Raw genomic sequence first — 72,089 nt, forward strand, 5'->3', positions numbered from 1 at the left:
CTGTGCCATAATATACTAGGTTACATAGTACCATAATATACTAAAGGTCACTATGCCAGTATAGTAGGCCGTAATGTAAAAGGCTATTTGCCATAATATACTGGAGGTGAATGTGCCCTAATGTACTAGGGACATTCTGGGATCAATGTGCCATAATGCTTTGGAGCACTGTGACACAGTGACATAATATACTGTGCCATCTTTGTCATAATAAAAATGGGGTCACTGTGCTATAATATAGAGGGGTTATTTTGCCATAATATAACTGTGCCATGGGGGGTCACTGTATCATAATGTAATTGGTCAACATGCCGTAATGTAGAGACACCATTGTGCCATACTATTCTGGAGCTACTGAGTCATTAAATACTACATTTATTGTTTGGAAAGTAAGGATTCAGATCACCCATAGTATTCGGCACTGCTTCTGAGCAGCACTAATCCCTATCACCCCATTGAAGACATTTTTGGCTCAATATAGTCATACACATTCTGACAAAATGACACAGGTATCAGCATTGATAAATTTGATAAGTTATTAAACATTCCCGACTTTCAGGATTTCCCATTTAGATCTGTAATGAATCTGCTGAAATATGTATTTGTTCATCTCTAAATAACTGGCATTTCTTACCGATAACATCTTAAAATAATCTGAATTAAAACAAACGTAAATGTTTAATTTGTCCCCAATAAGATTTTAACTTTTCCTTGTCTTTTCCTAATGCTTCCAAAAGAGCCTTGAAATACTAATTACCGTGACGTGTGAAATCCAAGAAAGTACCATGTTTATTCCAACCAACTATTTGATCTAGAATGTTTGTTCTTTTGTAATTGTCATCTTCTGGCAAAATACAGTTTATTCTGCAAAATGTAGGCAAATACAATATGCATTTCTTCATTTCTAGAAACTCTAGGCTTCAAGACAGAACCCACTTGGGAGCACTTTGCTATTCAATTACACTTCACTGTGTCATTTTCTAATTTACATATTTTTTCATAATTATTCAGCTAGCCTTAAACCTGCCTACATTATAAAAATCAAACTCTTAGCTACTAAGCTGAATTTTAATTGCAGTTGAATAAGATGTAGAACTCACTGCCCACAAACTGCACCAGATAAATTATGTGCAAATGATGTGCTTAAATTGCACCATGGGAACCAAAGAAAGCAGTTTAGCGAATAGACTCAAATAAAAAACTTCCTGGGATAGCAAGAGATATTACTTTGGTATGTATCTGGCTACATCTATTGGATATGTTAATGTATTATTGTTAACATTTATAATGATTCCTCCATAGCATTAGCTATATGTAAAATGTACAAATATGCCTGGTCTTATAAGCCAACAGTGTATAGAATGCTTTGATATTGTATGTTTATTTACACTTACATTATCTTTACATTACATTTTCCTTTTAATATTCTTGATAAAAATATACAAGCCATTGCTTCAAGTTTTACATTACTTTGCATTCAGGGATTTCTTTACCATATTATTTTAGTTCTGTATCTAAATGACAGTAACTATTAGTTTAAATTTTAAAATGTAATGGTACAAATTTCAGAAAAGTGAAAGCTACATTTTTTAAGCATGATCAAAACATTTTCAGTGTCATTAAATAATTTTCTTTCTTTCTACATCTCTTTCTTTGACAGTATCTAAGGTTTGTGGTGTCAAATTCTCCCAAGAGGACTGACACAGTAACATGAACATTGTCATTCCACTTAAACATAAAATTTGACATATAGCCCTTTTACCTTTTGACACGTGAAAATATTTGCTTTCAATCAGAGCATCTCCTCTGGGGCTACAAGCTTTTAATTTTGCCAAGGGCAATGTACTGTAGCAAATTGTAGTGTTCTTTTAAAAGACTGTCACTTAAGGTTTTACTGTCTATTTAAGAAAAGGAAATCAGAAGGAAGATGCGGCTAAATGATTTATTCATTTAATGGTCCAATAAGCTTTAGCTCTTTCCTTTGCTTTAGGGGAGATGCGGAATTGAAGACAAATTGCTAAAGTAATAAGAATCCAAGTGATTAACTAAGACACCTGTTACGGTGTTTTCGGCAACAGAAAACTGTGTTTATAACTCCTAATACAGATTGACTAGATATAGGTTAAACCAAAATTCAAAGTTTAATAGCGTGATTTTGTCATCTTTACATGAATATTTTTTATAGACGTAGGAGGGTAAAGGTTTTGCAAAGCTTTAAGTATATTATATAGTTATTACAATAATATTACAGTTAGGTGGGGGAGTAAGCCCCTAATCTATAAAAAGGGAAAGCACCATGTGCTCTGCCTCTTTTAGTTCAACAAGTTGCTGGAGGGAGTTGTGTGGTGCTGGGAGCCTGGAACAGAGGTAGGTTCCAGTATAGGGTAGTTAGTGAAAGGATAGTCTTGTAATAGCTCCCTTTTACAAGTAAAAGGCGAAATCAGGGTATTGATAGAGCAGTCAGAGGCTCCAACGAGGAGGCCTTTTGGGTAAATACCCTGTGGTGACAAGGTTCTTAGCATAGGGATGAAAGTGGTTAGGCTCAAGGTTTGAAAGACCCTGAATGTGGGACCACTGTGGGCTTTGCCTAGCCCTGGGGATTGATATACCAAAGGCAGGCATTACTACCTTTAAGGTGTTGTGAACATTACATGTGAAATTGTGTGAGTAACAACTAATTGAAGTGAAAGTGAAAGTGATTGAAGCATTTACTTTTTGATCTTGCACCATCTAAATCAGTACCCATCATTCTAAAGTGCATAATCTATTATTGAATAAAGAGTTTCAACTGTTTTAAAAGATCCATTAGTGCCCAAGTTTGAAGAATCAGTGTTATGGTGGATATACAGTGTGGTTAACCCTTCCTACAACAGTTAAACAAGGGACCTGAGAAAGAACATTCTTGTGTAACATGAGAGTTGAGCCCAATTAGACGGGGCCTAGTGCATCAAAAGAGTTATTACTGATTATGGGGTTCTCCCCATATACCTGTTGCATAAATATCTCCTATTTCATTGTAATAATAAAACATTACCTTGCAATTGATCATTATTAAGATAAAATTAATCCTTATTAGTAGCAAAACAATCCTATTGGGTGTATTTAATATTTAAATATTTTTTGGTAGATTTAAGTTGTGAAGATCTAAATTACGTAATGGCCCCTTATTTTTCTTTTCATAGGCGTACAGCAGTGGTGATGAATAAGGTGCCAAGGATCTCCATAGGGCATTTTAACTGATACTAAGGAAATCAATAAAATACATTGGTGCAGCATTTTGGTCACCATTAGGCATAACTGGATTAGTTGGTTTTTTTTGCACACTAGAAAGATAGGAATTGCCCGCCAACCGTATCTTCTCTTAATTTGTTAAAAAAAAAAAAAAGTCAAATTAACTTCTTTCTTGTTTCCAGCATCATTGCACCTTGTAGATAGTTGCATCAACCAAAATTGCACGTGATGCACCAAAATTCTCACTCACTGAGTGCACGCTTTTGTGAACTGAGTGCAAGTTGTGGCTGGCATACAGTAAGTTCATTGTTCAACAGATGGGAAATGCAGCATGCACACACACCTAAGGGAGCAAGTCCATGAGCAGCAACTGCAAATCCTTATGATGAAAATTCTTTTTGTAGGATGAATAAAAAATATTTTTCATTACCTTCTATCATTTTGTAAGGTGTTTTAAAGAAATGAATACAAATTAAAAGAACAATCTCCATCACTGTGGAAATACTTACAGAATTCTAATTAAGATATTATTTTGTCAACCATCACAAGAGCTTAGAAGAGTAGCATGCCAAATAATGGACGGTAGTGAAAATGAGATGTAAATCATATGCTAATGAGCTGTAATCATAAGCATAACCTATTCACTAAACTAAGACTAAGATTAATACCAGGAAATAACATCACTTTATTTGTCAGACCTAAACCTAGCATTAGACACATCATCTAGGTCGAAGAGAGAAAGGGGAAATTAAAAAATTCAAACCTTGGATGTTGAAACTTTGTAATTAAATGTAAATATAGATTTATAAGTTATAGGGTAAGTCACTTGAAAGGAGTCCTATCTTTCCATCATCACACCCTGATCCTACCTTTTTTTTGCATTTTAACATTTTGCTGAATATTAATTTGGCTTTAAATGGCAATAAAGTGATCACAGTCAAGGAATCAACATTCATTCAGTTGTACTGTCTGTTAGATAAATTCCACAACCAGCAGAAACTGGCTCTCTGATTTATTCGGGGTCTCTGATTTTACAAGACATTGTGGGAATTGGAGTCTTGGCTGGAGGAGAGTTCATTTCTGATTTCTTTAGTCTGCCAAACTGAGAGGGCAATAGCTACGAACTGACAGAAACTTCTTTAAATTATTATTCTATTTATAAATAACTCTGTGTAATATTATCCCCCAGAAACATAGTAAAATACAAGTACCAATGAGGGTAACAAGAGCAGAAGTGAGTAAATCCTACCCCAGATCATCCAGAACAGCAGAACTGGCATATACAGGCTTTATAACAGAAGCCACTTCAGTTTTTATAACATATGTTGACACATTGAGGTAGAAGGAACTGGATTGCCATATCTATACTGAAAAACCTTTTACAGCATGTCAATTCATCTGTAATGGAAAAATGGCTTGTGGGAGCTAAACAAATGTCTGACAGGAACTGATCTCAGATACATACACATTTGATTTAATTGCCCTTTATTCAAGGTTACTTTTGTCCAGTAGAATTACCAGAAGCAAGAGCCTTGCTTTATCATCTGATGAAGATTAATCCTGAAATCCTGCGGTTGCAAGCTGCACTTCCAATTCTGTGGGAAACCCATTATGCAGAATGGAAATATTACTACTTCTGCAAGTATTAGCACTTCCAGTCACAGGGAAGTGCAGCTGATTAATCAACTTGATATTATCCAAACTGATTAAACAATGAGACGTCATGGGGTGTGCTGTCTATCCTGAAGAGTGCTCATCATAACTTAGAATACAGAAAGCCCAGCATGTCTCTCTTGGGGGTAAACTACCTTTTAATTTTTTCTCTTTCTAAAGATTAATTTCATTGTTGCAAAACCTTTATTAGAGGATCAGTAAACTAATCATTATACATTTTAAAAGAATTTGACCTTTTCTGTCACGGTTAGTGAGGGGTTCTTAAGAATATGGGGTTTTTTTTAGATTATGATCATTGTTATTTGGTAAGAACTATTAAGCAATACTAAAATGTACCAGAAGATAATAGATTTACATTATTTGCAATGAAGTACAATTCTATAGCGCTCATGGAAACAATCATATTTCAATATTATCACAACAAGAGACAAAGTGAGTTTTCCGAATGATTTGGATAACGATACATGCAGTGGGTCTGAGAACACTTTGCTATTATACAGCGGTAAGCCCTTACTAGTAATGACCTTTTGAATATCTTTGCTTTTTTCATCATTTGTCTTTTTCAGTCCAAATCACAAAGACATAAAAAAGGACAGCAATAGAATGCACATCAAATTTGCCTGCACCTCAATGACAAGGAATTCCACCTTACAATGTGTTAAAATTCTTCACAAAGTACAATCTCCATTAACAATAAAATAAAAATAGGCATTTGGGGTCCCAGTGTTCATTTTTAGTTCTTTTAAAATGTGAGATTATTCATTATTTATCAATGAGACTGCATAATCTGGAATTTGGAATTTGAAACTTGCTAAAAAGCTTGCTCAGCTTTAGGGCTAAGGGCTTTAGGTCATTGCCTAATTGGAGAGTGCATTGTTTGGCAATATGGTGTGTGGACTAAACCATAAGCATGGGTGAGCTTCATATAGCCATCTGATTATGTTCCTATCCAGTACAGCTAATTAATGAAACATATCCACAAGTGGGAAATTGAAAAACCTTATCTATTTAGTATGGTTCACATTTTGCCATAACACAAATCAAAGCCATTTAACACAGGAGCCCCTGTGGTTTATTGTGTCAAGCAAAATACACAATGTTTGGGGGGCATGCCCCTTTGTCAGGTCGTCAGGGGCTCCTGTGTTGAATGGCTTCCGTGGGTGGGCTTTGATTTGTGTTATATTACAGAGACTAAAGGGGTGTCAATCCTCTTCATAGCTGTGCACCGGGCAGAAGTGAAGGAGAAGCGCTTAAGGCGTGCCTGTGTATAATATTACTTACTTGGTGCCATATTCATCATTTAGTATTATAACCCCTCATATATAATTGTGAAACTAAGGTAAGGTGGTTAGATTGACCCCCATCCATGTTATTTCTAAAAAAGGCTAGTGGATTTTACAGATATATACCAATCAAGCATCCAAATCATTCTTTTCAATTCCAGTTTTTGATTTAGGACAATGTGCTGTTCATTTTTGTACATTAGGGAGCCTATTTATTATGCTGTGTAAAAAATGGATGGGTGAAATGCACCATTTATTTTTCACAGGTTTTTACATCGTTTTTCCGGCAAATTTAATTTTAACAGCATAATAAATTGTCCCCTTAGTGACTCAGACTATGCTGAGTTTTGCAACTGCTCTTAATTTCATTTTATTATTTTCAATAGACAGAATATTGCTTCATTGTTATCTAGAAAAATCTTCCCACCATACAAAAACTTGTAGCAGATAGAATATTATATATTTTGTAATAGTGTCAAGGCCAGAAAAAGTGAATGAGCTAATATAGTTGCATAACTTTAGCTCAGAAAAGATATTTCAGCTCATGACTGAAGTTTTGTTTCAACATTGTTGGAATCATTTTTCATGCTCTTTATTCTTTCCATGATTATATACAAGTACAACTTATATCCATGTATGATAAGGAAGGCTAGTCTGGATTCATTATTCCTTTTGTGTCTTTCATTAATCTCCTAGCCAGCAATAACATTGTTTTCTTTTTTCTTTCCTAAACAGCTTGCGCAATAATAAGAATTTTCTGTTTGTAATAAATTGGGACCATTTTACCAACGGGAAAGCATGAACTATATGCTATTAGATATTTGAGGATTTTCAGGATTGTGATTTTAGGCCTTCTTCTAATAACTGTTTTGTATTCTCACCATATAAGGGGCCCCTCTGCCTCTGAAGTTCAACTGTTATATGTTTAAATGGGAAGGGTTAAGGTCATTTATAACATAGATATCAATAAATTAAGAATTGGTATTGAATATATTATGTAATTTGTACATGTATGGGACCTGTTATCCAGAGTGCTCGGGACCTGGAATAATTTGGATCTCCATACTAAGGGGCACATTTACTAACCCACGAACGGGCCGAATGCGTCCGATTGCGTTTTTTTCGTAATGATCGGTAATTTTGCGATTTTTTTTTTCGTATCTTTTGCGATTTTTTCGTATCTTTTGCGATTTTTTCGGCGTCTTTACGATTTTTGCGTAAAAACGCGAGTTTTTCGTAGTCATTACGAAAGTTGCGCAAAGTTGTGATTTTTTCGTAGCGTTAAAACTTGCGCGAAACGTCGCGCCTTTTAAGTTTTAACGCTACGAAAAAGGTGCGACTTTGTGCGCAAGTGTTAACGCTACGAAAAAATCGCGACTTTGCGCAACTTTCGTAATGGCTACGAAAAACTCGCGTTTTTACGCAAAAATCGTAAAGACGCCGAAAAAATCGCAAAAAATACGAAAAAATCGCAAAATTACCGAAAAAGTCGCAAAATGTTCGTTTCCAATCGGAATTTTTCCAATTTGGATTCGAAATCGTGTCTTAGTAAATCAGCCCCTAAGTCTACAAAAAAATAATTTAAACAAAAAACATTTAAAGGAGAATGCAAGTCAAAATTTAAAAAGCACACTGCCCAATAGTCCTTCTATTGTTTAGTAAAAACCCCACACTTTTGGCTCACCTAATCATATATTTACTCAGTTACACTTACTTCACATTTTCTAGAACAGGCAGCCATCTCTAAAAAGGTATTCTCCCTTCCTTTCCCTCCTTGCTTCATACTGCACATGTGTTTCATTCCCTCCCCCCCTCCCCTCTGCCAGATCAGCTTCTGATTGGCTGGTGGGCATGTGTAGCTCAGAACAGGAGACAGGATCAAGTTACACACATGCTCAGAGAATAGGAAGGCTGCCGCTGGCACCTACAGGAAGGGAAGAGAGATTTCAGTGATGTCACTGTAGTCTTCACACTGCTGTAGGCTGCCAGCACCATATGTCAGAGAAGCAAGCAGGGATCCGGGAATTTAGATATGCAGTAAGTACTTAAAAAGAATGCCTTTAGCCTTACTTTTAATTTATATTAACCTTTCATTGTCATTTAAACCCAATAGGATTATTTTGCCTTTTATAAGGCTTAAAGGAACAGTAACACCAAAAAATGAAAGTGTATTAAAGTAATTAAAATATAATGTACAGTTGCCCTGCGCTGGTAAAACTGGTAAGTTTGCAACAGAAACGCTACTATAGTTTATATAAATGAGCTGCTATGTCAACACGGGGGCAGCCATTGAAGCTGGGAAAAAGGAGAAAAGGCACAGGTTACATAGCAGATAACAGATAAGATTTGTAGAATATAATGGGGTTTTATCTGTTATCTGCTAAGTAACCTGTGCCTTTTCTCCTGTAAATGGCTGCCCCCGTGGCTACACAGAAGCTTTATTATATAAACTATAGTAGTCTTTCTAAGGAAAACACACCAGTTGTACCAGTACAGGGCAGCATTACATTATATAGTAATTACTTTTATACACTTTCATTTTTTGGTGTTACTGTCCCTTTAATTATATCTTAGTTGGGATCAAGTACAAGATATTGTTTTATTATTACAGGGAAAAAAGGAATCATTTCTAAAAATGTGAATTATTTACTTAAAATTGAGTCTATGGGAGCTGGCTTTCCCGTAAATCTGAGCTTTCTGAATGCAGAAATATGATCCCTGGTTATAATAATATAACTTCTGATTCATCAGTGACTAAGGTGGTTTCCTTGAGGTCAGGAATAGTGTTGATTAGTGATGAGCAAATCTGTTCCGTTTCGCTGAAAAATTCGCAAATCTTTCCAAAGATCCTCGAAACGGCGAAAATGTCGTGCGGCAAAAAAAATTGTCGCCCGCGGCTATTATTTTGTGACACGGCTATTCTTTTGTCGCCCGCGGCTATTATTTTGTGGCACGGCTATTCTTTTGTCGCCCGCGGCTATTATTTTGTGGCACGGCTATTCTTTTGTCGCCCGCGGCTATTATTTCGTCGCGCGGCTATTCTTTTTTGATACTGGTGACAATTTTTGGACGTGCGGCAATTTTTTTCCACAGCAAATTTTTTCATCCATTTCGCGAAACAATTCACCAACGGCGAAACGCAGAAGTTCAGCTTGAATCCATGCCTGGCGAAACATTTCGCCCATCCCTAGTGTTGATTGGCAAATTGCTAATGTAGTGCCACTGTTCAAAAAGCAATCCTGTTCTCAGCCTGAAAAGTCTAATTCTAATTACCTTCTATGAGTAGCTGAGCAGAAACCTAGACCGCTATGCCAGTGGATATGATCTGCTTAGATTTTCCTAAAGTATTTAATGCAGTACCGCACAAAAGGTTACTGATTAAATTAAGGAAAATTGACCTGAAACATAGTATTTGTACTTGGATAGAGAGCTGAAGGATAGATCACAAAGAGTGGTGGTAAATGGACCAGTTTAGTTTGTGGTGTTCTGCAGGGGTCTGTTCCTTGGCTTTTTACTTTGTTTATTAGTGACCTTGAGGTTGGCAAGTACTGTATATATTTTTACTGATGATATTAAATTGTGTAAAACTATAAGTTTTATGCAGGATACTGTCACTTTGCAGTCACTGTGGACAAACACACAGCAAAAGTCCCAGAAATGCCAATGTATTTTGAACTGAAACAGTCACTGCAGAAAAGGTCCCCACAAAAAATTGCCAATTGACTTCAAAGCATTCTGCTAATTTTTGACATTTTGAAATATTCTAGCGAAGCAAAACTGGACAAATTTAAACATCACAGTTTGTGAACATTTACTTGGCTTCACTATTATATTAAATTGGTTTAAATGCGTTTAGGTCACCCCAATATTACAAATGTTGTAAATAGTAAATATTTTTATTTCAAAACTACTCAAATTTACTGCAAGTTGTACATTGTCTTGGGACCTGTTACTTTAAGTCTACTAAAAAATAATTTAATCATTAAATGAACCCAACAGGATTGTTTTCCCTCCAATAAGGATTAATTATATCCCAGCATTAATTACAAGGTACACAGTATTGAAATGTTGAATTATTTAAATAAAACGCAGTCTATGGGAGATGGTCTTCCCATAATTCAAAACTTTCTGGAAAATGGGTTTTAAGATAACGGATCCCATACCTGTATTTGTTTTGTGCAAACTTTGATATTTGTAAAGTTAATTTAGCAATGTTGATTCTAAAGCAGCTGCACATGCTTATTTTTAGGATAAAAAAGTAATTTTGCCACTGGGAGACTATACAAATAAGATCATGCAAACCGTTGCAATAAAATGTATTAAAGGGTCCAGAGAACAGATTTAGAAAGGGGTCAGAAAAGAACATGTTTACAATTCCATTTTATTATGTTGTAATGTTAAATATTAGACTCAATACCTAATCAATGCAAGTCAATAAGAATTAAGATGTTAGAAAAAGCAATTGTTTACCTTTGCTATCACATGAAAAACAGATACAATCCTAAAGCAGCATGTTAACACAGGCAGTTTGTGTCCCAAAGGAGATTAGTTTCCTAATCTCGTTGAATCAGCTACTTAGTTAGTAATGCTTAAACAGACATTGATGTAGTAACACCCTGATCTAATTACATGTCAATAAATTTCAGTCCAGAGAAGATCACAAGGGGATTAAAGAGCTTCTTAACCACCAACATCAAGATGGTTTTATTACAGTGAAAATAGCCAATTTACAGCATTGTGTTATACAAACTGATAAAATTCTATTATCATTTATTTTGTATTGTATCAAGTGTGATGGTTGGTCATAAAGAGTGTTTTGAGCTGAATATATAGGAAAATGTATGCAAAACTTGAAGCGATAAATGGAATATATGGTAAGTGTAGTGAAATGATTTAACAGAAAATGTGGCATCTAGCATGTAATTGTATAACGCAGGAAAGAGAGATTTGAAAAATACTTGTACAGCTAATAAAAATATTACTCTTTGGGGCCGATTCACTAAAGGTCTATAACGTTTATCGCATGCTTTTTAATGCAAAAAAGCATGCGATAATTAAGTCCTGATTCATCAAAATCATTTTGCATGTGTTAAGACGTATATCGCATGTGCCAAAAAATGCACTCAGGTTATTTACCTCGCATTACGTTAATTAGCGAATAGAATTAATACTAACGCATGATTCACAAACACATATGAAGCGTTAAACATTCTAAATATCTAAGCAGTCTGTGCAAATACTAACACCTACTTGGGGCAGGTGGTACTTAAAGAAAATTGTGGTTCCCGAGCTTTTGGCAACACAACATGGACTTTGCAGTGGGATTTTTTCAAGTCTGTGTTGGCCCTAGAATGATGCATCCTCCAGTTTTCAGGGAAATGGTAATTTTCAGAACAGCAGTTTTCCGAAAGTAATGGTTTCGTGTGTAAAATCTTGCGCTAATATAGCACGCGGCGAAATATATCGCACAGTGGAAAATAACGCACGCGGCGGGAAATAATGCAAGAAAAACGCTCATTGCAAATTAAATAACGCAAAGAACATTGCATCTTAATTATGACGCCTGTCCTTTAGTAAGCATTAAGTCGCAAAAAATAAGAAGAGATAAAGTTTTTAACGCATGCTATACATAGAGCTCGTTTTATCAACCTTAAGTGAATTGACCCCTTTATGTTTAAAATACAACAAAAAAGATTAGGGAATTTTCATGCTACTTTCAGCTAAAAATGACCATCATTTGCATCATTTATACTATTTAATGAGTGCAAGCAATCGGTTCATAGATATGTAGAAATACATAAATCTTGTATTAATTGCAGTCCTTAATAGTATAAGTGAAAAACTGCACCAATATGCTTTAGTACTTGAATTGAATGTTCAATGGAGTATGAAAATTTATGAAAAGTGTAAAATTATAGGCACCTAAACTATTCTTTGATGACATTTTTCAGTTGGCAGAGAAGTGTCCCAATTGTGCATTGCAGTTTGTAGTTTAAAAAAACCAGTGCATGGTACGTACATATGCCATTTTTACTATCATGTTAGGAAGAGCACTTATTTTCAGTTAAAGACACATTTATTAGGCCACAGACTGACTTGTGAAGGCAATGCAACATTCAGTGCGGTTGACTGTCCATTTGTGAGGAATTCCTGCATACATAATATACAGCTATGGGACCCATTATCCAGAATGCTCGGGACATGGGGTTTTCCGGATAAGGGGTCTTTATGTAAATTTGCTAAAAAATGTATTTAAACAGTAATTAAACCAACTAGGATTGTTTTGGCTCCAATAAGGATTAATTATATCTTAGTTGGGATCAAATACAGGTACTCTTTTATTATTACAGAGAAAAAGGCAATCATTTTTAAAAATATGAATTATTTTATTAAAATGGAGTCTATGGGAGATAGCCTTTCTGTAATTCGGAACTTTCTGGATAATGGGTTTCTGCATAAGGGGTCCAATACCAGTAATAAAGGAATATGAATTAATACATGGGTAAGTGTCTTTAAATTATATTGAGTGTCATTCCTAATTTATATGCTGATTTATATGATAATATCAAGGAACCAGGGAACCAATGAAAACTGAAGAAGATGGTGTGCAGATTAGATTGTATTGACCTTGCCAAGAAACCTCTTATTGGTTGTAATGGAAACCACCTGTCACCAGTAGTAATATGCTCATACATATGTTCCTTGCCAAAATATTACAAGTTCTTTAACCATGTAAAAATGCTTTGTGTTATGATTTTTAGTTAAAATGCCCAACACTATTTATATGTGTCTAAAATGAAATAGAAACATACAGAAAGGTACATGTGGGATAACAGTATGCCTATAAACATATCCAGACTTATTTTGAAATTAGTCACTGTAAACTTAAATAAACAACAAAACTGCATCAGTATAAAGCAAGCCATAAAGACCATGTCAAATACAACCAAGTGTATTCAAGTCTATTCTACAGATTATTAAATAATATTTTAGAGAATAAAACACAAATTCCATTTATAATGCTGAATTTGCCTATGATTCTCTCTTATTTTTCATCCTTTCTTCAACTTATGGTTGCAAATACTTTTATGTGGTTCAATATTTACAAAAGAATTACAAAATCAAAAGGAATCCTATGGTTACAGGAGACAACATAATTATAAGGGTCAACTTGATAAGACATATAATCTTCAGAAACCTGCAGGTTTGCTTAATAAAATATTTATATCACTCACAGTTGGACACCAAAAGAGAGTATAATGGAACCAAGTTCCTCAGCTACAACTTCTCAATGCGGAATGTATCTGAATAAGCCTTCTAGCTTTGAAACCTGATTTCCTTACACCAGATATCTTTTCCTGATTATAAAATGATTTTAATAAATTTGTCAGCTAAAACCATTATTTTTTTTTAACTAAATTTATAGTAAGAAAAATTAAGTTATTTATTTTTCTAAAAATGTTTATTTAATACGTTTTTGTGTAGAAAAATAACACTTAAAAAAAAAATCCAGTGTATACAAAAATAGAGTTTAATTAAAGTAAGTATATTAGTTTAGCTAAGTCTAATGCAGATGTTTACTAAAAATCACATAGCTGCAGCAATTAAATTGCATATGTTCATCTCCTTATCTCAATACCAGCCTTGAATTTCTGTGAATCTGAAAAATCTGGAATGGTTTATTCTTGATAGAGATTTATGGCATACATTAATCTTAGTTACAGAATGTCATGCATTTTTAAAGGAGAAGGAAAGGTTAGTAAAGAGTTAATCTCAAAATGCAGGCATACCTTCAGTTGTTTCAATAGTGCCCTTAAGTCTCCCCATATTTTTCCCGTTCAGAGGATCAGAAGCCAAACAGTAAGGAAAAACGCTGAGCTGGGTAGAGAAGATTCCCATAATTCATCGCTCCTCCCCAGACTCGGCGACTTAGACCTGTAGGCGGAGCATGCGCAGAAACAGGAGGCTCTCCCTAGCGTCTGCAGCGGCAGCATGAGACACAGGTGCTGGTAGGGGGAGAGGCAAGGGGGGACACGAGCGGAGCGGGTGGCAGTGGACGCAGCTCGAGACTGGGGAGAGAGAGGCACTGTGGTGGTGCTGCTGGACACAACACACAAGCCGGCAAGAGGATGCGAGCGGCGTGGGGGGCGTGCTAGTGGTGGTGCTGCTGGACACAACACACAAGCCGGCAAGAGGATGCGAGCGGCGTGGGGGGCGTGCTAGTGGTGGTGCTGCTGGACACAACACACAAGCCGGCAAGGGGATGCGAGCGGCGGCGGCGGCGGGGGCAGGGGGGGGGTTATAGTCGTGGTGCTGCTGGACACAACACACAAGCCGGCAAGAGGATGCGAGCGGCGGTGGGGGGGGGGGGTGCATGGTGGTGGTGCTAGTGTACACATACTGCAGCTGCTGGGGGGTTGACACAGAAGGACGCAGGGGGCATATGGAGGATGTTGGGGACTCATGCGCAGTAGAGACAGTGAGGAAAGCGTTCACTGAAACAAGTATGTAGAATGTAGCAGGTGTATCTCTGTAAATCTTTCATTAGGCAAGCTAGAAATATAGCGTTTTTACACAGCAATAGTAGTACTATTTAATAGTGTGCTTAATAAATTTTGACTTTCCTTCTCCTTTAAGCTGTTTGAGAAGTAAGGAGACATCTCAGTTTTTGAGGAATTAACAGTTATTCACATCTCACAATGTAGACCCATTCTGACACCAAAAAGTGTGGAGTGGGTGGGGCAGTGGCCTCAGGCAGCGGCAGCCCCAGAAATACTCTTGTTTTCATTCCTTGTATTATACATTTTGAATATTGTGAACTTTGAACAGTGAAATTCATATTCCTTTGGAAAGGAAAAGAAAGATATTTCTTCCCTAAAAGTTTGTACATAAGTTGATATATGCATATTCCATCTGTAAAGGCAGAACCCATAAACAGAAATGTTTGCAGTTAGTGGACTATAATAGCTGGAGGTAGACAGGTGGCCTACAGTAGATTTATAGTGCCTAATATATATGGGTATGGTTGTGTCCAGAACTATAGACATCTGGCAGGTTAAGACTAGAGAAAAAAAATAGGAAAATAGGGGAGGGTTTCAGCTTCAGTTTGCTTGGAGATAGTTTGTTTGTAAGTTTAATTAGCCTGTGTAATGCCTCTGCCCAAATTTCACTGCCTGATCACAAAAAAAAAACATGAGAATGGGAAAACAAAGGTGAAACCAAGGGTCAGTAAAAACAAAAATGAATATAAGTTCAAATCATCATTCCTATGGATTTTTAGAAGAATATCTACCAACTAGTGAAAGTTAGAGTTCACGTTTTATAAATACACTTCTAAAAATCCCATAGGAATTAATAGAAAGTGGGTGAATTTTTCCTGTAGTGAGCTCTAATTTCAAACTCTGATAAATTTGTCCCTTAGGTTTCCCACCTGTCCAGCTTTGACCTGGACATCCTGGCATCATGGCTCCATGTAGCATCATCATGCACACACAATTTGTCCAGGTTTACAACCTGGCAAAGCTGGCAACCCTAGTTTCACTTGACATACTATCTCCTACAGGTATATATGTATAATATTTCTTTGAATACTAATTATTGTATTGTACTGTCCCCACTCCAGTCCATAATGAATACTGCTGCCAGGCTCATACACCTCTCCAACCGCTCCTCCTCTGCCACGCCACTCTGCCAATCCCTGCACTGGCTTCCCCTACCATCCAGGATAAAATTCACACTAATGACCCTCACATTTAAAGCAGTTCATAACTCTGGCCCACCCTACATCTCTGAACTTATCTCTAGGTACCATCCAACCCGCTTGTTACGCTCCTCTACTGACCTGCTCCTCAACTCCTCTCTCATTCCCTCCTCATACACTCGCATTCAAGACTTTGCAAGGGCTGCCCCCCTTCTCTGGAATTCGCTCCCACAAACTATCAGACTTTCTCCCAATCTCTCTGCCTTCAAGAGATCTCTAAAAACGCATTTATTTAGAGAAGCTTACCCTAATCTAGTTTAGCAACACCCTGTGCCCCACCTCTCACAACTCTGTTCATGCCCATTCCCACACCTTGTGTCTCAACCCTTTCTCCTTGTAGATTGTAAGCTCTTCTGGGCAGGGCCCTCCTCACCTCTGGTTATTGATTGCTTTATATGTTACTCTGTATGTCCAATGTATGAAACCCACTTATTGTACAGCGCTGTGGAATATGTTGGCGCTTTATAAATAAATGTTAATAATAATAAATAATATATTAATAATAATAAATGATAATAATAATTTTGGCTCTGCTGTATTTACAATCTTTTATCTGTTATTAAATAATAGCCTGTTGTGTTCAAACAATCATTTTAAAACACATACAGTGTTTATGAACAGTGCAGAGAAGGAGCAGATAAAACTGAGGTGTAAAGTTGGGAAAAGTTTTCACGTTGTAGGAAAACTTTTTATAGTGCAGGTCTATTGAAAATTCTAGCAGTGCCGCATTTAGAGTAAGGAGTGTTTCTTTGTGCTCCATTTTAACAGTGCAAAGAGCTGTACCACTATGCATGAGGGAACATGGAAAGAGGATAATACAGGGCACTATACACCCCTTTTAAAATTTGTCTTTTGCATAATATATTATCTTCTTGTGTTTCAGACATCCTTAATCGTGTTGGTTAAGGTAAAGATAAGAAATCTCCTGTGCCATTCAGAGCTGCTTCTGAGCTCTGCACCGTGGACAAAATCCAGGACAAGTTAAAGGACTGTCAGGCTCAAGGGAGTCCTGCCCATAAGCAGGCTGTAATTAAAGGGTTTCCTATTGATTTGTGTCCCCCACCACTCCCAGGTTGTGTGTTCTAAATTACATACAAGTACTGAGCTTTCTAGGGATCATCTACCTCCAGCTTTTCCTGTATACAGTGCTACATACAGATATGTATGTATGTATGATGTATGTATAACTTTATTTATAAAGCATCACAAGGGCACACAGCGCTGTACAATCTTGCAAAATACAAAATTACACACAGGGAGGACAAGTGTTATAATAAATAAATATATATATAAATGCACAGGGAAAAAGTGCCATGTGGTATGAGACACAGTAGGGAAGAGGTCCCTGCCCCGTAGAGCTTACAATCTAAGATATAGGAGCAACTCTTTGTAATTCACTCTAAAGGTACAGAACTTTAACCAAAATCCTAAAAATAATCAGTTGATAGTGTAAACTATGATGTTATCCTTATTAATGTTTACTAAACTGGATATATCTGGTATTATCTTCCCTACAAACATTGCGCATCATTAAAAAGCCCAATTATAAATGTTATATGTATAAATGATACACTACCACTGATGATCTGAAATATACATTCAACAAAATTCCATTGCTAAATTACTATCATTCTGTGGTTAGACCTTGTAGTGTATTGAGATCTTCTCTAAGAAGAGATACTGAGGGTACATCCAATGATTTGTGAAGGTCTAAAAACATGTCAGGGACATGGACAAATGAGAATTTTATTTAAAAAAAAAAAAAAAACAATAACAACATACTGGTATTTATATGTTTACCAAAATATTCCAAATGAATATTCCCTACTATAAATAAAATTGAGAATTACAAACATAACTCCTACTAAAAGTATTGGGTTCAGTATTATTAACATAAATGAACACAATTAAATAAGCACATAAATAAAAATGTTTACAAATGAATTAAGAAGAATTTGTTCATCGGGTCCTGGTTATGAACTTATGGCAATACATGAATGCAGTATTTTCTCCCACAGAAAACTTATACCCTTCATGATAAAAGCCTAGTAACCACTTCCATGCCATACAGAGCCTTTTTCTCTGCAGCGTAAGATTTTATTTTTCCCATTTCTTTCTTTGAACACAACAGAAGATAAGCAGCTGGGTTATGTGAAAGTAAATGGTTCCAGAGGGAGTTTTTACTAATGGATTTTCTCTTGACCTCTTTGGCTAAATGTAATGCAATATCTGCTTTGTATTTGGACACATTATGCAAAAAGAAAACAAGTAAAGGGATATAAATACAAAGTACAAATACATTATCAATTGGGCAAGTGTTATAGAATTAATAAATTGTTTGGTATAAATAAACATTATATACATATGTACATCATTTCATATATATATACTGTATCAAAATATTAAAATAAAAGGCACATATAAACACAAAATTACCAACAGTATGTGGCATAACGTAGCTGTGTTTTGTTTTGTGCACAAAAAACATCTAGCTAGCACTTATAGAAGGTGTTCCTTATACCTTACAGCTTGAATTGGTGCTACAAATCAACATGAGGTTCGGCAAAATGGAGCATGTCACAGCAGGCTAGTGCACTAAATGCAACAATACATAATGGTCAGCCATGTGACCTTTTACTACTGCCTTTTTCCAAATGTTAAGAGAAAGAGAGACAAAAGGGAAGGTGGGGGGCCAGCAAAGAGAATATGGAAGGAATCCCTTATTGTTAATTAACTACCTTGGCAGGATATAGCTGTTATACACAGCCTAATCCTTTAGTGCTTTACTTTTTTTTCCATTAGCACCAAGGATAACTATGGTGCATGTGACAGACATAAAAAAAAAAAGTAATTCCCAATGAGTGGATTAGGTAAGGGCACATGAATTGTACCTTTCCCTGTAACCTCATAAACACTGCTGCTCTAATGAATGATCAAGAACAATATTTCAGGCAATACAAAATCATACTGTATGTTTACTGTATATATTAAGTCATAAATTAACAAGCACAACCTTATTAATTGAGCACAAAATCAAAGTATTGTAGGATACAATAACATCATTCATTTAATAAACACTTAATAAGAGCATGCTGGTCAGTTTGTGAATATATCCAAATATTTGCTTTAAAATTGATTGGTAACAGGGTAAGTTCATTGTAAACTGACAAACTAGACTGTTTCCCAATAGGCGCATTGCACAGGGTTTTTACCTAAAATGCAGCATCCATTCCCTGAATTCCAGAGTACTGCACTTGACACTAAATAAAACCCCTAAAACCTATGGGCGTATTTATCAATTTTCAAGTTTGTGAATTTGAGTCTGTTTTTCTAAATCGAATAAACTTGCTTATCGAATGGTCGCTTATTAATAGGGAAAACACGCTCGAATAAAGAACTCAAATATCTTACATTTTTCAAGTTTGGGTAAACAATTTCGATAATGCCATTTCTATGCAATTCAACTGGCGCAAGAGCAAGCACCTATAGGCACTATGCAAACTGAGGCAGGTGAAACGTGAAGGCCCTTTGTGTCAGAGTGCTCTGCACCTTACCCCTTATTCTATAAAACAGGTGTATATAAACTTATGGAACAAGTACAGCAGAGAGCACATATTAAACCACTGAATGATGATTTGAAGAGCACATTTTTTCCATTGTTGGGCCTAGCAATTTGCCTTCAGAATGTAAATGAGCTGTAATTTGTTTAGTCTTTACAGAACTCCCCTTTTAAAATGTATGTTTTTTCTTTAATTAGAGCAAATATGAATGGGGGACATGATAAAAATGTTAAAATATAAAATATGATAGACAAAAAAACAGTATAATCAAATATTAAACTTTACAAAAGACAATTAGAGCTCTAGAGATTTCCCCATTTTTCCTGTCCACAGTTCTTTATTCATTTTTTTAATATTGGCATAAAGTATGTAATTAGCTCTGGCTTATGTTCACAGATTGCTTTTCATATGGAAGAGGGGCAGTACAGGTGAGGAGAATGACTAGGTGCTTATACTGTCCTAAGTTCTTTGACAGAAACGGCATATAAAATATATCTGGGTCCCATTCTTTTATTTGTCCAGGCTTAAAAATAAAGACAACACATCGCTATTTTATTGGCATGAGAGACATTGCCTTTACACTTTTGAATTAGTCAAAAGCATAACCCTGACTGTTGCCTGGGGGCCTTGAACCCCTAAATATTATGCTGGAGAGTTATACTCCAGCAGCATCTGTTAAGGGAACACTGCCATGGAATACCTTTTAAAACTAATGTCCATTTGCCAGCAAATTGTACTGTATGAAAACAGTCTGAAAACTGTTGTTAAGTTTGAGTCTTAAGCTGCCATAGATTCCATGGAGCAACACCTTTAATACCTCTGCACTAATTTGTTTTACCATATCAAAATCCAAAATTATTAAGGTTTTGCTCTCTTAAGAAGTTAAGCCCCTACACCTGGGCCTTTTGGCTGTTAGGCACAACATATAGGTCTGTGCAGATGGCATGCCAGTCTCATCAGCTCAATCTATAAATGCTTATATTTTTATCTAAAGTAATATTAGGAATTTGCTGTTTTCTAAAAACAGCATCGGCCCGGGGGATATCTGTAGAAGCCCATCATCTCCATCTTCTTCAGCTTCTTCTATCTTGTCTTCCTTCTGGTTCGGGCAGGTGCATGTGCAGTAGAGTGAAATCCAAACCTGGATGCAAAAAGACAGTGATTTCACCTGCCCAGGCCTTCACAATAGCAAAGAGTAGAGGAAGAAGATCACAAAAGATGAGCTCCCACAGAAATACCCTGGACCAGTGCAGTTTTTCAAAAGGAGTACTCCCTGGTATCAGTTCAGCAATTATAATCACGGGGGGTGATTTCTTCTTTAAGTATGTGTATGTGTGTATATTGTGCTCATAATCATTTTATGACCAAATGTACTATCATTGCTAAAATGAGGCCTGGTCAGTATTTGATGCCCAATACGCCATTAACAAATATTTACTGGATTAATCTGTGTAACAGATTTCTTATTCACCAGCACTAATAACTTAAACTAATGGTATTGTTTATGTGCTCCACTTTACTTACTGAACATAAAGAACTATTACATTTAAATAAATACTGCAAGGTACAGGAAGAAAGATGAGTTTTTTGGTGATATTAGCTTTCCTTGAACTTCAGGCTCACAAAAGAGTAAAGCCTCAATAGTCCAAAAGATACTATAATGACCAATTTAATTTTAAAATGGAGTATAATACAAATGAAACTTTGTCCGAACATGCTAAATGATTAATTTTTGAATTCATTATATATGAAACCTAACATCAAAAACAGTGAGCTTCTTGTTACAAGTCACTAAATAGCAGCAAGGATAAGTGTCATCCATTTTCCATTATTTCTTGCTAGATTTGTCTGCCAGATGAGTGTACTTAAGTAAATAACACATACTATTTTAATAAGGCAGGTGCTCTGAATGTACACAGAAGGGCATTCCTATTATTACAATTAACAACAGAGGGTACAAAACACGATGGTGAATTAATTGAAAGCTTCAGTTTAATTCTACTGGTAACCTCCTCTTTAGGCCTCTTGGTTACCTTGGCAACATCAACATCATAGCAAGCACAAGGCAATATCAGCTGTTTCTCTTCCCATCATTCATAGAGAAGTCATTTTCAAACCTTGAGAATTTAATCTCCTTTGAACTGAAAAGCACTCTTTTTAAGAGAACTGCAGTCACTAAGACCACGGTATGAAAATGCTAAATTTGATTTTGGTTTTTAAAGATTTTTTTTAAATGCTTAGTTGAATCATTAATGAATAATAGCTTTATGAATTTTCATAGATTTCATATAGAATATTAATTAAATCATCTTAAAACAAAGGATATTGATGTAATTGCTTTTCTAAGAGCTTCTGGGTTCTTTAACCAAGTTGTAGAATTGTTGTTTCTTGCTGCAAAAATAAAGACAAAGCCATTTAAAGGTTTGTTAATATGCCGAGAAAATAGTTATTTTAGTAGGGACGCTGAACAACTAAGAATTATGCTGACTATTCTGAATGCAGTGTCTATTACTGTAATTAGGGGCTTAATTTATTAATGCAAGTGGTAGAGCACTAAAGTGCAAAGTAGCACCCATTAGGGTGAAGACACACTGAGCTACTAGTAGCAGCAACTTTTTCACAGCTACTGAGCTCCAAAAAATACCCTGCCATAGACAATACTGAGAATCACACATAGAGACAACTATCAGTAAAAGATCAGTATTGTCTGTTTTAGTAGCCGTGACAAGTAGTTGCTACTAGTAGCTCCGGGTGGCTTCACCCATTAGTGCTCATTCAGGCTTGCATCCAGCACTTCATACCATTCTAAAAATCCCTTAGTAGGCGGGAATATGGCAGATGTCTGTGTGCCTCCCCCAACCTGCCCATCGTGAATATAGTACTGCCAAAAGCTTACAATCTATATATTTCTATCTGATGGAATTGACCAGATATCATCTGTCAGGTTGGAAATTCCACGTGTGAGGACTGATAATGCAATCCTCTCCTGATGGTTTTCCATAGGTCACTATTGGGGTCTGACTGGATTGGCCTACTTTGGCCGTAACTTTAGTAGCCAAATTAGGTAAAGACATGTTGGTTTGCCACCTCACCTCAAGTGAGTTGATATATTTGCTTTCACCCAGCTTAGGAGGCATTGTCATGATTTCCTTTCTACAGGGGAAATAGTAATGTTTACTACTGTCCTCAAGAGCCCTTTGCAAGTAAAACTGCAGTTTTACCTTTAAGTATAGAGATTCATTATTAATCTAAGATTCTTTTTAAAAAAAATGTTCCTGAGGTCTCCCCAAAGTAGAGGGTTTAACCCAAATAAAAATAGTAATGGAGCCATTACCTAGGCATAACAAGCAATAGACATAGAGCTGGGATTAATAAATCTTGAATGAATAGTTTTTTAATAAAAATTTCATGGGCATAGGGAATGCTTTTTCTCTAAGCGCATGGTGAACTGTAGACTCAAGGGTACAACATAAAGGGTGCAGCACTTATATTAAAATCAGTGCATATCTGTTGTGCGTCACAACAATAGTATGGTATAATAGATGGTGTGTCCATAGTCCTGCCACATAATCCTCTACCCAATATTAATAATTCTAGCTCCCATGGCTATTAGAAGGAGCAGTGGGTATAGTATATTGATATTGCAATACCACACCCTCAATAATAAAGTTAGTAAACTTTATAGTATTAGTGCAAGTGTGTTTAATAGTCACAAGCAGAGAAAGACCATAGGTTAACAAGCAGGACCCCAGAGGTCTCACTTCCCTAGACACCAGGGATGCTAAAGTGCAAGTGTAGAAACCCCCAATAGTTAATCTGCATAACAGGTCACAAAAAGACTGTCATAATCAATTGCTAGTTCTTGATCCACTTAGACAGCCAACCTTTCGATTTGTGTTCTAAAACATAAAAACATAGTTTGAAAGTTAAACATATTTTTCAGAAATTTAGAAAAATGTAAGAGTATTGCACTCACAGTTTGATTACAATCACTTATCATTAAAAAAATCTCTTGTCCTATTCACAACTCTGGTGCTTATTGATGATGTCATGCCTAATATATTTCAGCACATCCCTCTCTTCTATCTAGGATAGTGATCCCCAACCAGTGGCTTGTGAGCAACATGTTGATCGTAATACCTTTGGATGTTGCTCCCAGCGGTCTCAAAGCAGGTGCTCATTTTTTAATTTCTGGTAAAGAGGCAAGTTTTGATTGCATAAAAAAAACTATGTAATTGGCAAACAGAGCCTCCTGTAGGCTGCTAGTCCACATAGTGACCACCAAATAGCAAATTATAGCTCTTATTGGCATCTCCAGGAACTTTTTCAAGTCTGTCTCCAAAACTTTTTTTTTTCGAATGTGGCTCATGGGTATAAAAGTTTGAGGATCTCTGATCTAGGACATGGATGTTGCATAGTAGACTATGTGCAATTTTACCATAGGAAATAACAGGTAAAGTGATAATTGCAAAAAAGTATATCCTTTTAAATGTATTGCACAGTAATAAATAGGATCCTAGGTGTAAAATTTATTTAAGAATAATGCTTCTTCAAAATAAAAATATAAAAAAGGCCATGTTACCATGCATATTTGAAAATCTTTAATGCTTGAAGGGGATCTATTGTGAAAATGAAAATGTAATATAAGCTTTATCTGACTGAAATGAGAAACTTTCTAAATTAAATCAGTTACCAAGTCTGTCCTGCTTCTGAAATAACAAAGTTACTCCTCACTCACCCCTCTCATAATCTGTCTCTTTTCATTCTCTCTTCATGCAGTAGGTGGAGTCAGGATTTGATTGACAGGTCTAATACATCCTTTGGGGTGGGCTGCACCCTTTGTTTAGAAGAGATATTCAAGCTCAATCTTTCAGAATTTTTGGCATAAATCTTGTTTCTATAGATGCAGGATTTGTGCAGAAGTCAGTTATTTGTTTGGTTATTTGAGCTGAGTTAGAACTACAGCACCTGTCAAAATCAAATTCTGATTGATCATTTCCGAAAATTTACAGAATTTTCAATTGATTATATATAGAAGGTTTCCATGAGACAAATCCTATATTACATTTTCATTTTTGCAATAGTTGAGCCTCAGTGTTTCTCTCATGTGATCTCATATACACTATATAAAAAATATAAATTATTTATTCCTGCTCTGTACTTACTATTATTAATTTGCCATGATTTTATTTCCAGGATTACTCTATCTGTGCTTGGTACAGCTATGATTGACTTCATGGTATTCCTATATACATGTATTCCTATGTACAAGCCAAGTGGGACTTTTGCTTTCTTACCAAAGTCTTAATTAATTACCAATGTACCAGTTACCAAAGTCTTAATTAATACAATGTACATTGAAATATTTAAAATGCTGCTTGGACAAGTATATGTATTTAATTGTAAGCCAATATATTCCAAATATCATCAAAATGGAATTTTTCACTAAAGATTTCACAGAATTTTTCATTTTATGAACATCTATTTTTTCCACAGACACTGTGAGCCATTGCTTCCCGAGTGGTACAAATTATTTTCTCTTCTGTGTTAAGAGCATCCTCTCCAGCTCCCAGCAGGTTTAAGGCACCGAGGATGCAAGGTCATTCCTACATCTCGATCTCAAACGGGAAAACATGCTGTGCTAGCCACCCAGGAGTTAAACCTAGTGCTTCTTTTTTAAAATAATTAATTAGGTTTCATTTTTTTCTGAGAGTGTGTGTGTTTGTGCTTGCATGTATGTGTATGTATGTGTGTGTGTGTATACTTCATTTCAGTACTTTAGAAAGTATGGGCAGATTATACTGTTCCTGTAATTCCTTTGAAGTAATACACAATATATTTGTTAGTTCAAAAATTCCAAATGTAATTATTTTCCCCAGCTCAGCAAGGTATTTGACTATCATGCTGTGCAGAACATTTATCTCTACTTATTAATAGACACTGAATACTTTCATGTTTTTAAGTTCTAAGCCTTCCAGGAGCATAGTGACAAATAAGATGGGTCATATATTTTGAATTATAATATGTTGGTGGTCACATTTTTTTTTGTTCGAATAAAGGAAACTGGTGCTATTTTTTCTTAGTTGCGCTCAACTGCACGTTGAACACGATATTTAGCTTTAAAATATGTGTAACTCTCTAATATATTAAGAAAAGCATTCTGCAATAAAATAATACTCATTAACTTTCAAATAGTCATCGAACAGCAATAGTAGGCATTAGGTAGGTCACAGAGTGTCCCAGTAACAATAAACTTTCCTGATAATATTAGGATCTTTAGCAAACAACATTTCTGGAAGTTGGAATATATCTCAAGTTTAGTATAGCAATTCATTTAAGTGAGAGAAAAAAACACAGATGAGTTTGTAATGTCTGGTGGTGTTAGGTATTAGGCAGGGAAAGAGCTGCAGTGGTCTAATATCGGTTGCTTTAGAATTTCTCTGTCCATAGTCTTATGGGTATATTTATTAACATTGGAGACAAAGCTCACCGGTGATATTGCTCACAGCAACCAATCAGAAATTAGATTTGAACAGTCAGAAAAGCAAAGATATGATTGGTTGCTATGGGCAACATCACCAGTGATCTTTGTCTCCAATATTAATAAATACACCCCTAATTAGAGAACCTGTTGTGTTGTGCCCTAAGGAGTACAATTTTGCAAGCCTTACAATACTTGTGTAAGCTTTTTAAAGTATCAGTTCTAGGCTGCAAAGAGTATGCTGTGTTTTGTTGTGAACTAAAGAAAGAAAGAAAATTGACTTCAAGGAGGCCATTTACTAACCGTCTGACTTTTTTTTTTTCCAATTTGGATTTTAGTGCAAAACGTACCAATATCTCGTAGAATCCAATGTCCCGTCCCTTCCCTGAAGTAAAAAAAATCTGAATTTTTATGACTTCTCTGTGACGAATGTATTCAATTTTTAAAAATAAAAAAAATGAGAAATGTTAGGCTTAGTAAATCTGCCCCAAGTGGCTGATTTATATTTCAATTTTTGCCACAAACCTTTTGCACAAAAACACAAAAATTCAAATTAGGGTTTTCAAAACTTGACTGTTGGATATGTATTAAGCGCAAAATGTTTTTAAAAAAACTTGCAGCATCCATGTAGAAGTCACAGCATTCATGTAGAAGTCAATGGGAGTCGTCCTAGGCAAACTTTAAGTTATTTTTTAAGATTTTTTATTAATTTTTTGTTATTGTAGACCTATTGAAAATGATGAGTAAAATACAAATTTGATTTCATGGTTTTGTTTAAGCTTTTTAAATTTACATTTTTTTATACAGTAAGTATTTACCAGTAGGTCCTTCCAACGGACATGAGGGCACCCACTCCGTTTAGAAGAAGGGAGGTTCCATTTAAACATTCGGAAAGGATTTTTTACAGTGAGAGCTGTGAGGTTCTGGAATTCCCTCCCCGAATCAGTCGTGCTGGCTGATACATTATATAACTTTAAGAAGGGGCTGGATGGATTCTTAGCAAGTGAGGGAATACAGGGTTATGGGAGATAGCTCTCAGTACAAGTGAGGGAATACAGGGTTATGGGAGATAGCTCTCAGTACAAGTGAGGGAATACAGGGTTATGGAAGATAGCTCTTAGTACAAGTTGATCCAGGGACTGGTCCGATTGCCATCTTGGAGTCAGGAAGGAATTTTTTCCCCTCTGTTTCAAATTAGAGAGGCTTCAGATGGGGTTTTTTGCCTTCCTCTGGATCAACTAGTAGTTAGGCAGGTTATATATAGGCATTATGGTTGAACTTGATGGACGTATGTCTTTTTTCAACCCAACTTACTATGTTACTATGTAAGTAAGCAAACATTTACGTTTTGTAAAATTACTCGTTTATTTAAATTTGAATTTTGATCATTTTTGTCCTTCTAGCATTAGCTTACTCTTTTTCATTTGTATCTTCCATATATCATAGTGTCTGAGGTCAGTAACATATTCAGCTACATGATTGCTTCATGAACGTGCACTAAGGGACACAGGGAATTTTGTGCCCCTTAGTGCCAGCACCTTCTTTAGGGTCAAGGGACACATGCACTTTATACCCCCCCCCCAACTGAACATGAGTTAAATAATGGGCACCATATCTACTTTTTTAGTTGTAAAACTGAAGAGTTTTTAAATAAATGTCTATAACCCATTCATCTGACATCCACAATAGCACAAATTCAAACTGTTCTAAACTAAACTGAAGACAGTTAACTTTTAGTATGTCATAATATTATCCATGGTTTTCATGTATTTTTTGTATTTTGGTTCTTAAATTATTTGCCTTCTTCTTCTGCCTCTTTCCAGTTTGCAAATTGGGGTAAGGCTCTCTCCTGTTCATTTTCCATTCTCTCATTCAAGCCACTGCCTGGTTGCTAGGGTAAATCAAACATACCAATCAAACTGCTGGTGCAAAGCCAACCTGAAAAGCAGCTAAACAAAAACCTGAACACTTCAAAAGCCGCAAAAAAAAAATAAAGAAATATTGCAATTGCAGAATATCCCTGTCTACATTATACTAGATTAATGTGAAGATGAACTACCCCTTTATAGGCAATGGCAATTCATTCTAATTTCATTAAAAAGCAAATAAAAATAGGCAATGTCATAACCCTGGAGATTATCGTTTCTTTTGCCATATCCGTGCTGCGCAGGCTCAGTCTGAACCCTGGAACTACCACCTTTTTTGGAGGTGTACACTTTCAGCACCATTGTATCTGATTGTATAAATTTTGATGCATCTCCCCACAATTCTGTGGTGTTTGTGTCAAAAATATTCTTAATAGGTAAGTAGTACTCAATTAGGAACAGTACTCTATGTTATTTTTTATTGTGTTAATTGAACAACATAAACTTTACAAAAACTAAACAAAGTTATCAAACTTATCAAATTGTTTCCTTCATTCTTTCTAAATCCATAATCACAGCAACTGATGGACACTATTTAAATTGGCATCAAGGCAAGCTTTATATTGTCTCTAAGAGGCAGATTTATAAAAATGTGAGTTTAGAGATTAATACATAACTCTGTTCATTCCTATGGGATTTTTTGAAGTCTATTTATTAAATTCTGAGTTCTAACTTTCACCCAATAATAAATTATTAAGCTCTAAACTCACATTTTGATGAATCTGCCCCTAAATCTTGTTTATGTGCCAGTTAGGAGGACCAAATAAAAACAGACTATGAGACGTTATAAAGAGATCCCAGCTAAGATATAATGAATTCATATTGGAGGGAAAACAATCCTGTTGGGTTTATTTAATGTTTAAATATTTATTTGTACATAAATTATGGAGATCCGAATTACAGAAAGACCCATTATCTGGAAGACCCCAGGTCTGCAGCATTCTGCATAACAGGTCCCACATCTGCAATATTGTTTTTAAAATCTAAGATTTGTACACAGATATTGTACATGATTATTGGATAATTCTCTCTCCAGAACTAGCAATAATGGTTACATGATTTCATAATATAACGGTTGAGGATGGTTGATTTGATCCTTATATTTATAAAACCATACATTTTATTACAACTTGTGTCCATATCTACTAGGGGTTTCTAAATATGTCCCTTTGGACGTGTTTCTGTTTTGTTTTTGCTTAAAAGGTTATTGCAAATGTATTAAAAAGGTTAATAAATGTTTAATGGGTTTTAATTGAACAATGCATTGAGCTGCAAGTAGAAAGCATATAGAACTCTCTGCTGGTGATGATCAATGTAACAATTCCTAGACGAATTCCACAACTCACATCCTCAATTCATTGTGCATTGGTCTTTAGCTGGCTGATTTGTACTGTTGTATCGCTTATTGTGTAGTCCAAAGAGGTGTAAGTGGATTGTATTATGTCACAATATCAGTGATGTATGTTGCAACAATAAACATTACCTTTGTGAGATGTACATTATACTGAAGTGTAGGGTAATAGAATGGAATTCTTAATAAATTTAAGCCACTTAGATGCATTTATAACAAGTGTAAGAAATGGGTTCCTTTATAGAAAGTATCCACTCTCATCTGGAATAGTAAGTATGTTTACATACATTTCTTATACATCATTCTTATAAAAATGGAAACTTTGCTATGAAAAAATTTAAATGATTTTATTACAATGGAAAATAAATCATAAGGGAAAGAATATGAACCTTTCTCAAAGGAATTATTGACCATGAATGTCAACATTTATTTTGTTCAACCCCACTGCACACTGGGAAAGGAACAGAGATGCAGACGTTTGGTGTATAGAACTTTTTCCATTATTAAACATTTTCTTTCTATTTTGCAGGTGACGGAAGAGCCCATTTTACTTCTGGCACATAGTAAGTAAAGACACTTTATAAAGTTGTGTAAAAAAAATTCCACGGGATGTAAAAAATGATGTAAGGTGTGAATTTCTCCTTACATGTAATTGCTTAGATCATGCATTGAAAAGCATTTATTAAAGTATTAAAAGCATTTTTAAAGGTGGCTACTTTCTTTTACATTGCCTGAATGCCATAATACTGACAGCAATAAAATACCAGCATAAGAAGTGCTAATTTGGCCACGCAAGCTCTAATAAGAACACGTATTGTTGATTTCTGCCTTTTAGGCTAGAGGTCTGGGAAAAGCACTGCATTGTGCGTTAAATAGCAATTCACATCCAAATACTGCACTTTCCACTATGTACTGCATTTGTAAATAAGACTTGGGGGCACATTTACTTACTCACAAATGGGCCGAATGCGTCCGATTGCGTTTTTTTCGTAATGATCGGTATTTGGCGATTTTTCGGAAAATTGTCGCGACTTTTTCGTTGCCATTCCGAATGTTGCGCAAAATCTGGCGATTTTTTCGTAGCGTTACTACTTGCGCGAAAAGTCGCAACTTTTTCGTAGCCTTCGCGCCGAGTATGAAGGATTCGGATTCATTCAAGCTTCAGTATGGTGACTTTTCTTGGGCCAGGTTGGAGCTGCAGGGTGCCATTGAGTCCTATGAGAGGCTTCCAAAATCATGCTAAGTCTGAAAACTCGCGTTTTTTTGCACAAATTGTATTGGTAACGGAAAAGTCGCAACAATTTCCGAAAAGTCATAAAGGTGCCGAAAAAATCGCAAAAAATACGAAAAAGTCGCAAAATGTTCGTTTTCCAATCGGAATTTTTCCAATTCGGATTCGGATTCGTGGGTTAGTAAATGTGCCCCTTAGTATGCAGTAGCTCAAAAGTGCTAGAATCTAGAACTTGTATTTATCTGACCACCTCATTCTATATTCCCACTTGCTTTGTGCATGATACACAACACACACAGTCAATAAGGAAGCCCTGTAATTAACAACTGCCATGACCTGCCATTAATTACAGGACTCCCTTTGCCCGTGCACCTATAGGATATATTCCCAAGCCCCCCTTTGACAGAATAACTTCAGATTCTCCCATCCTAAACTCTGTATACTCTGTATTAGACTCTGTATTAGAAGGCAAAGATTTGGGACATTTTACATGATCATTTACTGAAACTACAGTAAAAGTCACAATGTAAACTTTTAAGCACAGAGACAGGGAAGTTAAGTAATTATTTTTTACTACTATAAAATATTTGAAAAGTGCATACATTTTACATACTAGTACAACAATAGTGCTTTTACAATAGTATTACAGATATATAGAACCAATACAAGGCATGAAATGGTCTGTAAAGCATTGTTTTAGTGGAGGGAAACAAGGTAGGGACACTGGGGTATGCTCCAAGAGGCAGACTCTAAAAGATGAATGAGAATAGAGAGCAGAGTTGCCAGTCTGGCTCTTCCTTGTGTGTGTAAAGGGCCTAAGAGAGCCGAGGGGCCAGTTATGCCTGAGACTGAGTAAGAACCAAGGGTCCTGTGAGAGTGAAGACTGTGCCTGGAGAATTGCCATGTTTGGGAAAGTGCTGGCAGTAAAGACAACTTGGAATTAAGCCTTATAGTTTGGCTAATTGAGAGAGAGAGAGAAGTTGGTGAAATAAAGTTTGCAGTCTAACCCCAACATCAAAATAGTACCAATATTTAACTGTGTCACTGATTTTGTGCTTTGGCTCAAACATCCAGTGTTATATGTTCCTCAGTGGTTTCCTTACTAAGGCTTGCTTTCATTTTTTTTACCCCAGCAAATTCTTGCAATATTAATAGGACATGCATACCCCTAGGGGCTGATTTACTTACCCACGAACGGGTCGAATGGAGTCCGATTGCGTTTTTTTCGTAATGATCGGTACTTTGCGATTTTTTCGTATGTCTTGCGATTTTTTCGGATTCTTTACGAATTTTTCGGATCCAATACGATTTTTGCGTAAAAACGCGAGTTTTCCTATCCATTACGAAAGTTGCGTAAAAAGTTGCGCATTTTGCGTAGCGTTAAAACTTACGCGAAAAATGCGCAACTTTTCGCGTAAGTTTTAACGCTACGCAAAATGCGCAACTTTTTACGCAACTTTCGTAATGGATACGAAAAACTCACGTTTTTACGCAAAAATCGTATTGGATCCGAAAAATTCGTACAGAATCCGAAAAAATCGCAAAACATACGAAAAAGTCGCAAAATGTTTGTTTTCAAGTCGGAACTTTTCCAATTCGGGTCGGATTCGTGGGTTAGTAAATCAGCCCCTTAGTATCTGTTACAGATGTTGAAAAATGTAATTTTAGTCCATCAATACTATTTCAGAAGCAGCTTTTAACAAAAGAACAACTTTTATATTCTACTTCTTAGATATCCTGGTAGCAGCGTGAGGACTGTGGGATGATAAGATGATAGACTGTTATAACAAATGGAAGCACACAGGAGCAGCTGATGTGTCGGTAATACTACTCATACCTCAATGTACACTACCGAAAGCAAAGAGAATGTACAAATATATCAGCACCATCTGGCATACCCTGTTTTTCACTTAAAGTGAATAATTTTAGCTGTGAAATTATTGGATTTGTAATCCCAAAACAAACTTAACCCTGCATGATACATCTTTGGAGTCTAATATAAAAAAGGTCTTTAAAAGGAGAAGGAAAGGCATTTTTGCATTTTACTGCCAATAGATTAGCCACAATAGTGCCACCTAGAACGCTATATTTATTCTGCAGAAAGCATTACCTGAGTAAACAGCCCTAGAAGCTCCCTGCATTTGCTAAAGATTGCAGCTGCCATTTAGCTTGGTCTCAATAGCTTCCGTGCTCAATAAATAGCTTCCTTTAGGGCACAGACTCATGAGAGCAGGAATCTGATACGGAAGAACTTGTGTACACAAAAGAAGACAAAAAATCCTGTGTTTCTTTTGATACAGGACTCAGTGCAGCTTTTTTATGAGTGTGTATGGTTTTATTTACATAGACATTTCTGATAAACCTTACTTAGTTTTTACCTTTCCTTTTCCTTTAAGCTTTAGAGCGAGCCATAGAGCCGGAACTTTACCCTTGTTGAAAAATGCATAGGATAAATGTAAAAAGAAAACAAGAAAATAGTCCTTACTAAGTAAAAACAATTTAGGTTGTAAAATATATATCTGCTTAAAAAGTATTTGATTTAAATGCAAGTTCTTTTGAAATGTGATCTATTAATAAAGATCAGCCCAATGCTGTTATAAATTAGGCGTCTTTAAGAAGAAGAACACCCCAGGAAAGAATACATCTATTTAATGCAATTTACATAGGGAAAGAGAAATAGCATGGCTAATAGGACATGGCTGCATACATACATACAGGGGCAGATTTATTAAAATATGAGATTAGAGCTCACCCCTAAAAAAATTAACTCACTTTTTATTTATTCCTATGGGATTTTTAGTAGTAAATTTATCAAATGGTTAATGCTAACTTTGACCCATTGATAAATACACATAAAAATCCCATGAATTAAATGGATAAATAGAGATTGGGTGAATTGTTCTTTGGGGAGCTCTAATTTCACCCTTTGAGAAATCTGCCCCTAAGCATGCACTATGAAGACCTGTGTTTGTGGCTTTGAGTATCAATACATAATTGTATTTCCTAACCCTAATAATGACTTATTCGGTTTTTCTCATGGATTTTTTGAGTTACAATATAAAAAAGACCCAGAGATTATAAACATGAAAATCAAAATACCACTTCTGTAACACAATTAAAAGTAATCTATTTGGCTGACAGAATAACAGAAGGGTAACTAAAAAAAACAATACATTAGCCAGTATCAGATATATGCAACTTCAGATACGAATTAACGTGGTGAGGGAGGGAGACAGTGTTATTTGAAGGGGTTAAAGAGCCTGTTATATTGTTGTGATTCGTGTTGATTGAGAGTATCTTTTCATAGACTTATTTATTTTTCAAAGCATTCTTGGAAGATATTGATTGATTCTATTATATGGGTTGTAAATGTATCTCTAAGATCTTCATTTAACCTTGAGGAAATAGGTTAGAACAGAGATAACAAATACAAGATTGAACTAACATAATTGCTCTGAGCTTTTTAAAAACCTTTTTGAAAAGAGAAAAGGTTCACTAAAATTCATGGCCATTTTTTTCTGAAAGAAATACAAGGTAGGAGCTATCGTCTGCAGCAGAAGAGACACGGAAAAATGTTAAAAAGCCATGCAAAACTTATTGGAGCGGTTTAGCATTCTACATTGTCTATATCATGGCGCTTCCCAATCTGGCACAATGAACCATGAATAATCCTATCATTTATTAATTACTTTCTGTAGCCTAGTCAAGAAGAATCCTGCAGTGTGAAGCAGCAGATCATGAATGAATGGTTCATTGAAAGCAACTCCTTTTGCCAAGTAGTTGTAAATTATGGTTGTGATAATTACCCACTTTAACCTTTAAATGCTTTGGAAAGCAAGATGGATGTTTTATTATGACACCTTTGACCTCCAACATACAGCACAACAATCAGTTTAGTCATGTCACCATAAAGAACCCTGCTTTACACTTTCTTATTCCATTTTAAACATTTGCATATTAAAATGTAATGTTTCTACTATTCATCACTACATGATGTTTCTGACTCTATAGCCGACAGTTTTAACAAATCAAAACAACCTCTTTATCCTGTCATCAGCTTCAGAAAAAAGTTGCTAGTCATGCCAAGAGCACAATAAAGGAGACCAAAGAGTTTGGTTCATATTGGAGTACGGTAGCTGTCTAAAACTTGGAAGGATCAGATGACTTACTTGTGAGCAATGAATCGAACATCCAAGGCAAACAGCTAAGAGAAATTACATTTGATTAAAAGACAATTATAGCAATGTTAAAAAGTCTAAGGTTTGCCAGGTCTTGACACCCATCAACCAATCAAATGTTTGTTTTTTAAACAGCTGGCTAGTAAATGCTACCTGCTGATTGGTTGCTATGGGCAGCTAGAGACCATAGCAAGTTAGTATCTTTTATTACATAACTGCCAGTACATATTAATATAGAATTTAGAGGTCTATTTTTTTATATTACAGATTAAAGATGTTGTTCATTTAATCTGCATGTAATACTGTTAAATACCATGACTGCACTTTTTATATTTTTTTTTATTATGTAAAATAAAATGACATGCAAAGGAAAACTAAACACTAATCTGCCTATAGGTTGCAAAGGTGAATAAATAACTCTACAAACAAAAGCAATTTACTGTTATACTGTATATGCAAGACAATGGGATTTAGATTATCACAGAAGAAAAAGTTGTGGAACTTAATATATTCCATGTGAGCAAGTTTACTATAGTTTGTGTTATTATTTTAATTAAAACAATACATCAGGGCAAGGACCACATCAAGGAGCCAATGCAGTCATCGCTCTGATGAGATTTGTAAAGCTATCTTGTCAATATTTTTCCTATTTTTAGCCTGGAAGGCCCATTGGAGTACCCCATACAAGGGCAAGTAAGCTTCCAACTCAGACTGAAGGAGCTGAATAGACAGCTAAAACCTACCCATATATGAGCACCTTTAGCTCTTTCCACTATATGTACATAGAATATTCATGATAACTTATGCAGTAAACTAGATAAGCAATAACAGCAAAATAAATCTGTACTAATAGCACACTCTTAATAAATGCAATACGGATGAACTTCACAGGAGAATGTGATACTTATAACACCTAAGCTAGAAGACTCCACAGCTCAAGCTCATAAGCAATAGCATTATATGGCAATGTTCAAGAGAAAGCTTAAAATACTATCACAGAAAATTAAGCTAGAAAAACCAATGGAAGTGGAACGGCTGTGCGACCTATCAGGTTATTGTTCTTTTTTCCTTTTATTCTTTATTATTATGATTGTATTTTCTTATTGAATGTAACTATTTCCCCACCCTAACCACATGTGACGACATAACAGAACTCCGATAGTAACTGTGCCAAAATAGTAGAATACTACATTAAAAACTTCAACTCAGCGGACTCAATATGACGATTTTGGTTCCCATTAGAACTACTTACATCAGCGACTGGAAGGAGTCAGCATTTAACAGGGACATACAGCTCATGGCATAGCTACCAATAACATAATAGGCACCCAGAGAGGACTATCTGGGGTCTGAATGGATGTACTTCGTCACACGTGTTCTCTCTCTTTATCCCCCCCTTTTTTTTTCTTATGTGATATAAAAGTGAAAAAATGTCTATGCTTATAAATAAAGAATATACAAAAAAAAAAAAAATACTATCACAGAGCAGCTATGCCCAACAGCTAATGAGGATAATCATGGTCCCTTGCAACCCTTAGAGACAATTTAAAAAAGGTATGTTTACAGTCTACATTTTATTCGACCTCTCAACTGGAAAGTTCAGCACTAAGCACAAACCACCTTTTCTTGCATAACTAGATTGCAGCAGGTACAGCCCAAATCCATCACAGTATCATAAACCAACACTTATCTACCTAAAGGTACAATGTGCAACATTTGAAACACTATATAATATGGGGGGAATTCACAAGGGGAAGGTGGAGAGCCCTTTTTGGAGTAAAAGTGGTGGTAAAACTGCTGTAAATATTCAGACAGAAATCCACCTAAATTCTGACTTAACTGCCACTGTTCAGTTATTGGTGAAAGAAAGACAGTATACAGTTTTGTGATTTTTTTTTTTTTAAATGTCATTTAAACGACATTTTAACAACAACTTTCCAACATTTTCAAAATGGAGTAAAGCTCAGTGTAACTCAATTCTAAGCTTTTCTGTTTTGCTTTGTTTCACCCAGTCTTCAATTCACGCCTCTTGCAGGGGCATCATTGGGGCTCATTAGCATATTAACAGGTATTGGCAGCCTATTGTCTCTCTAGAACAATAGGTGCAGAAAAGCCTCATAAACATGTTTATAAACAAGTAAAACAAAGAAGTGTAATTTATACAATCATGTTTATCAAAAGTTTTTACCTCCCATTTGCATTATTATGCTAATTTTGCCCCAACTTATCTGTGACTCCATAGCAGAACTCTAGAGCTGCCCCCATAGCAGAACTATAAAGCTGCTTGACAGCATTGACCCCACCTTTAGCTGTGTCACTTCTGTTTCCAGCAGCAACATTGGTGATCAGCAAGCAGTACATGAACACTGGGGTCCAAACTGGTATTGGGGTACTGTGAATTCAAGGTTGGACTGGTCCAACAGGGCACTAGGGAAAAACCTGGTGGGCTCTGGTCTTGTTGGGCCCATTTAATAGAGCTAAAGACTAATTTATAAAAAATTGTCAGCAAATTGTCATCTAAAAGACAAAATCTGAAAACTGTGTGTTTAAAGGACAAACTCACAAAACTGGAGATGGAAGTTTGTAAATAAGAAGGGAAATACAGCAATCTATATCCACTTTTACTTTGTCACAATGTCAGCACTTTTGTGCATTCCCCCAATGTTATAAATGTTATATCTCCTCAAAGGATTTCTACAGATATCTGCAAACCTGTCTGAGTGGTAATCGTGGGACTCTAGGTAAATCCTGAAAGTTGGTGGCACTCACTGTTACGAACTTGTGCTTAAAATAGTACCAGCAATGACAACTAGAAAGGGAAGTTTGAGAACAAACTTCATGTTGGGTTGGAAAACATGAAGCCACTGAATGGGCTCTGCCCACTTTCTCTAACCTTGGAGCACAGTTATATAGTAAAAACCACTGTGCAAAGTCTGGGGACCGTGGTTTTAATAGTGTCAGCAACTTAAATTTCCCCACTAAAAGTCAACGGAACTGCAGTTACCCAGTGACTAACTCTGCAAAGTTTAGGGACCCTAGGATTAATAGTTAAAGAACAGCAGCAGTTAAAATTTAAACCAGTAAAAGTCAATAGGTAAATTGTGATTGGTGGGTGTGCCCACTTTTTCTAACCTTGAGACCCAGTGACAAACAGTGGGCACCCTGGCATAAATAGTGTGAGAATGACAGCATTTTAAATTTAAACCAATAAAATTCAATGGATGAAATCTGATTGGCTGTTAGAGGCCCAACCCACTTTTCCTATTTTTGAACTGCAGTCCCCCAGTGACCAACTTTGCAAATTTTGGGGACTCAGGAATAAAAATTGTGGGACTGACAGCATTTTACACTTCACCATTGAAAGTAAATAGGTGAAATGTTATCGGCTGTTGGTGGCTCCACCCACTTTTTTCTAACTTTGAACGGCAAATACCCAGTGACTAACTCTGGAAACTTTAACAACCCTGGAATTAAAATTTAAATAATGGCAACAGTTTAAATATAAACCAATGAAATTTAATGGGTGGAAATGGATTGGCTGTTCGGGGCTCTGCCCACTTGTCTAACCCTGAATATGTAGTCAGCCAGTGACTGACTGTGCAAAGTTTGGGAACCCTGACATAAATAGTGTGAGAAAAGCAGCATTTTAAATTTAAACCAAAAAAATTCAATAGGTGAAGTCTGATTGGCTGTTGGTGGCTCCACCCACTTTTTAAAACCTAAAAATGCAGTCCCCTAGTGACCCTGGTGTTAATGAGTTGTGAGAATGGCAGCAGGTTGAATTTCCCCATTGAAAATCAATAGTTAAAATCTGATTGGCTGTTGGTGGCTCCACCCACTTTTTCTAACTCTGAACCGCAGTTACCAGGTGACTAGCTCTGCAAAGACCTTAGTATTAATATTTAAAGAATGGCAGCAGTTTAAATTTAAACATATGACGTCTATAGGTGAAATCTGATTGGTTGTTGTTGGCCCCACCCACTCTTCTAAACTTGGAACATAGTCACCCAGTAACAAACTGTGCAAAGTTTGGGGACCCTGACATTAAACACGTGAGAATGGCAGCAGTTAAAATTCCCCCACTGAAAACAATGAAAGAAATGTGATTGGCTTTTGGCAGCCCCGTCCACTCTTTCTAACCTTGAGTACCAAGTCACGCAGTGACTGACTGTGCAAAGTTTGCGAACCCTGGCATCAAACTAATAAAATTCAATAGGTGAAATCTGATTGGCTGTTGGTGGCCAGCCCACTTTTTCAAAGCTAAAACTGCAGTCCTCTAGTGACCAACTGTGAAAAGTTGGTCACTGGTCACTGGTGTTAATTCTGTCAGAATGGCAGCAGATTGAATATCCCCATTGAAAGTCAATAGGTAAACTCTGATTGGCTGTTGGTGGCTCCGCCCACTTTTTCATACCTTGAACCACAGTTACCTGGTGCCTAACCCTGCAAAGTCTGGGGACCCTGGCGTTATTACTCTGAGAATGGCAGCAGGTTGGATTTCCACCAAGTCAATAGGTAAAATCTGATTGGCTGTTCACAGCTCCTCCCACTTTTGGGCATCCAACAATCATCATATTTTCATTCAGGCTGACCCCATAACTATGTGATTCAAGTTTGGGGAGTGTAGCCTCAAAGCTGTAAGATTGGCAGCAGTTTAAATTTTCCCATAAAAGTCAATGGGTAAAATTTGATTGGCTGTTGTTGGCCCCTCCTACTTTGCAGTTTTTTTTTAAAAAAAACTTGAATGCGTAGTCACCCAGTGACTGACTGTGCAAAGTTTGGAAACTCTGGCATCAAACCAATAAAAATCAATAGGTGAAATTTGATTGGTTGTTGGTGGCTCCGCCCACTTTTCAAAACTAAAACTACAGTCCCCTAGTGACCAAGTGTAAAAAGTTTGGGGACCCTGGTGTTATTACTGTGAGAATGACAGCAGGTTGAATTTCCGCCAAATCAATAGGTAAAATCTGATTGGCTGTTCACAGCTCTGCTGACTGTTGTTGGCCCCTCCCACTTTGGGGTCATTCAACAAATGTTGTTCATTCGGGGTGACCCCATTATTATGTTATTCAAGTTTGGGGGGTGTAGCTTCAAATCTGCAAGTGCGGCAGCAGTTTGAAAATCTTCCCTGTCAAAGTCAATGGGAAAATTGGGGGGTTCGGAGCGGCGCCACAAAAAGACGGCGGGCGGGATCGCTTAGAAAAGCACAAGCAACCTGCTCTGCTATAGGGCGAAGAAGTGTGGCGAGTTTAGGTGTTGTACCCCTAAAACTGTAGGAGGAATAGCGTTTAGAAAATGGGGGGCGCTAAGAAGAAGCGGAAAAATAAGCCAAAGTGGAAGAACAGTGCGTTGGGGTTTTCAACCCAACACAATAATAGACACTTCAAACATTCATCATATTTTTTCAGAAGTGGACTCTATAATATAAAATAACGAAATCAACAACAAATGTGATAAAAACATAACAAAAATGGGAAGCTCTCAACACAAGTCATATGAAAGGGTTTAAACACAAGAATTTTAGGGTCAGACTTCTCCCTCTTTCTGCTTAGTTTTATCTATGTATTTATCTATATGGCACCACCAATGTACACAGTGCTTAACCAGTCCTAAACACAAACAGGGGTATATTTATTATGAGTTATACAGTAAAAATAAGTAAATGTATGCCTAAGTGCTTAGGTGTCCCAGACACAGTTGGATAAGGTCCTTGCCCCAAAGACTTTATTGATTTGTAATTTTGAATAATGATACCCCGCTGCCTTTCCTTAAGCCAGGTATGCTGATACCTTTGTTATATATATTTTATGCAGTTGTCCTTCATCTTTTGACATTATTCATTGAAAAAGGTATGTTGAATGAAAAAAAACAAACAGAATTTTGTATTTGTAACATTAAAGCTAATAAATTACATTATATAAAAACAAACAAGAAAATGTAACATGATAGTGAAAGTATGTTAAATTTCAGACTTTAAAATACATGGAATATTACAATTGTACAATTTCCTTTATTCAAATTTTCCAAACAGTTGTGAGTTCACAGAAGAGGTCACATGGTAATGAAGAATTAAGATAAAGCATGTCTGCTATTATGTGTACAGGGGTGACCTACTAAGTGTTGTCGCAAAGCTGACCTTGTGAAGTCCTCCATTATGGGAGGGTTATCCACTTCGGTGTGATTTTATTAACATTCTGTTCTTGAAAATAGTTTTAACCCATCTTTTTATGATGGCCTCGGGTTAAATTTTTCACTGGTGAGTTGACAGCTTTATACTTGCATTAGAATGTCGAAGACATATATGATATTATTAGTAATACCATTATGTTGTAAATCCCATAACTTACAACAAATGCTATTTCGCAATATTAAATAGCAATAGTCTTCAAAGGAAAATACAATGGGCTCATTTATAAACACTGGGTAAAGTTGTACCTGGGTTGTAAACCATAGCAACCAATCAGTCATTAGCTTTTTTCAGCCATCTGCAAGTTACACAATGAAAAGAAGAATCCGATTGGCTGAAAAGGTTACTGCCCAGGTGCAAATTTGCTCACTGTTTATAAATGACCCCAGTGTTACAAGTAAAGCATTATTGAATACAAGTACAGGTATATGACCCATTATCCAGAATGCTTGGGACCAAGGGTATTCCAGATCAGGGGTCTTTCCGTAATTTGGATCGCCATACCTTAAAGGAGAAGGAAAGGCTAGTAAATCTCAAGCTGCAGGCATACCTTTAGTTGTCTCAATACTGCCCTTAAGTCTCCCTCAAATTGCAATCGTTCAGATGATCAGAAGCCAAACAGGAAAAAAAAACCGCTGAACTGGGTAAAGAGGATTCCCATAATGCATCGCTCCTGCAACGACCCTACGACCAGGACTGTAGGCGTTGCATGCGCACATGTCCCTATTCAGCACAAGCAGGCGTGCTCCGGTTGCTGTGGCGATGCACTCTCGAAATTGATGCATGCAGAGGACGCAGCCGGACAGGCGAGGGCTGTGGAGGAGCGGGGGAGACGGGGAGACACATTTTTCAGTTGGTCCTAGAGTCTGTGCAGGTGCGGGGAGCAGAGCGAAGCCAGGGGAGGGAGCGGGCGAGATGGGGAGACTACACATTTTTTCAGTTGGTCTTAGAGTCTGTGCAGGAGCGACGAGCAGGGGGGGGACAAAGACGCAGCCAGCAGGTGTGGGGAGCGGAGCGGGGTGGGGTTGGGTTTGGACTGGTGGGTGTGAGCTGGACAAAGACGCAGCCGGCAGGTGCAGTAGAGACAGTGAGGGAAAGGGAATAGGCATCCTTTTTTAAAGATGGCGGCGCCGTTCACTGAAACAAGTATGTAGTTTGTATCTCTATAAATCTTTCATTAGGCAAGCCAGAAATATAGTGTTTTTACATAGCAATAGTAGTACTATTTAATAGTGTGCTTAACAGATTTTGACTTTTCTTGTCCTTTAAGTCTACTAAAAAATCAGCAAAACATTAATTAAAACCAATAGGCTTGTTTTGCATCCAATAAGGATTACTTAGGTACAAGGTACTGTTTTATTACTACAGGGAAAAAGGAAATCATTTTTAAAATTCTGAATTATTTGATTAAAATGGAGTCTATGGGAGACGGGCGTTTGGTAATTCGGAACTTTCTTGATAATGGGTTTCCGGTTAACTGATCCCATACCTGTACTGAAATTTTACCAAGCAGAAATTTCAGAATATTGCATGAATAAACCTAAAATTAAAACATATGCACCGAGAAGAGGCGTGGGGTAAAGGTTTAGTTGTTAAAAGATACAATAACTTTTATTAGTGTAAAACTACTGTTGCTACCATGCCAGCAACAGCAGTGCATTCTTATGGGAACAAGTCTCAGGGGTATATTTACCATGCTGTGTAAAAAGTGGAGTGAAACTTTACCGATGATGTTGCTCATAGCAGCCAATCATGTACCTTGCTTTGTTTTTTTTAACTGCTTTACTCCACTTTTTACACAGCATGATAAATATACCCCTTAGACTTCTCTGATTTCTGTGAAGAAAAATTGACATCATGAATAACTATGCCAGCATCTTCTACAGGACAAGATATCTTTAGGATCTCTTTTTTATTTAAAAAAATCTTTATTTTCTGCAATTTAATTGCTCAGTCAGGCTAAAGCACCCTAAGCAGCTGGATTTAGCAGCTGGGCAAAGGGGTGCAATCTGAACTGTGTAGTGGCCAGATCTTGGACTTACAAAATGCTTTATTTCCACCAGATTTTCTTTTTTTTAATATAAAAGTGCTCTCTGGGCTGGGGTTCACACAGACCAAGTTATTTTATTTATACTTTTGGAGATGATTATTTGAACTGCCATACAATGCAGACTCTACTGCAACCACAATAAATGACCGTAATAGAGGTTATGTGAATTCAACTTTTCCAGCAGGCTCTTTTATTTATGCTCCATATTGTTTCCTGGCAACTGCTAGCACTGAAAGCATTAAATGAAATACATACAAAAACATTTGTTTCCTAAAATGGGGTCACAGAAAGTGAAATTTCTTGTATTAAGAATGTTTCAGAGAAACCCATATACGTCATCATCCAATCTGTGAGCAGCAGTGTTGGATTGTAGACAGGCACCCTACACTTTTTAAACTTTGTTGCACAGCCTCTAAATTCATATTTAGTTTTTTAAAGAAGTAAAGCTTTGCATTTGCAGTTACTGGTGCTATGCTTTGTTATATATCAGATATCCCGTCATCCCATTAGCTCTGTGTTTGGTGAGCCAGCTTCCTCCAGTGCATCCCCAGGAACCAAAGATTATTCATTGAAGATTCTATCACATGAGATAATGAGATATTCTGCACTGTACCAGAGCATCTCTCACTCATGGATCTACCAAATCTTTCATTTATAGTCCTAATAGTCTCAAGACACCCTGTAATTTATATATGTTTTACATTACTGCTGAAAGGAAGGCTGAAGTGATGATAATATTTGTTAAAATTATTCAGATTATTTTACAAGGGGTGTTATATCAAGTATTATACAGTGGTGTGAGGTTTTGTTAAATGAAGCTTTTAAAAACTACTCTGTGGGCACTTTTTTTAAATTTCACCTCCATTATTAACCAAAGGGCTTGAATTAGCTATAGTTGCCTTGAATAATCCACAAGCTTAACAGGTCATGGGATAAGGATACTTATAAAAATGCAACAAGGTTGGACTTAATGTAGGCGAACTGCAATGAAACCATAATGGATCTTATACAGCTCTGCTGGATGCATCTTAAATAGGTGTTAATGCCTCTTAACATTTACTATTTCCATTAAAATGTGGATAGCTTTTGGAATTATACATTGCATGACAGGCAATTTGCTTAAAAAAAAGCAATTGGGGTGAAGGGACCCTCTCCTCAGCCGTATACAAAGCAGAGGGAATCCTGAAAAAAAAAATTCATTGTCCTATTGGCTGCAGCTCACCCATTCAGTTTTACAGCACATACAGTTACTGATCAGATTCCAATTACAGACTGGTTTGAAACTTATATGGGCTCATTAGTGTAGTGCATGGACTTCATTCATTGTATTTTGCATTAATAAACTAGGGATTATTTTCTATTCCTCGGGGGCACAAATGCTAGAGTGTCAAGGGGCACAAGAGCACACTCTTTAGTGCTCACTTAAAAAGTACTTTCACCACGGGAAATACTGCTCTGTGTGCAGAGGATAGGATAAAAAATTCAGAGCTCCATGTAGAGAGCAGCTTCAAAACGTGCAGCAGAGACTTGTCATTATTGCTTACCATACAGTAATTGTGTAACAAATGTATATATATTTGAATATGTTGGGATGGTTTACTAACATAGCTGTTACATTACATAACTGTAGTTAGCAAGAGCAACTAATCAGCAACTAGTTTTGCTAAGTAATCTACAAGTTAGCATATTACAGGAGAAATAAAGGTAAACAAAGAAGAAGGCTAAACATGCTGCCCAAACTGTTTTGCGATTCTGTATCAGATTAAGGCAGCCACAGCCCATTAACAACAAAGATTTGTTTCCCCAAAGATGCCCCAGTAGCTCCCCATCTTCTTTTCTGCTGCTTCCCTGCCCTTGCTCTGTGCTGCTGTCACTTACTGAGCTTAGGGACTGACTCACAATTACTGCACATATAGAATATACATTTTGCAATATAGGGCTGATTATAATTAAATTTCTGTTACATGACAGTTCAGAAAGCAATGCAATTTGCATTGGAATTTTAAAATCATCCATGTAACATCAGCTTATATGATATGCGAACCTTTGTTTCTCTTAGATGATTTCCACCTATCCCTAAGCCTAGCTTCTCAACAGCTGCCCAGAGCACACTGAGCATGTAAGTGTCACTGACACTTCTAGAAAAATAAAAAAAAAAGAGTCAAAAAGATGGTGACTCCTTCTGCACAACGTTGAAGACCTGAATCATTACTGTTATAGAGATTCTGAAACTTTAGGCTTGTCCAGTAAGTTCAGTATATAAAATATGGACTTTCTACCCATATTATTTTTTAGGTCTGATTGCACTACATTACATGCATTTTATGTGTTGCATATATATATATATATATATATATATATATATATACATTGAAACATCAACAATTTAATGGTTTGGTGCACAGTCATATGGAACAAGATCACATATCATCATAGGAGTGCTGCTAGTTCCTTCACTTTTAGGGGCTGATTTACTTACCCACGAACGGGTCGAATGGAGTCCGATTGCGTTTTTTTCGTAATGATCGGTACTTTGCGATTTTTTCGTATGTTTTGCGATTTTTTCGGATTCTTTACGAATTTTTCGGATCCAATACGATTTTTGCGTAAAAACGCGAGTTTTCCTATCCATTACGAAAGTTGCGTAAAAAGTTGCGCATTTTGCGTAGCGTTAAAACTTACGCGAAAAGTTGCGCATTTTTCGTAGCGTTAAGTTTTAACGCTACGAAAAATGCGCAACTTTTCGCGTAAGTTTTAACGCTACGCAAAATGCGCAACTTTTTACGCAACTTTCGTAATGGATACGAAAAACTCGCGTTTTTACGCAAAAATCGTATTGGATCCGAAAAATTCGTACAGAATCCGAAAAAATCGCAAAACATACGAAAAAGTCGCAAAATATTCGTTTTCAAGTCGGAACTTTTCCAATTCGGGTCGGATTCGTGGGTTAGTAAATCAGCCCCTTAATGTCACTTTTATTTGACCTTTGTATATGACCTTGAATCAGATAAAGTACAGATGCTATATGCAGTATATATATATATATAACTATACTGTAAAACATTATACAATATCAATGTAATATTACTGAATGCATTTCTATTTTTAACATAACAAAAACACAGCATGCAGAGCGCAAGTAAATAAGTTCAAGATTACCTCCATGTCAGGATAAAAAAAAAAAAGAACACTGAAAAGACACTTTTAATTTAATGGACAAGGCAAATTGATAGAGACGCCAAGTAAATTACAAGTTAAAAGACAAGAGGAGCCCAAGGGAGATTATACCAGTGGAACTGCCGATGACCAGTGATCAGACAACCTTGAATTGGAAATGTCTGCTACCCTATTATCATAACAATAGTACCACAATTTCATATAAAGCTTTTTATTAAATGAAAAATTTTGTACAAAACATACGTGTATATATGAAATCAGGGTAAAATGGCATGCTACTATATCCATATGATCTATATGCTGTTTAAAGGAACACTTATTCAAAACTATAGTGCTTATTTCTAAAACTGAGAATTTACCAGAATTTAGGTTTGATATTATTTACCAAACTTTAACAAGGTTTAACAGATTTAACTAGATTATTTGGGTTAATATAATATAAAGCCATAAAAACTGTATAAATAATAACAGAAATTTTAATTTTGCAATGTTATATTCTGCATAGCACTTTTTACCACAAAAATAATGACTTTTTAAGATACAAGATGTATATTTTGCCACTGGTGGATGTTACTAAATAAAGTTATATTCAATCCTTGCATAGAAAAGGTTTTCGCAAAGGAAAAACAAGTTCCCCCTCCCTTTTTTTTTACTTAATCTCAATCGTTTGGCCTAATGTAAAAAGGTACATAAATACTATCTAAACCGCCATGCAGAGGGATTACAGAAGGAATCCATCACTTGAACATGGAGCAAAATGAGGGAGGGGTTAAATTATTATTTTGGCCTAAAGGGGCGGGGCTTTAGGTAGTCAAAGACAGACTGTCATTGGTACCTCTCAATCTGAGGATTCACTTATGTCAGTGGGAAAAAAAATCAGCAATTTATTTTTGGCAGCCCAGATAGATTAAAAAAAAGTATGATAGGATGTGCTTGAATCCCCATACAGGATATTTTTTGTTACCTCAGTATTGATGTACTGGTTGCATTATCTGATCCCAATCAGCTACTTTTCTGAGTGTGCCCATGTCTTGTCTGTTGTTCAATTATATTGCGTTCTTAAAGGGTATCTGAATACAAAAGGGCAGATTTGTGAATGCTGGAGGGCCCAGAATCAGAGTTCTTGAACTTATTTGCACACTCTTATATACCTAGAATTTCACACATGATGTCAATCCATGCGTCCCTTCTTAAAGTGACACAAACTATATTATTGTATATATCACATATCCATCACAGATAACAAGCTTAAATACATACCATGTGTGACTTACACCATAGGTTCTTGAGTTATATAAAAATAAAAGTATTATTAAACATGCCTGGGAAAGTGTATAGTAGATTGCTTCTAGATGAGGTATAAACTTCTATTGCAGAGGGATGATTGCATTTCAGTATAACTGGCAATAAAGCATTCCCTCTTGATTTGGGTTGGAAAAATGATTTCAACATCAGGATACACTTTGGCATTTGTGATTTGGCAAATGCTGCCAATTTAACCGTTGTCCGAGCTTAGAGCAGCTGAGTAAACCATTAGATGAGGAGAATATTGTTATTCTTTACCGTACTGTAGTCAATTTAGTTTAATTCACGATAAGAGATATTGCAAAGGGGAATCCATGTCGAACACGATGCTGTGATATTTCAAGCATCAGCTGGGCTAAAAAAACATACTGGAATGTCCAAACATAATGAGAAACTGTGAGAAAGATAACAGGGATTTGCAAAGACTTATTATGAGCATTCCTTCTGTGTGGCTACTTATCACCCGGGGTTTCTGCACCTGAGGAAATGACTCTTAATTGCTGGAGACTCCAGGATAATTCTGAGCAACTGGGAAACTAACTCCCATGATGCAAATCTTTCTCACCATTAACAGCCACCGATAAAGGCCTCTACCTACATCCAGTAAATCAGCTCTACAGAGCAAACAATCATTTTTTTCCTCTGGATGATGAGGTATCCAATTGTGGTGTCTAAGACTGGTAATTAATCCCATATTTTTCTCTGGTTGATACCACAATGCTCATTTCAAGACAGAGTTTGAGTGAGGAGGGCCTATCTATATCTGTAAATGAATGATATCATTATTTGGGGATATGAAAGTTTAAGCTCTGTAAAACATACAATCCCACTGAGATCGCAGCAGAGGAACTTGTTCGTGCAGGTGTTTAATGTGATAAGGTGCGTTGCCATTTATCTGTGTACTTGCAGACAAATATTAACATAGCCATGAATTAAGCTTTTAATCCCTTTATTATAAATTGAATATCTTTATTTTAACAAACATCAACAATGCGCATTATTGTATTTCAAACTATTCATTATGATTCCCCACAGTGTACCATTACATGATACACCATAATACATGTGTTAATATAATGGCAGACATCTGCTTCACTTTTCCATAGTATATTTTTCTTTTTTTAATACTGCTTGCATGAGAAATGGGAAGCAAAAGAGATGGGTTGTAAGCTATTTTTCTTCCTTTGATCAAGTATATTATACTACTTGTGGAAAAGGCTAGAACCCAAAATGCATTTAGCCAGGTAAGTAAGAAATCTGCTCTTATTTGTACTTCTGTAGTCATTATTACTCTGGATAATTGCTGTACGCCCAGAGATTAACAAATGACCTATAATACACAGTTTGAGGACTTTACTAATTTGAACCATTACAAAAAATGGTGCCAACAGGGTATGAATATTGCATCACATTAGCAAAATAGGGCAGATGTTAAAGCAGTAGCATCCATTTTATTGCCTATTTCTTTAAAAAAGGTAAAAAAAAAAAATAATTATTTATCAACTGGTGTTTTTATCCAAGGATGAGATCTGGGGCATTTCAAGGGCCAACCTTAAATTTTACAGTTCAAATGGGAAAAGGTCTGTTGCCAAGGAGTAGCCATGACACCACATAATACTTGTGTTTAATGTACCTAGTTCAACACAGTTTCTCCACCAAGGTTGGTGGCATTAGGGCTGCGTGTATTTTATCTGTCCAGTACCATCTGCATATAAGTGTGAAAGCTGTCTCCATGTGGTTTAGTCACTTACACTATTGTGTAGATATGTCAATGGTAATTTGTAAGTCCTGTTCTTTTCTTGGTTCTTTACAACAGTAGAACTTATTATAACAAAGTTACAAATAACCACCCCTTTAGAGGAATGGAAGCAGTGTAGGTGGTTTTTCCCAGTGAGGGCAGTGAGGTTGTGGAATGCCCTTCCTAGTGATGTCGTAATGGCAGATTCTGTTAATGCCTTTAAGAGGGGCCTGGATGAGTTGAACAATCATAATATCCAAGGCTATTGTGATACTAATATCTACAGTTAGTATTAGTGGTTGTATATATAGTTTATGTATGTGAGTGTATAGATAGGTCAGTATAGGTTTGTGTGTGCTCCATGCCTCCATGCAGGTTTATTGGAGTAATCAGTGAAAAATACTGATTCTCTTCTCACTGATTACTACAATAAACCTGCATGGAGGCAGTTTTTTGCACCTATTGAATCGTGAGTGACTTAATTTTTTGTATCTTGCACTTATTATGTCTATAGCTGTAAGCCACGGCTTTTAGGAATACGCACTCCAAGTTAACTTTACAACAGACTCTATTTTGGATAGAAAAACTAATTTTTTATTTTTGCATTACTAGTTATATCGTTGGTAAGCATAAGCTGTAAATCATTTTCTATCAGTGAGATAAGGGGTTACCTAAAGAGAAATAACTTCCAAAGTGGATAGTATTTATTATGTGAAGAACCTTTAGTTGACCACTAACATCCACATGTAATAAAAGATACAAGGGCTCATTTATATCTGCAAGTGCAATGAGCAAAGTGCAATATTGAGCGCAATTGCCACTTTTTTTCCCCAATAATGCAGCATTTTTCCCCGAATTCCAGGGTCGCTGCGGTCACAAAGGGATGTTGCTCCTGATGTGGCAGTAATTAATGCAATTGCACACTCAATTGCACTCACACTTCATTGTAAATAAGTCACAATTGCACTAAAAGTTTCCCAAGTCTGGTTGACGTAATTTTGGGTTATCGTGCAAGAATGATGGGTGCACCAGATTCTTTAGACACAAATGTAGGGGTGCTGCTTCCATGAGGCAAGTAAGAAACTTGCATCATTCCCCGGTGCCCCTGAAGTTACCAGGGCAGCAAAAAGCATTCGTGCTCTCTGCACTAAGAATGCAGTATCCCCTCTGCCCCCTCCAATGGAAGTGTGGAGCAATGACATCCCCTTGAACTCTAAAGCACTAACGATGCAGCATCCCCTCTGCCCCCTCCAATGGAAGAGTGGAGGGGTGACATCCCCTTGGCCACCTCAGGGCTGCACTAGGGGCCAAAACACCCCTGCACAAATGCACTGTGACTATTTATGCATTGCACTGATGAGACTCAAAAGCTACTACCTGGTCTGGGTGGCAGCAGCTTCTGGGTTCCTCTGCAGCAATAGGTGCAACTAAGTTTGACTCTGAACTAGAGGAAGGAAGGACTGAGCACCAGCATGCTCAATAGGAAATTAGTGGGAATGCAATGGTGGTAGTGGAAGTGACCCCTACTAAGTTTGCCCAGGTACCCCAGAGCAACCAATAAGATGTTTGCTTTTAAATTTGTTTTTATAGGTTATGTTTGGTTTCCAGTAACCCAAACATTTGTCTGACCAATTTTGCAGCCAGGTGTGTAATAGTTGAGTATGTGTAACATAAATGCTGGGTAGGAGGTGAGTGAACTGATATACTAAACAATATGCCAACACAAGGCTCACATAGAATCAGATTTGTTTAGATTATACAAACTTATTGATTGGTATATATAAGTATAGTACATCTATATAACCTGTATAGACCAGCTACTGGAGAAGGTTTCTGCTCGGCAAATATCATAGGGTATTTAGCATTCAGCTTCACTGCAATTGTACACTGACAACAAATAATGAGGCTTCTAGGCACTCCTAGGTGGCAGGTGGCTTCAACCTTTGGTAGAAAAGTAAACAAGCACCACAGGAGTCACTCCTTGCAGTTTTTATCACATGAAATCTCCACTGATGTCTCTGGGAATTTAACCTAAATCTGGCCCAAAACAAATGTGTAGGGACCCATAGGGTTAAGCTCCCTATGGCTTTACTTCCCTACTTTCCCTTATCTGTACTGTTATAGGGCAGACCCCTCTATACTCAGGTTACAGTTTCTAAAGCTATCCCTTACAGGTTTAGCCCCTTTGACCACTCCCCTTGGCAGGCTATATAGTGTTTTGCACAAGGAAGTGTTTTCCTCTTTGGCTGCTGATCTGCTACCTGAAGCAGAGCTCCATCGAGCCTGGGTACAGATCCGGCCCAGTAAGCCACTATCCATCCAAATTAAGTCAGGGACAGGGCCCCGTGAATGAGGAAAAGACAGTATAGCAGCATATTTCATAGCACCCTCTAGAAGTGGTGAGTTCAGACAGAATTATACAGAAAGAGCAGCCATTTGCTCCATCCAGGATAATAGCAGAGGAGTAGTCTTCCTAACAGGCATTACTGGCCTTAGATTAGGGACACAGAAGTGCTAGGGAAATAGGTTAGCAAATATGCCTTGCCCTAACCTCCAAAAGAGCATGGGACTATGCCGGTGAGCTTTCCTACCTATCACGCTGTTGTTGTTCTACCTGCCCAAACCTCTTGATGAGAAGGGATACACAGGGGAGCATCATATTTCTGCTATTTATCCATCTTTAACATCAACTGTATAACTGCATGCTGTGTAACATCTATTAAGTGAGTATTGATAACCCTGATTACCTTTGTCTTGGACAAATAAAGTATTACCCAGTTCATTCATAAGAGCTCCTGGCGTCCTATTACTTTAATCTATTGCACAACACCAGTGTGAGTTGTAGTTCCACTACATCATCTAGCCCTGACATAGCTCCCATATAGCGGAGGTCCACTCCTGTGCATTAAGGTCGCATGTAACACATGCTCTACAGCACGCTACTAGCCTGGGTTGGCCATATTATAGCCAAATAGGTGTTACAAATGTTTTTGTGAAATTTAATTTTTACTTTATCACTTATATGTAATACTGTAGCCTCCATTATGTACATCATAAATATTATGGTGTTATGCCATCCAATAATTAAATTGCCAGGGCCTAGTTTGAATCCCAGTCTGGGCCTGGAGGCATCTACACAGGAGTTTGCTTTAATCAACTAACAAACTCAAATGGCCTATACTATTTGCCATTACAGTTTGCAAACAAAAGCTGAGTAACTGCTTCATATTAGTAAATATGCAAAGTTACACAAAACAAAGCCATATAGCTCCAATGCTTCAACCTCCAACTATAGACTAAACATGCCTTCTTGCCCCCCTCTGTTTGGTCTCAAAAACCTAAACAATAGAAATTTTAGTTATGGGAAAGAAACTTTGAAAGGTTAATGAGATTTGCTGTGATCAAATTCATTACGCTGTCTTTTAATAAAAAAAAAAGGCTAATGAATTTGATCACAGCAAATCTCATTGACCTTCCAAGGTACAGGCCAATTGAATAGGAATGCAAGAAAAAGCCTCCAGTCTGCAGAGAGTGTATATCTTCAGTTCTTACAATAACTTATGATATTTAGAAATCTGTTTAACATCATGTTAAGTCAATGGCGCATGGAAGGGTTCACAATGTTTTTTCTGAAAGCAATGGAAATATTGGAAGCTAACAAGCCAGTGACAGTGTGTGATCTAATGTTTTGATGGAGGCATGGATAAGGGAAATTGGCATTGTTATATAAAGTATTTGAGCTGCCAATCCACAGCTTGACAGCTGACAGTAACTAGAATGACACAGGGTCATTCAGTGACCTTATGATAAATAAGACAGATGGTAAGAAAATACCAAATGCATTGGTTTGTCCCTTTAAAAGAAGGGTGTTTCTTGTGTACCAAATACTTTTCAGTATTTATAATGTATAATACATCCGTCCCAATCTAGTAGATCCATTCTAAATTGTAAGATTTTAACTTAAATATGCAGTGTACATATGCTACCAACTGAAACCAAAATCTGTCTGTTTACTAAAGTTACATTCAGCAGATCCTATTTCTCCAAATTGCAATCAGCATTTGTATATAAAGCCAAGGGCTATTTGATATATTGGCAATGAAGAACATACTATAGTAATCGCACTGCATATCCTGACCATGCTTTAGTCAAATTGGTTTTCATCCCAGTATCATGCACTAGTAGAAGTGATTATTGTTCAGTGACTGGTTTTAAAGAACGAATATTAATATAAGCCCCAATATCAATGTTTTTAGCATGCCTGGAAACAATTTCCTAATGTAGTCTTTGCAGTGTCTGACTACAAAATGCAAAATAATATTCTCAAATTGTACAGTTAGTTGTTGCAAGCACATCATACCTTATTGGTATAAATAGGGAAACGTATGCATTATGTCACGACAGCAAGGTATATGTGTCATCAAAATACTGAATTTTAAACATAAGTCCTGAATTTGATCATGGAAGATATTTGATGTGTGTGTATATATATATATATATATATATATATATATAAAAATATATATATATTTTTTTTTTTTTTTTTTTGCTGAGCTGAAATAATATTAAAAATGTTCAAAATCATAGCCATTACACATACAAAATGTTTGTTAAAACTGCCACTGAAACCAGCAGGAAAGGAAAATTATAGTCATCAATTGATGCTAATTAGCCCGTCTGAAATCTCCCCTGCAAAATACACCAACCCCCATCCTTTTTCTAACACAAAGAAACAAGATTACAAAAAAAAACCACAGAGAAAGCAGAAATACCACCCACTCTAGAGGGTGAATCACATCAAACTGCCTTCAGTGTTTCATAAATAAAACTGCACACATTTTCTGAGAAGTGCTAAGTGCATTGCATGTTGTAGAGAAATGCGATTTTAATGATGATGATTGCATAACTCCCTAATTAAACCTCACAAAGTGGGCACATATCGGTCAGATAATGACCGTTGCCTAGCTAATGGGGATAACAGGTGTAATTTTTCACAACAAAATAGATGAAACACAGGTCTGTACGCATTTACAGTATAACTATAAAATATTTCTACCCATTTGAACTGTATTTCCAAGATCATTGCCCCGAATATTCCAAATTTTAACTAATGATATTTATATACCTTGTGCTGAGTCATTCCTTGCTGACATCGGAAAATAGTATAACCTATGATCACTGTGCTTGACCTATTTATTTAACTCAAAGTATAGTGTGAAATTCAGCTTAGACACAGGGCAACATTAATGAGGACATATAGTATAAAGGGGTAATGTAATAAAAGGTGCTCAATTTGCTACTCCTCTAGTAACCTATTACAACTAATAAGGTAGTATTTACTGGTAAGCGGTTTAAAAAAACAAACATCTGAGTGGTTGATTTGGGTAAATAAACCTGGACAATCTTTATTACATTATATTCACTTATTTTACTCTGATGAGGGCAAAAGTATTTCCCATTACATTAAACATATCAAAAATAGACAAACCATGACTTTCAAAGTTTTTTTTTATTGGTTTTAGTGAACATTTCCTAAAAAACTTGAAGCAGCCAGACACTGCACTTTCTGCTATTTCTAATTCCTAAGGAGGAATGGCAGCACATAGCGCTTTGACAGCCTATACCTGTGTCAAGGGTGGGCAGCTAGGTGGACCTGTAGTTCATCTATGCCTATGTAAAGGCATAGCTAACAACATCCTACTTGTCCCTGGCGAGGACTGTCTGAACATTATTATTTGTGACCCCCTTACAGGTTTTCAGACCACACTACCATGAATAATACCCTAAACCCTAAATTTGACTCTTTCTGCTTCTCAGGCCACTCCTTCGGTCTTCTTCTAAAGAGGAGGTAACCTCATAGGTTTGGAACTTATCTCTTATAACAGTGATCCCCAAACAGTGGCTGATAAGCAACCAGTTGCTCACATCCTTTCATTAAAGGAACAGTAACACCAAAAAATGAAAGTGTATAAAAGTAACTAAAATATAATGTGCTGCTGCCCTGCACTGGTAAAAGTTGTGTGTTTACTTCAGAAAGTCTACTATAATTTATATAAATAAGCTGCTATGTAGCCATGGAGGCAGCCATTCAAAGGAGAAAAGGCACAGGCACATAGCAAATAATAGATAAAACACTATTGTATTCTACAGAACTTATCTGTTATCTGCTATGTAACCTGTGCCTTTCCTCCTTTTTTCCAGCTTGAATGGCTGCCCCCGTGGCTAACAGCAGCCTATTATATAAATTATAGTAGTGTTACTGTAGCAAACACACCAGTTTTACCAGTGCAGGGCAACAGTGCATTATATTTTTATTACTTGAAAACTCTTTCATTTTTTGGTGTTACTGTTCCTTTAATGTCTGCTCCCTGTTGCCTCAAAGTGCCCATCATTTTTGAATTCCTGGCTTGAAGGCAAGTTTTAGAGGCAGAGGCTAACAGCTTCCAAAAGGCTAGCAATCTACATGGGGCTAATAATTAGACTATTAAAGCTATTTTTTGGCATCCCCAATTAACTTTTTTTTTCATGCATGTGTGGCTTCCCAGCAGTTTTTACATTTGACTGTTGCTTACAGGTAAAAGCATGTATTATCTGGCAAGGCAAGTGTGAACTTCTTGCTCATGGCAGCAGCTGCTCCTCCATGCTATTTATTATCCTTTATTTATATAGCACCAACATGTTATACAACACTTTACAGAGATTGTACATCATTCGCATTCCCCTCCCTGCCCCAGTTTCTGTTCAATGTCTTTTTCCTATACACTGAAATAAGAGTTCAAAACATTTCTTTCTTTTATTTTTTGACAGAAAATTGCTTTCCAGCTGCTCTCCTGACAATGCATTCTTTTGGAAGATGTAAAAAAACTTATATAGCAGCAAAAATTGTGAACTGTAATTCTGGAAATAAAGTTTCGAATGTGTAAGGCTCTGGTGGTGGTTAATATGAGAAGTAAATGAGGACCTGGAAAAGAGCCTGACAATGCCTCTAAGTAATCCCACAAGTTTATACAGTATTTGAGTACATGTACAAAACATTTCAGTGCAGTGGAACACCATTTTGTTCTATGATGTGTTAAAGCTTAGTAAAAGTGTAGACTAACAACACTCTTTAATCTTTAATGCAAATTGGAATTACCAATTCTGACATTTTTTTCCAAAAAAATGAAATGACTAATTTTTTTACCCAGGTTTTAGTGCAAAAAGGCAAAAAATAAAGATATAAAGTTATATGTTTTCCCAGGCTCTAAATTAGCTTCTATGGAGTTCAAACCCAACACTGCTCTGGCTCTGTTTAATTCAGACTTTATAAAGTAATATTCTGCAAGCAGTTCAAACCTAAGATAGGTTTTCTATACTTGAAACAGGATTGTACGCAAGTGAAATTTTCCCATATGTATAAAAAAGGGCATTGACTCAAGGGATGAAAACATAACTTTGCCTCTTTATAGGTCCCTGGTAAGGCCTCACCTTGAGTATGCAGTGCAGTTTTGGGCTCCAGTCCTTAAGGAGGATATTAATGAGCTGGAGAGAGTGCAGAGACGTGAAACTAAACTGGTAAAGGGGATGGAAGATTTAAACTATGAGGTTAGACTGTCGAGGTTGGGGTTGTTTTCTCTGGAAAAAAATGAGCTTGCGAGGGGACATGATTACTCTGTACAAGTACATTAGGGGGGATTATAGGCAGATGGGGGGTGTTGTGTTTTCCCATAAAAACGATCAGCGCACTGGAGGCCACCCCTTTAGATTAGAGGAACAGAGTTTCCATTTGAAGCAGCGTAGGTGGTTTTTCACGGTGAGGGCAGTGAGGTTGTGGAATGACCTTCCTAGAGATGTGGTAATGGCAGATTCTGTTAATGCCTTTAAGAGGGGCCTGGATGAGTTCTTGAACAAGCAGAATATCCAAGGCTATTGTGATACTAATATCTACAGTTAGTATTAGTGGTTGTATATATAGTTTATGTATGTGAGTGTATAGATTGGTAAGTATAGGTTTGTGTGTGCTGGGTTTACTTGAAAGGGTTGAACTTGATGGACTCTGGTCTTTTTTCCTATGTAACTATGGAACATATGCTTTATGTTTTGTTTTATTTTGGTTACAGATAACCACAAAGCTTGTCAATGTCTAGGTTATATGATCTAATCCAAGTGCAAGTTAAAGAATATTTCTGTGAAAATCATATGTTTTAGTCTAACTGTGATACAAAACTGTACTGGATAAGCAATATTGAGTTTAATTATTAGTGTTTCCACCATATTCATAGTCATGGCACTACCACCTTGAATTTTTGTGAACAGTATTTTAACTGACCTTTATAATGATACTTTCATTTTCCCAAAACAAATTCTTAGTCCTTTCTGTACAGAAGTAGTTTTATGTTTAACTATTTTATATTAGTATTATATATATAGTTTTAGATTGTACACAAATGTTAAATAACAAGCCACTTTTAAAGACGTCTTTATCCAGAATTTTCTTGGTGATGATGTTGAGATGGCATTTTGTAAATTACAAGTATTGTGGATTTTAGAATGAAGCGCAAATGTTTTCTGACAGTTTTCAGTCATTTGAAATAAAGTTCAAAGGATAACTATTATGAGATTCTTTATAATATAAAAGAGGTGTGATGTTACAGTCATGTGTAAGGGTCAAGATTCCTACATAGTGAAAATATTAGTGTATTAAAAAAATTAAAGTTGCGAAATTACATACATGTCAGTATGATTTATAATTTTATATAAAGTTTCACTTTTTATGCCCTTTGTTACAGGCACCCAAATATAGCTGTCTCTCCAGGGAGAGAAATATTTTGTCCATGCGACTCATTAGCATTGCTTTGCTTTTGTTTTCTAACTTGTAGGTGAATGTTCAAATCTAGTGATGAGCTAAAAATTAGTGAATCTTTCAAAAGATCCGCGAAACGGCGAAAAATTAGCAAAACGGCGCAAAATGTTGTGCAGCAAAATTTTTGGACGTGCGGCAAATTTTTTCATCCGTTTTGTGAAACAATCCGCCAATGGTGAAACGCGGAAATTCACCGCAAATCCATGCCTGGCAAAACATTTCGCCCATCACTATTCAAATCATTCTAATTGCTCACCAGTGATGCAGGCTTACACACTATAATAAATATGCCCTTATGTCTTCTTTTATGGTTTGTGGCTGACCTATTCCCAACCAAATGAAAAAATAATAATGTGGGCTATAAGTCTGCAGACCCTTCCATCCTAACTGGCTACTCCCAACTGGCTACTCATAGCACCAGGTGCTCAGTTAATTACTTACAGTAATGATTTTGTGCTTATAGAACTCAGTGCTTCTATGTTTAGAGAACAACATTCCATTGTTAGATAGAGATGTAGCGAACTGTTCACCGGAGAACTAATTCGCACGAAAATCGGGTGTTCGCAAGTTCGCAAGTTCGCGAACTTTTAGCGAAGTTCGCAATTTTGAGTTCGCCTTAGCTGGAGCCAAATTATGACCTCTCACCCCAGAGCCAGCAGATACATGGCAGCCAATCAGGCAGCTCTCCCTCCTGGACCACCCCCGGACCACTCCCTTCCATATATAAACCGAAGCCCAGCAGCCATTTTACATTCTGCCTGTGTGTGCTTGATGAGTTAGCATAGGGAGAGAGCTGTGCAGGGGTTTGAGGGACAGTTTAGGTAGCTTTGCTGACTAGTAATCTACTTTCTACTGCTCTGTATGTAGCTGCTGTGGGCAGCTGTCCTGCTGATCATCTGCTGTAACCCAATAGTCCTTGTAAGGACTGCTTTTATTTTCTGATTACTGTTACTCTTCTTTTCATTGTGTACTGCAGCTCCGTCTGTGTGTATTGGAGACAGGTGTGCTGCTCATAGTAGTGCACTAAGCACCAACCACACATTCACATCATTTTTTTTTATTTGTTTTTTTTGTACTTTGCTACTGTAATTTATGTAGATGCCAGACGTTATAAAGCAGTTTATTACACAAGTTTAGAAATGTAGTGTGATTTCTGCCCTTTCCAGCACAAAACGCAACACTGTGTGAACAACGTATTTTTCAGAGAAATTTTTGCCCTTGATCCCCCTCCTGCATGCCCCTGCCCAGGTCGTGGCACCCTTTAAACAACTTTAAAATCAGTTTTCTGGCCAGAAATGGCTTTTCTTGGTTTTAAAGTTCGCCTTCCCATTGAAGTCTATGGGGTTCGCAAAGTTCGCAAAAGTTCGCACTTTTTGGCGGAAGTTCGCGAACGGGTTCGCGAACTTTTTTTGTGAGGTTCGCTACATCTCTATTGTTAGACTTGGACTAGCTTAACACAAATGACAAAATAAAGCATGTACTAATGACCTAAAAAGGAAGAGTGATCATTTTTTTTTCCAAGTAAATTAAGCAGAGGCAACATAGATCGACTCTGTGGGGATCAGATTTCAGTATATACAGTGAACCCATGGTGCATTGAGTGATCTGCAAGATCATGTGCTGTGATCAACTCTGTTTAAATTGAATAAAGGAGACCACAGAGCTCTACAACAGGGGAAAAAATTGAGGTTTAATAAAGTAGGAGAGTAGAAAAATGTATAAATAATAAGGCCCTGTGATGATGAAATCTTTTTATCGGGCACTTGGAGGGTTATACTCTAAAACAGGGGTTTTCAGAAGTGTAATTGCAAGAAACTGCAAAACAAGTAAAGATTCAGTAAAATGTGATTTTGTGTGTCTGGTCCTCTCATCTTTACCAAACCCTGTTTAACTGTATAAGAAAAAAAAACCTTAGCTTGTCAATTACTTTTTTTATTTTTCAATTCAGGGGCCCATTTACTAAAGGTCATAGTTTCCTGATTCATATTTTTTGTGCAAAAATATGATTTTTTTGTGGAAAAAATGCAAATTTGTCTGCATATATTATGCAACAAATCCGAAAATAAAAATACGTAATCTAAAAGCTGTCGAGGTCATGTAGAAATCAATGGCAGCTGTCCTTTATTTCAAATGAAAGATCATTCTTTGCTTTGTGGTATTAGAGTTTCCCGGATTTTTCAGATACTCCATTTGTTGAAAAATGTGAAATGTGTGGATTTCAAAGGCTTGGCATTCGTGATTTTATAGAAAACACGTTTCAAAAAACTTTCATGGTGTCACAAACCTCTAAAATGAGAATGTTGCTAATATATTTATTTGATGACACTGCTGTGCAAATGTTTGTGTGCCCTTCCTTTAAACTTTTGGGGCAAGAAATATTTTGCACTTGCACCCTGCAAACTCACGAGACCTTTGAGTTAAACAGTGCGAATAGTGAATAAAGGAAAATTCCAAAGCACCATTTACTTAACACGTAATACATGTAGAAACTTGTTGTTTCATAGCTTATTAATCTACTTGAATGGTTTAAAAATTTGAAATATAGTCACAAATAGCTTATTATTTATAGTTTATTTACATTTTTAACAAATTATTGCACCATAAAAAATAAATTGTTAAGAAAAGACATTGGGTAGACAAATTGTAAAGGAGCATCACACACTCAATATATGCAGCTGGGGAGCTCACCCCATTTATTGTGACCACCTTAGATCAAATTTACAGTGTGCAGTGAAGGTATTTCTCTTTGCTACACTTTGGTACCACTTGTAAAAAAGGGAATAGATATTTAAACTTTTAGTATGGTGTAGACCAGGGGACCCCAACCTTTCTTACTCGTGAGCCACAGTCAAATGTAAAAAGACTTGGAGACCAACACAAGCACCATAAAAGTTCATGGAGGAGCCATATAAGGGCTGTGATTGGCTATTAGGGGCCTCTATGCACACTATCAGCTTACAGGAGGCTTTATTTGGTAGTAAATCTTGTTTTTATTCAACCAAAACTTGCCCCCAAGTCAGAAATTCAAAAATAACTACCTGGTTTGGGGGCACTGAGAGCAACACCCAAGGGGTTGGGGAGCAACATGTTGCCCCTGAGCCACTGGTTGGGGATCACTGGTGAAGACAGTTGTTTTCTTAGACAATTAGTAATTGGTAATCATTTTATTCCTTGTAGATTTTGAACTGTTTAAGTGAACTTCCCTTTTAAGTATTATTTGTATCAAAATAGTGATGATTTTAATTTTTTAATTTCAGAGATTGTGAAAAAATCAGGATTGCGGATCAATTTTAACTTTTGTCTGCGATCATTTTTTTTTTTTTTGGTAACTTGTTGAAGAATAAACTCCATTGGGATAAATGTGAGCGTGTTAAATCATAATAACAAGTTGATTACAAACACAAATCGCTTTGTTCCATTTATTTTTCCAAGAAGCTGTAAAATCTTGAATATCTGAAAATTCTAAAAAAAATTACCATAAACTTGCATGACTGCTAAAGATCCCTTTTTTACCTCTAAATATGTGGTTTTATTTACTTTCTTTGCTTCACTTCACTCTAATTCACTTTCTTCTGCTTTCTATGGTACAGAGAAATGATTGGTGTAAGGTTAGGAAACTCTTTTCTGCAGACAAAAACAAAAAGCATGATATTTCTGTTCCTAGCTATAGTAGGGGGAGCACAGACATAGAAAGTGTACTGCAAAGACACCTTAAGAGATAGTCAGGTAGCAGTGGTCGAAACCAAGAATAGTGGTGAGCAAATTTTTCCGCCAGGCATGGAATCACTTTGAAATTCCGCATTTCACCATTGGTGAATTTTTTTCGGCAACTGCCTCAAAAATTCACTGTGAAAAGGGTGCTGAGTGAGGAAAAAGTTTTGCATCAAGTAAGAAAGTTGTGGTCGTGTCAAATAAGTCATGATCATGTAAACAAAAAATTGTGCACATCAAAAAAGTCACGCGCATCAAAAAAAGTCATGTGGTAGCAGCATTTCACAAATTTTTCAGCAGGTTCGCCAATTTTTTTTTTTAAAAGTGAAAGAGGACAGTTTCGTTCATCACTACCTAAGAAATACCTCCCAGTAGTGGAACTACAACAAGCAACAAAGCTGTTATTCTAAATAAAGAAAATAAACCCTTGGTACACATTTGCATTTAACATACAAATATACCCTTAGCAAATTAAAATTATGTGAAATCTATTTAGCTTAGATATAACGTATCCTTGTCCCTGTGCTGCTCATCTGCTGTGCCAGCAGCTCCCACTGATGAAACAGGTGCTTGTCAATTAATTAGCCTGATGAAACACACCTTAGTAGGAATTTCCCAGAACACCCTGGCAGCCAGCCATCCTGGTCCCAGGAGCTGATCAGCGTTCTGTAAATATTGAGATTTGATAAAGTAAATGCTGCTCTGGCAGCAGATGGCTTGGAATGCTCTGTTGACACTGTCTGCGATTAGTTGGATATGAAGACTTTACTTCTTACAGACCTCCTCTGGGAGCCAGTGGAGGACTTGATCCCCTCTCCAGCTATTTGCCTTCTAATTGAAAATCCTTATTCCCAGATGGAGCATAATGCTGCAGCTTCAGGCAACTAGAGCTGCACTGTTTGACTGTTGAGACACTGGTAATTGATTTCAGTAATGCAGGTTAAATGTGACATTTAGTGCTTAATAAAAATTATCAAGGCCAAAGCCGTTTATCATTCTTTCACTTTGGTTTGTCAGTTCTAAGGGGATTCAATAGGAATTCAATTGAAATCTTGCTGAAACAACTGCAAACTTTGTAGCCACACATTTAAATCTAAATGAAGCAAATTAACTTCATAACCATAATCTTTTCTCCATTTATCAAGCTGGTGTCTAATATATTACATTCTTTATAATACAGATGCAAGATAACTGTGCCGTGCAACCACAAAGTACATTATGAACATCTTTTTTTCGCACTTAATCCAGGTTACCACTAATAATGTGAGGCAATATTTAGTTTTTTTTATAATTCCTGTGTTGAGTAAATATTAAAATACAATACCCACAAACATATTTGTTATAGATGTATTTTAAAGGGGTGGTTCACCTTTCAGTTAACTTTTATTGTATAGATTGCCCTATTCCTAGCAACATTGCATTTTTAATTATTTATTTTTTACAGTCTTTGAATTATTTGCCTTTCTTTTCTGGCTCTTTCCAGCTTTCAAGTGGGGGGGGGGGGTCACTGACCCCGGCAGCCAAAAACTATTGCTTTGTAAGTTGTAAGGCTACAATTTTATTATTATTGTTACTTTTTATTGCTTTTTTATTCAGCAGGCCGTCTACTGTTTATATTCCCATGTCTCAAAAAACTGACTTCCTCAATAGGCCCCACGCACTGGACTGGGTCCCAGGCCGAATGACAGTTTCATTTTCTCTTCTAGATATTTTTGAAAGTCCAGCCTGAAGGGCAATTAGGTTACTTTTGCCCACTACCTAAAATAATAAACATATATTCTGTTCCATTTGTACTTTGTTATATAATACCTGCCAGTTTGTGCTGCATCATTTTTTAACCCCTTTATTTGACTCTTTATTCCTTTGTGGAAGCTGGCTTGGCTGACCCACCAGTGATCCATGTCTCCATAAGAGCAGCCTTTCCTTTGCAGATCTAACATCCTCTTTTTTGTTTTCTTCTCCAACGTTAATATTTTACTGATATGCCTAGGAAGTGTGGGCAAGTAGATAATACCCTTGTGAAAGATGTAAGATATAACACACAATATTATCCTTACAAGAAAATCAGTAACACAACACCTATGTGTGTTTCTTATGATTAATCCCATGAGATGTGTTCTGGCCAAGGTCTGCTAGTAGCACTTATTTATTGTTTGCTTTGCAAATCATATCCCCTTTTAGAAAGAGAATTTTTATATTGTATAAAACCAGACAAAAATCATTTCTGAAGTTGCGTACATATGCAATATAATAAGGGCTTATCAAAATGGGGCTTTTGTTAGTTATTGCGGACACTGAATCTGCATTGCTATTTGTGCTGAAGTCTATATACAGGTATAGGACCTGTTATCCAGAATGCTCAGGACCAAGTACATTCCGGATGTGGGGTCTTTCCGTAATTTGGATCTTCATACCTTAAGGGGCACATTTACTAATCCACGACCGGACCGAAAGCATCCGAATGCGTTTTTTTTTGTAATGATCAGTATTTTTGTGACTTTTTCGTCGCCATCACGATTTTTCGTATTTTGTGCGACTTTTTCGTTGGCGTTACGACTTTATCGTATATTTTCCGCGACTTTTTCGTCGGCGTCGCGAAAAAATCGGATTGGTTTTTCCGCCATTTACAATTGCTCAATACAAAAAAAATGCGACGGCGACGAAAAAGTCGAGCAAAATACGATAAAAAACGCGACAGTGGCTAAAAAGTCGCAAAATTTTCGTTTCCAATCCGATTTTTTCCCATTCGGGATTCAGATTTGTGGATTAGTAAATGTGCCCCATAGTCTACTAAGAAATTAATAAAACATTAATTAAACCCAATAGGATTATTTTACATCCAGTAAGGATTAAATTAAATCTTAGTTGGGATCAAATACAAAGCACCATTTTTTTTTTACAGAGAAAAAGAAAATCCATTTTAAAAATCTGGATTATTTGATTAAAATGGGGTCTATGGGAGACAGGCTTTCCGTAATTTGGAGCTTTCTGGATATCGGGTTTCCGGACAAGGGATCCCATACCTGTACTGAACTTTGAAGCATTGCTTGAATAATCCTGTAGGTATTTGTGGCTGCTGTGAGTTATGCAAAGCACTAGTACCTGTAGCAGTGATTAACAAAAAATTAGGTAAATTAAGTGGACAAATTGTAATTGCATGTCAGAGTAAATTAATTATAATTTCATTAGCCAGGTTTGTATATTTACTTGCCTTTGTTTAGATTTTGGTAATTTAACATGAATTTAAAAAATGGTGCTCAAAAAAATATTTTACCTATTGCTTTAACATTATACATGTTTATACAATTCACAGTGATCAATTTTTACTCGGTTTTCATCCCTCTTGCTTTTAGTCTTAATAAATAAGGAGGAATTTATTAAGCTGGGAAAGTGCGGTTCAAGTTACCCTTCTCCTCCCATAAAGTCCCATGGAAGGGAGTAGGGTTGTTCAGTGTTAATTTAAAAACTGTTTGGTGTTTTTTCTTTTAATAAAAACAATATATAGTTTTATAGCAACCGACCCAATTATTGCTTAGTCTTAGGGAAGGAACAAAGAGCAAACAATATTATCATTAGTTTTTTTATTTTGTTTTGTCAGTTCGACAGACCCTACATAATATGATTTCATAGTGAATGGTAGAGGATTTGTACTGTATATCTGTAACCCAAGTTCTACCATTATGAATGCATTAAAAAATGACATATGCGTGCAGTATTTTCACTATTACATTTTACTTGCACAACCTTATTTGAGTGGATACAGAACACAGAAAACAAGGTAAATAGTGTGGGTGTGTAATGCTTAATGGACACTGAAGTACTTAATAATATGTTGTTGGTTTTCAAAAATCATAGAACTCATGCATTAAATGTATTGAATGCAGAAACAGGGAAAATCAGTCCTAGGAGCATTGTTAGGGAATACTGACATAGAGCCAGTCACAGCAAACTCTGAATATAGAATTAAGTAACTATGGTTTTACCTGGGTACATTTATATCAGAGTTCAGAAAAGAAGAAACATTTTCTGAGTTACATATGTATATATATAGTTACATAGTTGCTAAAATTGTCTAAATTGTCATCATGATTGACCTTCTCCGCTCAAGTAAATCCTAACATTTAGATAATCCAAAGGAAGGCAAAAAACGATATCAGAAGCTGTCAATGATTTTGCCCCAAAAAGGAAATTTTTACAGACTCCAATTAAATTGAGTCAATTATGTAACTACATTTGCTTTCTCACTTGAGAACCATAAGGGCCATTTACTAACGGTGGATTTTTTTTTTAACAATTCGTATTTTTTTCAGCCAAAACACGATTTTGTTGCACAGAATGCCATTTTTTCTTAACTAATTATGTGACAAAACCATGACAAATCTGAAAGCAAAAATACACCATCTAAAACCTGTCGAGGTGTAGAAGTCGATGGCAGATATCCCTTTTACAACTGGAAGATATTTCTTTGCTTTGTGGTTTTAGACATTTTCAGGGTTTTGTGACAGTTGCAATTGTAAGACAATATGAAAAAGTTACATTTTTTTGTGTCTTTTTATTCATGTTTTTTCAATTCAGATCTTTTGATAAATGACTGACATTCATGGAAATAAGTTTAGTTGTGGTTTCAAAAACCTCTACAGCCACGAAAATGAGAATGTTGATAAATTATCCTCTATAGTTTGGATCAGGTTGGCATCATAAATGAGAACTTCTAAAACAGCAAGAGCACCCATGCTTGCAAATCTGACACAACTATAGTGCTTGTCTAGTCCCTTATACAGGTATGTGATCCGTTATTCGGAAACCCATTATCCAGAAAGCTCCGAATTACGGAAAGCCTGTCTCCCATAGACTACATTTTAATTAAATAATTCAGATTTTTATAATTAATTTCCTTTTCCGCTATAAAAATAAAACAGTACCTTGTATTTGATCCCAACTAAGACATAATTAATCCTTATTGGGGGCAGAACAATCCTATTAGGTTTAATTAATGTTTTATTGATTTTTTTAGTAGACGTAAGGTATGAAGATCCAAATTACGGAAAGAACCCTTATCCGGAAAACCCTTGGTCCCGAGCATACTGGATAACGGGTCCTATACCTGTATACTGAAACAAGACTACACTGTGCAAAGAGAGTAACTTAACATACCCTTTATTGGCTCTCTAAAGTATTTACAAAATAATAGTTATATTGCATGTAAATTGTTAAACAATAGTGAGAACTGAAGTTATTTGATTGTAGTAAAACACATTGTCACTGCATCACATCAGTATGCAATATACTATGATTAGGTCTTTAAAATACTTATTACTACCCTACCACTTTCCACATAATTTACACTTTTATATCTCCATGTATTGTTTTTTTATGTATCCAATTTATCAAAAATCAGGTTTGTGAATTTGTGAGTTTTTCCTTTATTCAAAGTTGGCTAGGCTGCATGATAGGAAGCCCCACAATAAAACATCTAAGGACTCGTCACACACACACACAGTACTGTGTGTTTCATGTTTTACATGATTATGTGATTATATGGTATCTAATGGTATTATGTGACCCATATCTTTATCTTTGTTTCCTGTTGCTTTATAATGAATTCATTTTACATACCATCAATATTTCTTCCTGACTTTCTTTATGTGAACCAAAATCTTGGGACAACTGTTTTGAGACATTGTTTCTAAAAAGCTCCATTAAAATTTCATTTCTGGAATTGCAAAAATTGCAAATCTATTTATCACCAATTCATCTATCAAACACACAGTCTATATTTTGCACATAAATCTTTTAGCTTCTTTTCCTACAGTTCCATCTAAGATCTGAAATTTGTTAAAATGTTCAACCAAAATCAAGATTCAGATTATTCCTAAATACAATGAAGATACTCATCTATAAAACGCTCAATGAAATGTTGATGTACCCATTGTGCATAACTTCAGATTTATATTTTCCCCCAATGACTAATAAAAAAATTATTGTAACTTTGAACACATGGACAGGTCCTCATAACTGTCCCATCAAAACTAAAATAATTATGGATCAATATAAACCAAAGTTCATCCAATGAAAAGTCAACTCTATTTGGTTAAATATTCAACTGAATTTTCAAGTTCTCTAAATGCCTGACATCTACAGTACATGGCTAATGAGTAAAAACTACTGGTATGGGACCTGTTATCCAGAATGCTTGGGACCGGGGGCTTTTCAGATAAGTGGTCTTTTCGTAATTTGCATCTCCCCAATAAGGCTTAATTATAGCTTAGTTGAGATCAAGTACAAGGTACTGTTTTATTACTAAACAGAAAAAGGATTTTTTAATTTAAATTATTCAGTTATAACTGAGTCTATAGGAGATGGCCTTTCCAAAATTCAGATCTTTTTGGATAACAGGTTTTTCTGGATAACGATACAGTAATGTGTACATGTAGAAATCAAAGCAATCATCAATGCATGACTGTGCAGAGGTAACATACATTTATTATGATAATGGTATAGCATTAAATATTCCTTCATACATTGTACTCATTCTACTTCTGCATGACACCCTCTTGTAATAAGCACCTATATTCCATTACTAATACAGTATATAGTACCATAATAAAAGTAATAATATTTGTACCAGTCTCAGTGTTCTAAAGCAACCAGAAAACAATCGCCAGCGGTCAGTCTAACCCACACTGTAGCACTGACCAGCTGCTAGAAACACCCTTATGCCAGCGCTCGGTCTGACCCACATTCTGGAGTTGACCAGCTGCTACAAAAGATAAAAATCCATTATTTGTACAAAAGAAGAAAAAGAATAATTATTTGCCTTTAAAAATCATTTTTACAAAAAGTAACCAAACTGAAGAATGTTAAATTGTGAAATGTATATTTTTGTTCTTATTTATGCAAAGTGTTTTCATTTATAGCTTTGATTACATTCCCTAGTAGTATCTAGTATAAATAAAGCAACTGGACTTGTTTAGTAATCATTGAAGACGTTTCACTACTCATCCGAGCAGCTTCTTCAGTTCAACTGACTGGTATGGGAAGTCCTCAGCATATATACTAGATATACCATGACCTGGATGAATGAAAATCTTCATAGACATTCCCTAGTAGTGTTTCCAGTAGGAAGTATAAACATACCTTTTCACAAAGGCAAACCTGGACAATTAACTGTAGTTACCAATAGACCATATCTCCTATAATAGGTTAATATTTTCTGTTGGCCCAGAATGTATGTGGTTTAGCTTTAATAAATGTAAAACCGGTGCAAGGAAAGGTAAACGTCAAGTAACAAATCAGGTCTTGGAGATTTCTATAACATTCTGAGGAAAGTACTCAGGCAATGCTAGAGGATTTTGATATTAATTACAAAGTTTGAATCCCAGATAATATTTTGTATGTGTTTTTCAAAATCTATGCAGTTAATTTAATTCAAAGATTCTATGTGTTTGTGCTACATTGTCCTCTGTTCCTTGTGCTTAACTTGAGATGAAAAGACTCCTGAATCATTTTTGAAATGCAATAGTACCGGTAAAAATTTTAAGAAAATCATTTTCAGGCCTCTTTAGCAGATCCCCTGGGTGGTTTTATGGCTCTTCAGTGTCTAAGAATGCTATAGTCTAGAACTAGTTCATTATAACTCTGTCCTTTCTACGCACTCTGTTTTTTTAAAGTACCGATGAATAGAACTGCAATGTGTGTCACAGCTGGTGAGTGTCAGCAAGTGTTTCAGGAAAAACTACCCTTTAAAAAGTTGAGTGAATGGTAGAAAATTAAGGACAATCTGACATGGATTGATGGATTAGGGGAAACAAGAATGAAAGGAGATAATGAAAGTGGGGTAGAGGTGTAGGTTTTGCTGAAATTGTGAAGTTTTTCTTTTTTATGATGAGGGCAGAATTATTAAGAGCAAATATCAAAACTTTATCCTAATAAAAGGGATTGGCATATCAGGTAAATATTCAACAATACAAATACTTTTACATCTGATTGGCAAAATGAAATGCTCCAAACACTTTCAGGGATCAAGGGAAAAACTCTACAAGCCTGGCAAGGAGGGAGACTGTGTATTTTGTGTGTTTGAGCAATCTATTTAGTTCAAGACCTTGAAAGCAACAAGCTGCTTTGAACATATTTTTATAGTAGGGATTATTTGGTTGAAATGTGTATTAATAAACATATGCTTCACATTATGTGTCCCTGGCCAAGCCCTAATTGTGTTTTAAAGGTAGATTACTTTGTCCTTATCCATTGAAGGGCACAGGTGCTCACCAACTTATCTACCCATTCATATTTTAGAATTCACAGAACTTCTCCTCATCAACAAAAACACTGATTTTTTTTTCTCTTTAGAGGACAAACAGGCTATATTTAAAGTTAAAATGTTCCTTTTCAACTGGGTTGAAAACTTTATAAAAAATAAATGCTTGAGCTACTTGTCATTTCAATATTTATTGAATTCTGATGCATAATGCCACCTGTGCCAATGGTTTTTAGTGAGTAAATAGGAGTTTTAAGAGATTAATTTTCCCTTCTTTAATAGCCACTCAGCCCTAATCTTTCCTTTGTTATTGTTCCTTTAAATATATAGGCAAGTATAACAGCGATATCTCATCTGGGAGCTTCTAGGTGTCACTGTAATACAAACATTAGCATCTTCTGACAGTCAAATGCTGTTGGAGATCCTGTAAATTACAGATCAAATACAACTAGAAAACCACAGGTTGGAAAACTGTAGTATAAGTATCACCTTAACTTACTGGGATTATAGAGGGAGGAAAGCATAGGGCTAGAGATCACACTAATCTAAATACTAAACCTTATATAGATAAGTTTTTTTTTAAAATATCCTTTTATGTGCTCTTATGTATTATACAATATAATTTACCCCCTACTGAAAACTGAGTTATTACAATTCCCCAACATAGCCACTGTAAGGCCTTTTTTGTAAATATGCTTTTATTGTTCCACAAGTACAACTATTTTTAGAAGGGTTGCAAAGGATCCTATATATTTTTTATGTACCCTTTATTTATGGCTTAGTACTTATGTCTTGTATGTTTCTCTGGCTTTTAATATTTTAACAGAAGGATTTGATACAGGGATAAATCACTAATACAATACTTTAGCCAATAATATGATACTGATGTAATAAAAGTTGTAAATTACAAATTAAGAATAGGGATTAAACAGAAAATTAAGGAATTTTCATTTTGCAATGTAATACTGATGATTTGACAATGTTGTGTGTGCTAGTAAGCCATGCTTCAAGACTGCTCTAAATATTGGCACAGACTAAAAAACATGCAATATTTTCTTCCAGCAGATAATGAGCCACTAAATACCCTTATACATTTGCACAATTTATATTTGATCATCACTAATATACAAAAGCAAATATTGTTTGTGCAAAGGGAAAAAATGGTTCATATGGCATGCATTTTGCCATTAATGACTTTCATTACATTCCTCTATTACTGCTCATTTATTAACATTGCTAACTTGCTCCAGTGCAGCACAGTGAACCAATTAGCAAATAGCTTTGATCTTTCTTGTTCAGTGAAAATAATGAAAGCAAATGTCTGACCGGTTTTTATGAGTTACAGAACCATAGCAAATGTGCATCTGTGTTAGTAAAAGATGTGTGTCATTTTATATACAGTACTGTACATGTATAGATGTTTACTATACATTTTTACAGTACATTAATAATGCAGAAGGGACCAAATACTGTAATGAATACAAACAAATATTCATATGGAAGTCTAGTCAAATTTATTATAATCCAAGTAATAATAAAGTAATAATAGTAATCTTGGTTATTTCATTCAACAAAAGAAACAAAATGCAGAAAAATAGTTTGTGTCAAATATTTTACTATCCAGGTAAAAATGATTTTTGAACAGACTTGTGGAATAATAGGTTCTGTTTTGCATGCGGTGTGAAACATGAGTTCAAAAGGACTTCAGCACAATCTTTTTTCTGTAAATATTGTGGGATTTAATCACTTTGACTTTAACCTTACAGTCCTCAGCCGTATTTCATTTTTGTCCTTTTGGGTGAAAAGGTGAACAATCTGTCCCCACATGAACTTTGGGGCCAACCTTTGCTCTAGATTGCTCACTTAGAATTCAGTTACGAATGACTAGTGTTCTGTCGAGCAAAATCTACATAATCTGTTGTCAAAGTCTGTCAAAGAAGATGGTTGACTGGATACACCCCAATGAAATAATATGATCAAAACACCAGAAAGAGAGGTGGGAAAACACAAGTGTGCCTGCAATATAATCAATAAGAGAGGAAAATACATAGTGGATTGTAATCTAAAAGAACGACATTCTATAAAATCAGTGCTTTAATGTATATTATGGCTATATAGTGGGAAATATTTCTAATGCTTCATTCTCAT

At 36.2% G+C, this 72,089-nt stretch overlaps 1 long non-coding RNA gene across 1 annotated transcript; it reads left to right on the forward strand.

Annotated features, from left to right (window-relative positions):
- Positions 1-21,607: 21,607 nt before the first annotated feature.
- Positions 21,608-32,562, forward strand: LOC108645803. The gene is made up of 3 exons (XR_004221162.1): positions 21,608-21,694; positions 29,795-29,828; positions 32,229-32,562. It is a non-coding gene; the product is annotated as an uncharacterized LOC108645803 (long non-coding RNA).
- Positions 32,563-72,089: the final 39,527 nt, after the last annotated feature.

This window comes from Xenopus tropicalis, chromosome 2 (genome assembly GCF_000004195.4).
Source record: "Xenopus tropicalis strain Nigerian chromosome 2, UCB_Xtro_10.0, whole genome shotgun sequence".
In the NCBI taxonomy this organism is placed as follows: domain Eukaryota; kingdom Metazoa; phylum Chordata; class Amphibia; order Anura; family Pipidae; genus Xenopus; species Xenopus tropicalis.